Source organism: Megalops cyprinoides, chromosome 3, assembly GCF_013368585.1.
Source record: "Megalops cyprinoides isolate fMegCyp1 chromosome 3, fMegCyp1.pri, whole genome shotgun sequence".
NCBI lineage: Eukaryota > Metazoa > Chordata > Actinopteri > Elopiformes > Megalopidae > Megalops > Megalops cyprinoides.
Window position 1 is genome coordinate 52246006 of NC_050585.1, and position 72089 is coordinate 52318094.

At 45.3% G+C, this 72089-nt stretch overlaps 3 protein-coding genes across 9 annotated transcripts in view; 2 read left to right on the forward strand and 1 right to left on the reverse strand.

The window, feature by feature from the left end:
• The first annotated feature begins 4688 nt into the window (after window positions 1-4688).
• On the forward strand, window positions 4689-32372 carry LOC118773946 (PH and SEC7 domain-containing protein 2-like). Of its 2 annotated transcripts, XM_036522990.1 has the most exons (15): window positions 4689-4825; window positions 9477-9971; window positions 10453-11040; window positions 21137-21331; window positions 21975-22055; window positions 22242-22354; window positions 22768-22826; window positions 24932-25021; window positions 25192-25235; window positions 27254-27444; window positions 27976-28046; window positions 28492-28649; window positions 29244-29388; window positions 30303-30446; window positions 32143-32372. In XM_036522990.1, exons 2-15 carry the CDS (start codon window positions 9574-9576, stop codon window positions 32353-32355), a joined length of 2490 nt encoding a protein of 829 aa, XP_036378883.1. In that variant the 5' UTR covers window positions 4689-4825; window positions 9477-9573; the 3' UTR covers window positions 32356-32372. The 2 variants fall into 2 exon arrangements, with proteins under 2 accessions (XP_036378883.1, XP_036378882.1); XM_036522989.1 differs by lacking the exons at window positions 4689-4825; window positions 9477-9971; window positions 10453-11040 and adding an exon at window positions 16051-16608.
• A 12231-nt stretch (window positions 32373-44603) lies between these two features.
• Window positions 44604-54680, reverse strand: puraa (purine-rich element binding protein Aa). Of its 2 annotated transcripts, none has more exons than XM_036524475.1 (2): window positions 54588-54680; window positions 44604-46930 (listed from the first exon to the last, which is right to left on the reverse strand). In XM_036524475.1, exon 2 carries the CDS (start codon window positions 46855-46857, stop codon window positions 45991-45993), a length of 867 nt encoding a protein of 288 aa, XP_036380368.1. In that variant the 5' UTR covers window positions 46858-46930; window positions 54588-54680; the 3' UTR covers window positions 44604-45990. The 2 variants fall into 2 exon arrangements, with proteins under 2 accessions (XP_036380368.1, XP_036380367.1); XM_036524474.1 differs by lacking the exon at window positions 54588-54680 and adding an exon at window positions 47772-47854.
• Window positions 54681-58916: 4236 nt separating this feature from the next.
• nrg2a (neuregulin 2a) overlaps window positions 58917-72089 on the forward strand; it is a 95313-nt gene continuing 82140 nt past the window's right edge. For all 5 annotated transcript variants that reach the window (XM_036524942.1, XM_036524941.1, XM_036524944.1 and 2 more), the window contains exon 1: window positions 58917-59567. In XM_036524942.1, coding sequence (XP_036380835.1) covers window positions 59159-59567 — 409 coding nt within the window. In that variant the 5' untranslated portion in view covers window positions 58917-59158. The remainder of the gene's footprint in view (window positions 59568-72089) is intronic.

Sequence of the window (72089 nt, forward strand, 5' to 3'; positions counted from 1 at the left end):
CTTTGGATAAAAGCGTCTGCTAAATGAATAAATGTAAATGTAAATGTAACAGTTTTTCTATGATGCAAAACCTTCACCCTGGAGGACCAGTTGCTATGCATTTATGGGGCAGGGATGCAAAACTCTCTGAAGTTCAAATATGAACTGGGCCCACACAGCCCAAAGAAGGAGAGGACGCCCTAGGACTGCTTGGCGGAGGACCACTGAGCAGGAACTGAAAGAAATGAATCTGTCGTGGGGAGAGGCACAAAGACACAGCACAACACAAGCAGAGCTTGTGGATTTGTGGAAATTGTGGATGCCGAACACTCCTCAAGGAGTAAACGAAAGAACGACTGCAGTTACGGTGGCCTTTTGAAAGAATCCCTCTAAAAACAAATTAATTTTTTTCAAGCACAGCCCCTGATTTGGCTGCATATTGCTTTTTTATTAATATTACATATGAATACTTGTAAATCTATTTATGAAATGCTACATAACAGTCATTATTACCTCCTATGGAAGATTTATGAGAACTTAAGCGTGTGGTCAAGTCCTGTCAGTGAATTTCGGCTGCAGCGTTCTTATGTGGGTAAGCAGCGCCCTCTGGTGGCTAAGAGCAGAAACGCAGGGGAGGGTGAAAAGCTCCTTTGTTGAGCAGCGCAAGCGCTCAATACGCGGAATCAGTGTATTAACAGAGGAGTGTTCCTCTTGCAATCACACTGCTCCTGTCCTGATTCTGGTGGGAATTCATATTTCTCTTCATCCTCTTTTTTATTCCTGAAGGTAAAAAAACACACACAATGGTGTGCCCATCCCCTGCCAGGTTGGAATAGCGCCCCCTGTGGGCGGCGTGTGGGACCGAGCGCTGGAGCGCACAGGAAGCCAGCGCAGACAGGAAGCGGGCGGTTTCCAGGCGACCGGCTGGGGCAGCGTTTACCGGCCCAGCGGGCCTCTCCCCGGCCTTGGCAGCCGAGCGCGTTCCCTTGGAGACACTTCCTGCCAAAATGACAGGCGGCGCTGCAGGGAGGCGCTGGGGCCGGATGCACACGCGGTAACGGGGCTCCTTCACCCACCAGCAGGCAAGGTCAGCGCTAATGGAGCTCCTTCTACCTCTCTGTCCCTCTCCCTCTCCCCCCCCACCATCCCTCTCCCTCTCCCTCTCCCTCTCACTCTCTCTATTTCTCTCACCACCTCCCATCCTCTCTCTCTCTGTCTCCCTCCCACCATCCCTCTCCCTCTCCCTCTCCCTCTCACTCTCTCTATTTCTCTCACCACCTCCCATCCTCTCTCTCTCTCTGTCTCCCTCCCACCATCCCTCTCCCCCTCACTCTCTCCCTCTATCCCTCCCTCTCCCTCCCACCATCCCTCTCCCTCTCCCTCTATCTCTCTCTATCTCTCTCTCCACCTCCCATCCTCATTCTCTCTCTCTCTCTCCCCCTCACTCTCTCCCTCTATCCTTCCCTCTCCCTCCCACCATCCCTCTCCCTCTCCCTCTATCTCTCTCTATCTCTCTCTCCACCTCCCATCCTCATTCTCTCTCTCTCTCTCTCTCCCCCTCACTCTCTCTCCCTCTATCCCTCCCTCTCCCTCCCACCATCCCTCTCCCTCTCCCCCTCACTCTCTCTATCTCTCTCTCCACCTCCCATCCTCATTCTCTCTCTCTCTCTCTCCCTCTCACTCTCTCTACCTCTCTCTGCCTCTCTCTTCCTCTACCTCTCTTTTCCTCTTTTTCTCTCCTTCCCACTATCTCTATCTCTTCATCCCATCCTCACTCTCTCTCTTTCTCTATCTCTCCCTCTCTATCCCACTATCTCTCTCTACTTCTCCCTCGCCCTCCCTCCATCACTCTCTTCATCCCTTTCTCTCCCTCTCCCTCTCACTCTCTCTATCTCTCTCTCCACCTCCCTCTTCCTCCCACTATCATTCTATATATCTCCCTCCCTTCCATTTCTCTCCCACATTTCTCTACTCCTCACTTTGTCCCCCTTCTCTCCACCTCCCTCTCCCCTGACTCCACCTCCCTCCTTCTCTCTCTCCCTCCTTAATTCCAATTTAAATATGTATGACCTATTACTGTTAGTATTTCCAAAGAAAACAAGTAGTCAGAAGTAGTGGAAAAACCATTACAGAAATAATAACAGGATAATGATGTTAATTAATTGACTGAAATGCCCCCCTCAGTTCATTAAGTCAAGCTGTATCTAGGGAGCACCCCCCAACAACCACATGCACACACACCCACACACCCACACACACACACTGGACCTAGTGGGGTGCTCCTCCAAGCAGAGAACTCTATGGTACAGCACATGGCATCTACCCAACACAGAACTCCATGGTACCCCTCTCAGCAAGCGCTGCAATGGGGTGAAGAGCTTCACTGTTGCACACTGGGTCATCACTAACACAGTCCGACACATTTCACAACTGCAATTACAGAAAACAATGAAGCTGATATTTCAAACTGTGAATTGTTAACTGTTAGTCAGTTACAAATATTTATTGAATCTGGGTATGAGTCTATGATAAAATAATAAACACACCTCAATTATTATGTCCTGTAGCATGTAGTTATTGGATTGCTGATTCTGAGAATTCTCATGTACACTGTGGCTGAACCTGTAAACGCATGCACGCTGGATCAATGGGGGACAGCTGTCAGGTGACTCTGGGTGATTACTATTCAGTGCTACAGCCTCCCTGCACTACAGAAACCCATCAGAGGTCTGAGTACAGAGGGGACTCACTCTCATTCTGGGGCTATTTTTTCCCACCAGGTCAATGCAGGATCACGTGTGCTTGCTTTAGACAGCAGAGGAAGCAGGATAGAAATCCAGCTCAGTCCCATTTATGCCCTTCCTGGCTTTGCGCTGTATACCTCATAAGTGATCACGCTGTCTGTTCCTCCTCTGAGGGGCCGGCAGCTGTAACAGTCTGAGGATGATAGCCTCGGCCCTCTGCAGGCTGAGGGTTTACAGAGAGCTGCTGGGCGGCCATCCTTGTGGCCCTGCCTCATGATCTATTGACCTCAGTTGTTACAGATCCATCAGCAGTCTTCTTCAGTGTGGAGGAGCGTGATTGGCCGACTCAGCCCCGGCAGCAGATTGGCTGCTTGTCTCTGCCTCTTCTCTGCTTATCGGTATCCCAGGGGAAGGAGTGGGCAGGTGGGGGTGGGTATAATGAATAAATAAACGGGGGGGGGGGGGGGGGGGGGGGTCTACCAGCGCCCTGCTACACTGATGGGCTTCCCCACAGTAGAGGGAGGGGCTGGAGCTCCTACAGTCAGCTTTCACCACTGCGAGTCCCATTGATCAGCGCAATCTGACTGGTCAGTGTGGGGAACACCAGGAAACCAGACAATGTGTTCATATAACCACAGGGATGTGTGTGTGAGCCTGGCAGAGAGGGAGGAGAATACAGCCACATAAGCACGTCTTCCTCTAAGGAGTGAGATGCGTGTGTGCGTTGGATCATATGCTCATGGCTGCGTGTCTGTGTAGATGTGTGTGCGTGTGTTAGCATGTCGTGCGTGTACATAAGTGCGTGTGCCCCTGTGTGTGCGTGTGTTAGCATGTCGTGCGTGTACATAAGTGCGTGTGCCCCTGTGTGTGCGTGTGTTAGCATGTCGTGCGTGTACATGAGTGCGTGTACCCCTGTGTGTGCATGCCTGGGTGAAAATGTTCAGCTTGTGTGCATACATGTGTACTGGTGTCTGCTGCTGTGCGTGTCTGCAGTCTCCATCATATGTGCGTGTGTGTGTGTACATATGCGTGGCTGCAAGCCAGACAGAGTCTCCAGAGCTCCCCATACATCCAAACCCTCTACCCCCCCCCCCCCATCCCCCCATCCCCCCACGTCAATCACTCAACCTACACCTCACTGCACCCTGCTCAAACACACCCCATGTATTCAGGCCCAGCCTGTCTGCACCCTTCCCCCCCGCACCCCCAACACCTCCACACCCACACCCCAGCCCAGTGCCCCTCTCCCTCGCATCCCCTCCCCCCCTTTCTGACTGTCTGCGAGTCGTATCCCAGCATCCCCCTGCTCCCTGCGATCCAGTCCCTTCCAATCTCAGGGAAAAAGGTTATCTACATGTGAAATTGACATGACAGCCGGCCTTGCAGCTTGTCACGTGGCCAAGCCACAGAGGACGGGGATAACATGCTACGCTCATCCAATTTCTCTCACATCAGCTGCTAATGCCTCTTCATAGGATTTCTGCCCATCACCGCCAGGTGCAGGGGGACCTTCAGCAAGAATAGGAGATAAACTAACACTTTCCATTATAATTATTAATGCTAGTAGCCGCAGAGGTACTATTAGTGGTTGTAGCAGCACTCTCGGGCTTTTTTTAGCATTAGTTTTAGAATTCTAGAGCATGCTGATAACCTGATAGCTGATTGACCTGGCTACAGAAGCTGTTGAACACTTGAGCGAATAACTTGGAGGCATTCAAGACTTCACAGCCCTTTCCCGGGAGTCTTTCATTAAAATTCCCCTCGAGAGGCAGGAGGCAACAATGCCGCCGAGAAGACCAACGCTAAGCGCGCCCCGAAAGCTGCTTGGCTTGCGTCTCTGAGCGCAGCGTGAGAGCAGGGCGCCGGAGCCACGCACGCACACGCTCCCGCGATCCGCTCCGCTCGCAGCCGGCCGGACCTCCCCGCGGTGCTCAGCGTCCGCGTTCGCGGTGCGGGGGATCCGCTCGCCGGGAAGCCGAGGGACGGTGCGAGTGCGTCCGCCAAGCCCTGACCTTTCCTTTCGCATGGATCGTTAAGGACGAAAGAGATTTGCATTACAGAGCTGGCTCCCCTTGTCCTCCCGGTCTGAACACTTCTTTCTGGTAAGTGCAATACACAGTCGAATGTTAATCCTTACCATTATTGCAAACGACGTCGGTTCATTACGTTTAATCTGAGCCCTTTGTAACGGTATTAATTATGCTTAGCTTCTAGTGAAATAGTAATTAAATGGCTTTATGTGCAGTACCGCGTCCTTTCGGTTTATAGCCTATTGAACATGAATATGGGGATTGTGGATTTGCGTTTGCTGTACCGGCGGATCGCCTTCATCCCAGGTTTTCACGGGTTCCCAGTTCAGGGTGGTCGCTTCTGTTTGTCATGCAACATGCTGCCGCAAAGAGCTTTCTGCGTTTATTCAGCAGGAAAGAAAAATTGCCGCTCCGACTCGCGAGCCGTGCGTTTCCCAATCATCCCGTTGTCATGGTGACTGCACTGCCAGATTGCGATAATGTGACGGCGTCTCGGGTTCTGTCTGCTGGTTTTGTACACGGTCTTTTTAACACTTCAGCGTTTTTTCCCTCAGTGTTCACGCAGTGTGAGTGACATTTTGGATGAGTAAGGTTTACTTTTCTGTAGGGCCGGTGTGGAGGAGGGGAATGAACAGGTGTATCAGCGGATAGCTACTATCTGCGCCCCCACCCCGCCCCCTCCCAGAAAAACCCCTTTCCCCTATTATCTTAGATGTGTTCGCATTAAACGTGTCGTGCCTAATGAGCTGAGAAAGTTAATTACTGCGGCGACAAATAGGCGCAGGAGAAAAAAGGACACGTTGGAAACGCCATTCAAGGCGTGTTCATCTGTCTCTGTTCATTGTCACCGTGTACTGGGCGAGGCTCCGTGGGCGAAGTCAGAGTCGAAATAAAAGCGACACCCAGACAACTCTGCGCAAGCGAACACACACAAGATGCGCTGCAGGACCTTGCGTCTCGTTAACGTCTCGCATTTCGTGACGCTTTACCAGCCCGTTACAACTGGGGACACAGGTGAAAACAAGGGAAGCCAACACTACGTCTCAAAATTTGACCTTGAAGTAGCAGAGGAGGGTACGGATCACACTAATGACCCCACTTAATTAAGGCAACCGCACAGTAATTCACTTTGAATGTCAATGCTGTCTGAGTGAGCACTAACGCGGTTAACGCTAAAGAGCCTAACGTCTCTAACGGACAAGCCAGCAGGAGGCAATGCAAGCAGGTGAAATCAGCTATATGTAACACACCTGAGAGACCAATATCACAGCACAGTATTGGCGTGTTAGTGAGCCCTCACTCAGATCCTTCACTTTGCCTTTGATAGGCGCAGGGGTGGACAGCGTGTGGCGGGCAGGGTGGAGAATAGGGTTAGTAGGTCACAGAGGCGCTCAGCGGCCTGCAGGAGGCAGTGTGGGTCCGTGCAGTCAGCAGCACAGGGCCAGAGAGCTGACTGCTCCTGACAGACGCTGCTATATCCGGCTTCCCTGTGGAGAGAGAGAGCGTTAGAGACGGAGGGAGGGAGGGAGGGAGGAGAGGAGATCTGAGAAGACGTCTTTGAGAGAGGTGAAGGATATGCTCGGTCAGACGCCTGTGTCTGGCTCGTCATCGTATCTTAGCTTAATGTCCTATTCTGACCGTACGTGCAGAGCCTGGAATTCATTTGCTCGTCAGACGGATCTTCTCCAGGGTGTCTCCGGCAGCTCACATTTTACACAGCTTTCCTGAAATAGAGTAGGACACTTTCTGAGGGTGTTCCTGTCGGCTGCCTTGCCCCAGGGTGCGAAAGCAGTCCCGGACTGGGATTCGAACCAACAGCGTTCTGGTTATGAGCTCTGCTCCTTTTACATTACATCATGTCGATGAGATCCCCACAGAATCACTGACCCCCCCCCCCCTCTTGACTGGTGAAAACAGGATAAAGCTGGTATGGGAGGTTGAAAGGTGACCTTTAGCACATCGGTTAGGACGAGGTTAAATCATGTTCAATCGCAGTAACTTTTTATAGCAGGTCTTCAGTGTACATCAGTTGTCCTATTTTGGAGCTTAACTGTGTCACCTCACTAAGAACCAACTCTTCTGCCTTAAGCCTGGAAACTCTCTTTTTCTGTCACACACACACACACACACTTTCTCCCTTACACACACACACACACACACACAGATTTGCTCTCTCTGTCTAACACACACACATGGATTTGCTTGCAGTTCTCTGTGTGTGTGTGTCTCTCTCTCTCTCTCACACACACACACACACACACACTTTCTCCCTTACACACACACACACACATTCTCCCTTACACACACACACAGATTTGCACTCTCTGTCTAACACACACACATGGATTTGCTTGCGGATCTTTCTCTGTGTCTCTCTCACACACACGCACACACACACACATGCGCGCACACACACACATACAAATTTGCTGTTTCTGTCTGTCTCAGTCACACACAGACACACACCAGTTAGCTCGGTCTGTCTTTCTTACACAATATCACATGCTACACCACAGACACACACACACACACACACACACACCTGAGCATAGATTTGCAGTCTCTTGTAATGGGAGTACTGAGTCTAACTGCAGTGGGGTGTTGGGGTGCATGACGTAAATATTCTCCAGCTGGGAGACATTTGGGGCTTTGAGATACTCTAAATAAAGGCCTGACATTGGGAGAACAGAGAGGAGGCAGAGGAAGGCCTGACACAGAGACAGAGCCTCTGCTAGATGAGAAACAGCTCTTTCACAGGCAGAGAAGCATTCTGGGGTATCTTTCACAGGATAGGAAAAGGATGCAGTAGCGTGTCAAGACATTCTGTATTCCTCTCTTCAATGATCAAGCAACACTAATTGCATCATTATCAAAATTATGTGTTATCAAAAACTATAAAAATTCTTTAATACAGTTAATGGGAATAAATCTATTTGCCACACTTTTTTGCCTACTACACTTCCTTCTACAATCACCCAGCTTAAGTTTTACCCATTTCCATACTGAGGTGTTTCACTGAAGCTGTTCCAGGTAAGCACTTCGCTCAAGGGCAGAACAGCTCTGATGATTAGAACAGCAGGGCCTCTCCTGAAGTTTGGAGACCTTTCGGCAGATGCAGAGGTGGACCGTGGGCACCTGCTGCTCCTGTGGTCTGGTGCAGTATTTGGCAGTTTCCCAGCACCAGACCTTTCCATTTCCCTACTGCAGGGCAGAAGTGATGCATAGCTCTAATTAAACAGATCTTGAATCCGGGAGGTTGCCGGTTCAAATTCTGATTAGCGGCTGTACCCTTTATCAAGGAAAGCACCCAGAAAAGCTTCAGCAATGATAGCAACTGGCATTTATGCAATTCCTTTCATCCTTTTCAAGGAGCTCAGAGTGCTTTCCAGTGATGGAGAGCAGCAGAGGGAGGATCATCTCAGCCACTACCAGCTGCATAAATTGATAATTGTAAGCTGTCTGGGATAGGAAGTTCTTCTATGCAAATTCATACTCAAGAACACTTGCCGTCCTGAGAAGCCGAGTCTTCAGAAAGACTGACGCTGCTGTTTCGACAGCAGCGGCCAGCTACATGTTAATCTCACACAGTCTGTGGCCTCTGAGGAGAGGAGTTCAGAAAGATTTTCCTCCCTAAAACCATTCAGTGTTTCACGGCTGGTGTTAGAGCCGGAGCAGCAGCAGAGTACACTCTTCAGTGGCTTGGTGCAACAGATATAATAAAATCGTCTAAAAGGTAACGGGTCCTAAAGGACAGACTGCAGCTGAGCCACACCGAGGAGTGAAAAATCAGGTACAGTCGATGATAACTGATGAGGTTTTCACTGCGAGGTCTTTAATTATTAACCACAGCCCCTGTGTGTGAACACATCTCTCCCACGTCCATCTCTCCCTCCCTCTCTGTGTCTCTCTCTCTCTCTCTGTCTCCTTGGCTCTGTCTCTCTTTCTCACTCTCTGTCTCTCTCTCTCTCTCTCTTTCTCTCTCTGTCTCTCTCTCTCTCTCTTTCTCTCTCTGTCTCTCTCTCTGTCTCTTGGGATGGATATATTACGTGTGTGTCCAGGAGTCTGTGTGCCCAGGAGTGCAGTGTCTGGATTGCTCTGCCCCTCCACCACACCCCCCCAGCCCCCAGTCCCCCCCCCCCCCCTCCCTTGCTCTTTATTCACAGAGCTAACCAGAGAACCTGCATCTCTAAGTGTTTCTGGTCTGAGGAGTTTTTGTGACAGAATGTTCCATGGCAAGGGCTTGATCTTTAAGAAGAAGAAGAATTAGAATAGTAATGGATCACAGTTTTATATTGCACCTTTAATCCCTCTCAGGGATCTCAGAGTCTCCAGTGAGGTGCATGGACTCACCCCAACAGCCTCCATTAATGTGTGGCACCTGCCTGGATGCTGAACGGCAGCCATTTTGCAGCAGAATCCCCACACCTCAGCCGAGGTGTGAGGGAGGCGTTTATACAGCTAATAACACTCAGAAATGGGTAGACGGCTGAATTTAGGGAGGTAGGGTGAGAGGAAGTGGCATATGATCTTTACTGGTCACATCAGCCAGGATATGAGGTTAACATCCTGTCTGAAAGTCAGAATCTCCTGCAGCACAGTATCTCCATCCCTGCGCTGGGTCATTGGTTTCTAATATGATTAGTTTAACATCTTGCCAGCAGAGAGACGTGACTTATTTTCTGCATGTGTAAGACCTCACCGGTTCTCATGTGCTTTTCTCCAGAGACAGGCTCTCCCCTCCAGCCCTGGATCCTGCCTGTTTGCAGGGCCCCCTGATCCCACACCTCCCCCCAGCTGCTGCCCCTCCCCCCGCCGGCGCCATGACCCAGGAGACATGGGGCTCCGCCCCGCAGGCAGACACACCCTCTCTGGAGCCAGCCCACCCTGTACCCAACGGGGTGGCGCCTCACCTGCCTCGGGAGGAGGAAGAGAGGGTGGAGCCAGGGGCAGAACCAGGGGCAGAGCCAGGGACGGAGGGTAGGTGTACAGGGGCGGAGGAGGAGGTGGTGGAGGAGCTCGAGATCGGGATGGGGATGGGATCAGACACAGGCCGGACGCTGCAGCCGAACGGTGAGCTGCTCGGACGTGCAGAGGACCCGAGGAACAGCTGCAGTGACCCAAGCCTGGGACTGGACCAGGGTGTGGAGCTCATGAATGGGGAGACTCGACATGCCCAGGACATGGAAGGAGGCACGCAAGACCAGCAGGTCAACAAGAGGTCAGTACTGTACAAACAGGAAAGTCATGAACTAAGTAAAACAGGGCAACATAACAGAAGATTGGAACTAAAGGCAATATATGACTAATTGAGTCTAGGGTTCAAAGAAAGAAACTTTAGATACAAAATGCAGTTCATTGTATATATTCAGTATGTGTTTGTGTGTGTGTGTGTGTGTGTGCACGTGTGTGTATGTGTGTGCACTTTTCAGAGTCTATGTTTGTGTGCGTATGTGTGTGTTTGTGTATATATGTGTGTGTGTGTGTGTGTGTATGTGTGAGTGTGTGCATATATGTATGTGTGTGTGTGTATATGTGTGTGCGAGTGTGTGTTTGTGTATATGTGTGTGTGTGTGTGTTTGTGTATATGTGTGTGCGAGTGTGTGTGTGTGTGTTTGTGTATCTGTGTGTGTGTGTGTGTGTGTGTGTGTGTGTTTGTGTGTGTGTGTGTGTGTGTCTAATTGGTTCCTCTTGCTCCACAGAGCTGCTGAATGGAGGGAGGAAGAGGAGGATGAAGAGGACGAGGAAGGTGACAGGGTGACAGAGGCGAGGGACACAAACCAGGACAGTTTCAGCTCCACATTTGAGCGGCTGGTGGAGGAGGCGGAGGAGGTGGAGGAGGAGGAGGAGGAGGAGAGGGAGGGAGCGAGGGAGAGCCGGGACGGCTTCAGCTCCACGTTCGAGCGCATCGTGGAGTCAGAGCTGCTCCGGGGGGCATGCCGCAGCAGCCTGGACTCGCTGGACGGGCTGTCACTCACCGAGACGGACAGCTGCATCAGCCTGGACGCACCCCTCACCCCGCTCATCCAGCTGCGGGCGAGGGAGGGCCCGGGGGACCCTGAAACACCGGAGAGAGAGGGGTCGGGAGCCAGGATGGCCCGCGGGGCATCGCTCGGGAGACCGCTGCGGTACTCCATCACCAGCAGCCAATCAGAGAACATGCTGAACCGCCCTGCGCTCCGGGGTCTCCCCAACGGCTTCCACACCGACACCCATCAGCCTCTGGGCTGTCAGAGCAACCGCGCTAACTCTGTCAGGTTAGTGTCCTCTTCCCTCCCTAACTCTGTCAGGTTAGCGTCCTTCACCCTCCCTAACTCTGTCAGGTTAGTGTTCTTCACCCTCCCTAACTCTGTCAGGTTAGTGTTCTTCACCCTCCCTAACTCTGTCAGGTTAGTGTTCTTCACCCTCCCTAACTCTGTCAGGTTAGCATCCTCTTCCCTCCCTAACTCTGTCAGGTTAGTGTCCTTCACCCTCCCTAACTATGTCAGGTTAGTGTCATTCACCCTCCCTTACTCTGTCAGGTTAGTCCTCTTTACAACTAAGTCTGTCCAGTCAAAGCTAATTAGTTATCATTTATGTGGAAATATAGCGAGGATAGAATAGTTCTCATGGTATATTGGGAATAGCAAGATGGTGAAGATGAATGTATCAAAAAAAATCCAAAGCATCCTGTATACCTCACAACGACTTAGCAACAATGGCCTAATTACACCTGAGTCTGTCTGGAAAGCGTGTCGATCTGAATGTCACTGTGAGAAAGCAGTCATCCCAGCGGCAGAGTGCCGGTCTTCTCATTCACTCTGGTACCCGTGTCTGTGAGAGTCCAGTGGAGACGGGGTTATGGTGCGGATCACGGCAGGGAACTGTGCAAACCCCCAACACCTGAGCTCTGTAGCAGCAGAGGCTGTTTGTATCACAGGTGTGTAACTGCATAACATCAACCAGAGATCCAAACTGCATTGCCAAGTAGTGTTTTTTTCACCTGCGTTTTGGCAGTAACCAATGCAGTGAACCGACACCCAGTTCTAAGATCAACATGTCAAGGTCTTGATACTGAGGTCAAACTGCAGTAACTTAATGACCTTGAGCACTCCTGATCTGGCTTGAGACGGTTCGATCCACATTCTGTAGGCCGGTGTGAAACCCCCTTCATGCAAGCTCATCTTCCCTCCTCACAAGTAAGCTGATTGGCTGCGCTGGCTGCCTAATGGGAGGGAGGGGGGGGGAATCTCTGCCTGTTGCCGTGGTTACCTCATCCCTGCGCTAAAGCGCACAGGTTAACGCTGGGCTAACAGGAAGTTGGCTGGCAGATGAGGCAGGGGGCTCTTCAGGGCTTCAGAAGAGCTGTTTCTCTGTACGGCACACTCAGCAATCCATCAATGCTGTTCCAGCGAAGAATGACCTCTGAAAGAGAGAAGAAAACAGAGGTTGTTACAGGGCTTCTCCACTAGGTGGGAGGCAGTGCAAAGCCAAAGCTCCGCACGGTGTATCTCCCCTTGCTAAAGCACTTCTCTGGGAGCCAGGTTGAACAGCAGGCTGTGGGAGGGAGAACCTCCCCTCAGTGAGTCCACTGTGGCCTTCCAGAACCTTCAGAGCTGGATATTCCACCTAAAACAGTTCCGGTCATCTCAGGTCACAGTAAACGCCAGTCGGGTTGTGCTTCATGGGTCTGCATACAGTCAGTGAAGGCATGTTTGCCTTCACATACAAAGGGAACGAAAGCTGAACAGGAATTCCTGCCGTTAACCGTTACTCTCAATTGTGTGCTGTAAGTTTCGGATTTCCCAAACTTTAAAATCGTGGTCCGTTAATGGCATTTGTCCAAAATTTCCTCCTTTCATGGGAAGGGAAATATGCTACTAAAGAACTGAGCAGGGGAGCAGGAACTCCAGTCTGGGTTTGCATTTAAGTACACTTGGCTGCGCTAAAGTGCTAAAACACTAAGATCTGTGTATGGTCATGTGGCAGTGCAGTGCGTACGACCTGTGTTTGGTGTGGTTCGCACATCCAAGCTGTGGTGCAGTACATGCATGGAGACTAATATGAGACATATGTGGTCAAGTTGCAGCGCAGTACATATGGTTTCTGGGTGGCACGCGGTCAGGCTGTGGTGCAGTTTGTACATGGAGGCCAGGATTAGGTGCACATGGTTAAGTTGCGGTGCAGTACAGGCGGTCATGTTGCAGTGAGGCACCTCCATTCTGCTGCTGCTGTTACAGCGGGGTAGAAGAGGGACAGTTGAGATGTTGGCTTGGGTTCTGCTCAAGAGGGACCTGGCTGCGGTGGCCATTACAGATGAAGCGGTTTAAACAGGCAGCAGCTTCCTGTCTGCGGGGCCTCTCAATGAGGCATTGTTTCACAGCCTGACATCATCCGCCTTGGCCTTCCTTCCAGGCCGAGAGAGAGAGCAAGAGAGAGTGAGAGCGAGAGAGTGAGAGAGCGAGAGAGCGAGAAAGCAAGAGAGCGAGAGAGTGAGAGAGCGAGAGAGCGAGAGAGCGAGAGAGAGCTCCAGGAATGACTCCAACATGTTCGCTATCAGGGTCTGGCGGTTGGCCATGCCCATTCAGGACGAACCTGCATCCACTCTCGCCAAATCCAACAGGCTATCCCAGAAGACTTGGAGTCGTGGATGCAGCGCCCCATGGATTTAGACCCTTACTACACCTACAAAATTGTCCTTTCCCCAGATGTTGTAGGCCTGTCTGCAAGCTCTGCATGCTCAAATCTAATTGGTCTCTGATTCTGTGGCTGAGAGCTGATTGGTTTCTCATTCCAAGGTAGCACTGACTGTGACATTCTCACTGACAGGAAAAAGATAAATGGGCTGTGTAATGCAGGACACAAGATGAGTCAGGAACCTCTACGGATTTCAAGAAAATAATGCAAACATGATGCAAGGATGGGGTCCAATGAGCTGTCAGTATGCAAGGCTTGGAGGCGGGACTAAAGCAGCAGGGATAAAGTTATGCTCTACTGGAATTATGACTGGGCACGTGGACCAGGGACATTCCAACGCCATCAAGGGGGCCATAACTTAGATGAGTGTGAATGATATTACACATTTGCTTAGCAGATGCTCTTATCCGGAGTGACTTGCATAGCTGGTATACACATCATCCACTTATACAACTGTATACTTAGCAAGTTGGATTAAATCCCAAATGCTCAAGAGCACAGAAAGAGTGCTACTCCTGGGAACTGAACCAGAAGCCTTTAAGTTACACACCCTGCTCCTTATCACAACACCACACTGCTGCTCTGCTCCTTACTGCTACACCACACTGCTGCCCTGCTCCTTACCGCTACACCACACTGCTGCTCCTTACCGCTACACCACCCTGCCGCTCCTTACCGCTACACCACACTGCTGCTCCTGCATACTTAAATGCCTCGTTGAGTGCTTGCTCTCTTCACAGGAAAACTGGGTTACAGGGCTGGGTGATCTTCAGGCGGGGGAGTTCTCAGCAACTGGAAAATATCCCACCTGCTACCTGAAGTTTCCCCAGAAACAGGCTCTGTCCTGGATGTCATTTTGGGAAGCGGATTGCAAAGGAAGGGCCTCCCTGTGGGATACTGTGCCTCTGCTCAGGCCTGAGCGGAGATGTGGAAGGAGAGGAGCGGGGAGCTCTCTGCTGTGTTCCGCTGAGCTTATTACATCTTTCCTCCTTTCGCAACATCTTCTGTTCGCCTGCTTGACGTTGTGCTTGTCCTAGGGGGCGTTATGCATCAGAAAATTCTGTGCCAATTCACAGATCCTTATGATATGTGGAACAGACAATACAGTGGCCACACTGAATGGGATTATCCCATCCAGGTTACTCAAAGACCAGTGACTCTGTGTCTGTGCTGACGTGGCATTGATGTACAGTATTTGGTTTGATGAGTAGCAGGTCACACGACCGGACGGAAGTCACATGACTGGGTGTGAGTCACAGGGGGTTGTGTCCTCTGGCGTGGACTGCCTCTGAAGCTTGAGAACCAACTCACCCCGCCATGATGATGTCATTCTCCTTTATAAGCATCTTTTGGCGTACCAGACTAAACACTCCTACGTGAAAGAGTAGACCAATCGGTACCAAATGGTTGTTTGGAAAAGGCTGGTACATTAGTCATTAGCCAAGTCCATAATTTCAAGTGTTTTTTTCCAAGGAGAGGAAACCAGACATGAGAGACAGCAAACGTGGAGTTAACCACACATTTTACCCTCAGTCTGTTTACTCTGGTGCAGCTGGAGGCTCAGCCAGCCGCCACGGGGTGACCGGGCCAGCCGCCGCGGGGCGACCGGGCCAGCCGCCGCGGGGCGACCGGGCCAGCCGCCGCGGGGCGACCGGGCCAGCCGCCGCGGGGCGACCGGGCCAGCCGCCACGGGGCGACCGGGCTTCGTTTGTTCAGTTCCGGTGAAAGCCGTTGAGGGGGGTGGGCGGGAGGAATTTGGTGAAACCAAGAAGGATTTTTCAGCTGATATTTTCACCAGATTGATGGATGAGTAATAATAATCAGCTCTTGTTGGTAACAGTCAATTTCTACACCCCTGCAAACTAAAAGCATAACAGATGGTGGAAAGCAAGTTATAAAAGCTATGTTTTGAATTGCTTCCACATTCTCACAGCAAAGGGAACTCTGCTGACTCATATCCACCCAAGTCACAGTGCTGAAGCTTTACACTTACAGATGGTGTGGGGTAAACTGCAGCATGTCAGAGGAGTATAAACCTGGAGTTTAATCTCTGGACCACTGAAATATGTTAGGGCTGGAATGGCTGATCCTAACCTGCTCTTGTTAGTTGAATTAGTTGTCTCTTGAGGTGTGCCACGGCTTCAAAGTGCTCCCTCAGATGTATCTGTAACAGGTCTGTTTTAAAGCCCTGATGCGGTCTCCAAGATCTACGGTTAGCGATGACAGAGCCCCCCCCTTGGTCAGGGTGCGAATCCACTCCCTTTGGCCGCGTGAACGTGGCGTGGTGGGTTTATACAACGGTGGTTTAATAACATAACTCTTGTAATGCTGTCCGGCGTGAGAGAGGGTCTGGAGTTCCTCGCAGACGCGCGTCTGTTTCGTGTGAGCGCAACATTCCATCCCCTGATGAATGCCCGACCAAAGTCAAAGGCAAATAGTCTGGATTGTCCGTCTATTTCTGGAGGTCTTGCGTGATAAGGCTAACGCCACGAGAACAGCGGCACCACAACAACGCACAGTAATGACGGCACTAGTCGTAAAGGACAGCAAATAATTACGGATATTTTAGCAAAACATATTAGTCAGTACGACTTTCCTCCCAAAGTATCAGTTCCTTGCAGCATGGGTAATTTGATGGTTAAACAAAGGTGAAGTCGCGCGTTTATGCGTCTCTTCCTGCACAGAGCCGGATTGTAGTCGCGCTGTTCATTCTGTCTGCAGTGTTGAGCGCCTGGAGCCCGTCATCGGAAAAAACGCAGACTGCAGCTCCAACATAATGCAATAAGTCTGCGCGCTGCGCTCGGACACCCCTCCCCTTCCCCTACTCCTCGCAGCTGCGGACTTCCCAAGCCAGGGTTTTCGCTTCAGACCGAGGGGAGGAAAAAACGGGACCTCGCCATGAGAGAACACCGTCGCGGTGGGTCCGCTGACCGCTCGGGAAAGCACTCCGTGAAGCAGAAAGCTCTTGGCCGTCATGTAAAGCTTGAAGGTTCACTTAAAGAATAGAAAACGTGTCAAAAACTGCCGCGCTTTACTTTTGGCAAACAGGAGCGAGAATGGATTTAACTAGTTTGTTGGAAGGGGTCCCGTCGCGCTCTACGAGGGACTGAACCCCAATAAAACCGGGAAGACATGTGGAAGAAGGAATATGACGTGCACTTTGACTTTCTTCTCGAACTGCTGTAAGTTGTGTGCTTTTTTTTTTTTTTTTACCGTTCGGGTAAGACGCCTGAAACCGGCGACTGTGAGGTCTAAGAACGCAGGACCTGTGCATGAGTCTTAACGTGACTGTCAGCTCAAAGGGCTGTATAACGGCTGGAATAAACCTCCGAAGGCCATATGAGATGCGCATCAGTAACAAAATGCCCACGGGTTCATATCGATCCACGTGTGATCTGGATATGGATATGGCGAACGTTTTACACACATTATTAAAGACTATTTGCTAATTTACTAACGCTACCATTATTACTACAATAGCAACTACCATTAATTTTATCCTCAATAAATCAAACCGCTGTGGTGGTTTGGATTATTTCATTAGGTCAGCGCAAACATGTTCCGGAGGATTTTCTGATTAGGCCTGCTTCCCTGCTTTGCAAATCAACTCTTTATCGCTGTGTTGAAATGTTTGTTTTGTTGAGTAAGGTTGCTGTCTTTTACGTTGGACAGGTTTGCTTGTCTTTTAGGATTTTGTAACAATATACTATATAACTCTAGCAGCCTGGGAGTGTCGCCTATTGTACACCGGGTGGGAGTTGGTCTCACCTTAAATATCTGCCGTGTAGTTTCTCTTTTTCCCACCTCGTAGATTCCCTTGAAAGTCGTTACATGCGTTGCCGCATCAAGGCCACAGAGCTTCCCTTTTTCACTGTGCGGTTCATTTAGGGCGCTCACTCTTCCAGTGGGATTTCATTCTGATAAGCGGCTGGCTTTTTGGAAACAATGAAAATTACAAATGAATGGATAAAATACACGCGAAGTTTCCATAGGAAAACTGCTCACACGTGGGACAAAACACACTTAAATGAAGGCCTATAATATTTTAATATAGTCTTTTGTTAAATAAAACCCACGATATAACTCTTGTTAATTATTTGAAAGTTGCTGTGGCGTGATTTATTGGCACTGTGCAGACTACAATACCTGGTCCGTCAAAGATCGTTGTGGGGAATACATATTCCACGTTTAATTCAAGAGTTCGAGTGAAAGCAGGCTTTGGTACATTCGAGCTGTCTCAGTATCAGAGAGACTTAAGTGAAAGTTGGCGTGCCTAAATAATAATGATTACAGTATTAATGTAATTTTTTATGAAGTGTTAGATACATGTTTTAGTGTTACATTACTGCTACTAGTGTTAGATTACCAAACATTACTGTTTAAGCAAGTATGTAATAAACCCAACACACTTCACACTTCACACACACTATCGTAGGTTTAGTGCAACAGCAATACAAATAGAATACATGTGTGATAACATAACTTAAAGAAAGAAGAAATATAAACCAAACAACCACAACTGGTAAAATTTGATAATAATTAGAGCAAAAATAATGCAATGATATAAAGGCCTAAAGGGAAGCAATGAGTGGCAATTCAGACGGAGGGATGCTGTGCTAACAGCCGTTAGAAAGTTGGCTTTTCGGTATACCATGGAAACTCGTATCCGTTGGAAACTGGTCACAGTAAAAGCACAGCGCCAGTTGGAGGTCGGTAGGTTTGGGCCCGCACACCCCTGCGCAGTAAGCCTGTAAGCGCGTCCGTGGGCGGAGGGAGGCGTGTGGAGCTCACGTCTTAAAACACGGCGCACGGTGAACACCATCGTGTACGTTTAACAAATCAGCAACACATCTAACAACATCCAACACAGAGTATAGGGAAAAAAACTTACCTCTCTGCCTCAGTGAATGGCTAAATTGGAATTAAAGGAGCGAAAACATCCGCATCCAGGTAGTAAATTGTATTAAAATCTGAATATCTTTTTTCTCTGAAGTTGCCTTATATGAGTGTGAATGCTTATGAGCGTAGTGCATTGTCTGCTTCTGCAGGAACTCCACTAAGTAATATAAAGGCAGTAGATATTTCTGTAAGAACATGCGCATGTACACACAGTCGTTCACACACATATACACACACGGGGGCCAGAGAACACACAGCCTCTTGTTGTGTCAGCTGACAGCCCTGTGTGTTGTAGTGGAGATGTGCAGCGGCTTACGGAAGTTTCATGAGTTTAGGCCCTCAGGTCACCGGGCCTTCCGTGCGGTCTCTGATGACAGATCCTTCCTTCAAACACTGTCAGCAGGTGACAGAGAGCAGCACCGCCTCCGCACAGGAAGTCCACTCACTCAAACAGGAAGTGCCTCGTTGTTGACGTCACTTCTTTCGCTGATTTGTATGACTGTGCAGAACTGGATGAATTAGACATTTACAGCATCCACATTACTTCCACGTGGCCGGAAAAAGAATGTGAGTGAAGGAAATAATGTATAGTGTATTACAAATGGATTCATGTATTGGAAACAGCAGAACCGATAGCATGGTCCATTCTGCAGCAGAGGGTAATGTGTGTGGTGGCAGTGCTAAGTGTTTATGTGGGCTATGGAGAAAGTATTCAGCGGCTCAGGGAAAGCAGTGCATTCCAGCCTGTCCCCTGTCCAGCTGGGAAGTCCATTCTTCCTGTCACGCATTGGAGAGAACAATGAGTGACATCACAGTGACATCACTCCCCTGAGGCAAAGAGAACCTCCTATGCTGGAGTTCCGAGTCAAGGATTCCCTGCAGTTGCAAGATACCTGGAACTCCTGGCAGTACAATCAGTGCACACCAAGTTAAATCACTGGAACTCTTTTAGGGCAGAATGATGTGACATGTAACAGCAGAACTTCTTAACTGCAGAACTCCTAAGATGTACCAGGAAGGAACGGTGAATTTGCTGTCTCCCCAGTAATTAATGATCTGTGTGAGTCTTTCAGTCCTACCAGAACTTCCTCCACTGTTCCAGCAACCATAGCAACTGCTCCCAACACATCACAGAGATAGATTTAATTTAGCGGTAATGTAATTGTGCTAATTGTGTTCCACAAAAAAAAAATTTAATCATCTGCTGAAAAATGTAACATGATTCATTTACTCTTCAAAAAATCACGGGCGTTATTTCTAAAGGGATTACTTGAAATGTTGACAGTCCCAGATCTGCGACTTTTTTTTTTTTTTGCAGAGGGGGGTGGGTGCGCAGATGCATGTGCTGTGTATCTTATTTCAGGGGTGCCTGTGTTTTTGAAAAACGGTGACCCCTCTCCGTTTGTGGTGCGTGGTCACTGCACTCCTGCTGTAGAAACACTGTGGCTGAAGTCTTTCCTGCATATGTCCTTCTCTGTGCCACGCAGCGTCATCGGGCGAGGATCTAAAACACGACTATGGGTTTAATTGAAACTTCATACATCAAAAACAACCTCTGTTGTTTTAGAGGTTTTGTGCACTTACTTGTAAGTTGCTCTGGGTAAGAGCATCTGCTAAATGATGTAATGTAATGTAATGTGTTGTGAATAATGAGCTATGTGTATGGTCAGGTGTATTAGCCCCATATTAGGTTTTACGAGCTCGTACGTCGAATTCAAAGGTAAATGTAACTTGTAATTGGAGTCAAATGGCTTCTTTCCGTGGGATTTTTTTTTATTGTAATTTGTTACATCACAAGCGCTACATTGGTATTGTGACTTGATAAAACAGCAGAGCTTTCTCTGAATGAATAAGCTCTACGTAACAGCTACATTAGCTCTATGACACCTGACATGAACATTCATAGACCTCAATATTCTTACAACTGACATAAAATCTCACAGAGGTTCAAAATGTCACTTTTCACGGTACATTATGACATCTACATTAATTGGCATTATCTGTCGTTGCATTTCAGACACTAATATTTTCAAAATGGCGTTGCTGTGTCATTTAGATGACAGATGCTGTAATACTTTCTGTAAATCGGCATAAATGACTGTGTCGCTCTCCTCATGAAAATTCCGTCATCGTTTATGTGTGATGACATGGCTGTCATTTGGGGTTGTGGGTCGCGGATATTAATTTAGGGAACAGATTGTGGTGGTGTGTGATGTGTGAAAGAGGAGCCTTTGTGCAGTGACACAGGGCATCTGTTTGTGAAGCCAGATGGGTCTGGCTTAATGTGCCCTGTTCGCATGCATGTGCCTCGCTGACTGATTTAGCACAAATAAACAGTGTCACTGAACTCAGTGTTGTTGAACTTTGGGCCCTGCTGTGGGTCTGCGGTTGTGGCCCTCTGTGTGTGTGTGTGTGTGTGTGTGTGTGTGTGTGTGTGTGTGTGTTTGTGCATGTCATTCATTATGTCTGACTCAAGTCTCTCTTGTCCAAATGCTATGACTTTAGTGGCGGTTTAATGTTGTTCATGTCACCAGGCCTCTGAACTGTATAGGAACTGGACAGGAAGCAGCAGTTGTTGATCTTGCAGATTAAGCATTAGGAAAAGCCGTTCCAGTTGTAATAGGATTCACGGAGCTGAGGTTTAAACTCTTGATAACGCCGTTGAAATTTGAAATTTGTGTGTGTGTGTGTGTGTGTGTGTGTGTGTGTGTATGTGACTGTATGTGTGTGTGTGTGAGTGTGTGTGTGTGTGAGAGAGAGTGGGTGTGTGTGTGTGTGTTATTCTAACACTCCCTCTGTGCTGTCTCTCAGTGATGCTGATCTGACGGACCTCCTTTCGGACTCGGAGTCGGAGCTGGGCAGTTTTGAGCAGCTTGATCAGGGCAGCACAGACACGTTAGCTAACGGTTGCCATGCCGACAGCGATGCCGCCAAGCGCCTGGCCAAGCGACTGTTCCGCCTGGATGGTTTCAAACGCTGTGACGTGGCCCGCCACCTGGGCAGGAAGTGAGTGTGGGCTCTGCCTCCAGCCTGACATCATAGCCAAACGTCCAATAGGAGGCGTTTGTGTGTGTGACATCAACTGACATCCACAGCTGTCGATGAGTTGATGTTCTTAAATAAAAATACGCAAGGTTTGACCTCACACCCTCCGAGCCAACGGCCACATCCACTGCACCATGCTATAAACTTACTTCTTATTCCTGTGTTAAGAATAAGATATAATTATGCCATACAATTTCAGACAGTAATACTACCCTATAACTACAATAATTATTATTCAATTACGTTTTTGGCACTTCAGAACTCTGATGCCTTTTTATGTCTGAGTCCTTTACCTACTTTGAGCAGTTTTGTGAAATTTCTGGAAATTTGGAAATCAACAACGTAGTGTGAAAAAATGGGGTTTTTTGCCCCTTTATGCAATCTTATTGTTGGAATCGACGATTGTTTGCTAGGCACGTCTCTCCAGGGCAACCTCTGTACTCACACAGATTCATGTAATTGAGACATTTTTTTCATTTAGCACTAAGCATTGAGACGTCTCTCTGTCTCTCTCTCCCTCTCTCTCCCTCTCTCTCTCTCTCTATCTCTCTCTCGCTCGCTCTCTCTCTCTCTGTCTCTCTGTCTCCTTCACTCCTTCATTCAGTAATGAATTCAGCCAGCAGGTGGCAGCAGAGTACCTGTGCTACTTTGACTTCACTGGCCTGCCCTTGGACAGGGCCCTCAGGTAAGCTCTGGCTTCAGTCTCAGGTGTGACCACCTGCACATCACCATCACTGCTGCTGACCACATCAGCTGTGTGTTTAAAACGTTAATTCTTGCATTGCGATTGATGATTGCTTGCATACTGAACGGGTCTGTAATGGGCTGTAATGTCAGACATCATATCTTATGAAGCACCTGTGTCTTTCAGAGTTTTCCTGAAAGCCTTTCCCCTCATGGGAGAGACACAGGAACGAGAGCGGATTCTCATCCATTTCTCCCGAAGGTTCTGCTTCTGCAACCCGGAGTCACCTACCTCAGAGGGTAAACACACACACACACACACACACACATGCATGTACACATCCATAGACACACAAAAGCACAGACATGCGCACATACCCTGACACCCACTAAAACAACTTGTTCTGCTTTTGGAACCAGTAGCTTTAGTAGAGATTGCAGTTCACCTGTGATCAGTTTTTCTCATCTTATAGTAGACAGAGTAGACAAATTATAGACCAAGCACAGTGATCGCAATCCGATCAGCTGTCTTACGTAGTTTTCATTTGTCCTGTTTCTACATGACATTTCACTTCAATTAATATACTTTAGTTGCAGAACCGAAACTAGTCTTCTAGTGAGTCTAATACTTCTTAATTTGGTTACTGTTTTCATAGTGGTGAAAGGCACAGTTATGATTACAGGTTGAAAATGAAAAATGTTTCTCATGTCAGACGGAATCCACACGCTGACCTGTGCTCTCATGCTGCTGAACACGGACCTGCACGGACATGTATGTAAACATGCCCTCCTCCCGCCCCCGGTGCTGCCCATACGTGTGTAAACCCTGTCACCCGGGGCCATACGTGTGTAAACCCTCTCACCCTCCTCCCAACCCCAGTGCTGCCCATACGTGTGTAAACCCTCTCACCCTCCTCCCAACCCCAGTGCTGCCCATACGTGTGTAAACCCTCTCACCCGGTCCCCACCCCAGTGCTGCCCATACGTGTGTAAACCCTGTCACCCGGGGCCATACGTGTGTAAACCCTGTCACCCAGTCCCCACCCCGGTGCTGTATACTGCCCATACGTGTGTAAATCCTGTCACCCGGTCCCCACCCCGGTGCTGTATACTGCCCATACGTGTGTAAACCCTGTCACCCGGTCCCCACCCCAGTGCTGCCCATACGTGTGTAAACCCTCTCACCCAGTCCCCACCCCGGTGCTGCCCATACGTGTGTAAACCCTCTCACCCAGTCCCCACCCCAGTGCTGCCCATACGTGTGTAAACCCTGTCCCCCAGTCCCCACCCCGGTGCTATATACTGCCCGTACGTGTATAAACCCTGTCACCTGGTCCCCACCCCGGTGCTGCCCGTACGTGTGTAAACCCTGTCACCCGGTCCCCACCCCAGTGCTGTACTGCCCATAAATGAATTTTACAGTCACTGTTCTCTTCTTATTGAGGGAACTGCAAAAATAGATAATAACCACAGTCACACAGCGCTGTCTGCATCCTCTAAATTATACTGTGTCTCTGTGTCGTCTTTGCTTTAACAGACTGTGTCTGTGTCCTTTAACACACAGGTGACACTGTGTCTGTAACACTGTGTCTGTCTCCTTTAACACACAGGCGACACTGTGTCTATAACACTCACTATGTCTGTCTCCTTTAACACACAGGCGACACTGTGTCTATAACACTCACTATGTCTGTGTCCTTTAACACACAGGCAACACTGTGTTTGTAACACTGTGTCTGTGTCCTTTACTGCACTGTCTAGCAGAGTCATTCTGTGTGTCCTGTGTAAGATGATGTGTCTCTCCTCTCCTCTCTTCTCTTTTCTAACACACTTTCTGTGTCATCTGTGCTTTAACACACTGTGTCTGCACCATCTCATATATCTGTGTCTATTCTAACACTGTGTCAGTTTGTGTGTCTGTGTTAATGTGTGTGTGTGTGTGTGTGTGTGTGTGTGTGTGTGTGTGTGTGTGTGTGTGTGTGCGTGTGTGCATGTCTGTGAGTATGTGAGTATATGAGTGTGTGAGTGTGTGTGTGAGGAGGTGTGTGTGCGTGTCTGTGAGTATGTGAGTATATGAGTGTGTGAGTGTGTGTGAGGAGGTGTGTGTGCGTGTCTGTGAGTGTGTTGGTGCTTGTGTGTGTGTCTGTGAGTATGTGAGTATATGAGTGTGTGAGTGTGTGTGTGAGGAGGTGTGTGTGCGTGTCTGTGAGCGTGTGAGTATATGAGTGTGTGAGTGTGTGTGTGAGAAGGTGTGTGTGCGTGTCTGTGAGTGTGTTGGTGCCTGTGTGCGTGTCTGTGAGTATGTGAGTATATGAGTGTGTGAGTGTGTGTGTTAGTGCCTGAGTGCGTGTCTGTGAGTGTGTTAGTGCCTGAGTGTGCTTCTGTGAGTCTAACACACTGTATCTCTTCTGCTTCTCTGCTCCTGGATGCTGCTGTCTGCAGGTGGTGAGTGTTCCTCTTCCTGCTGACACACTTCTCTCTCTTCCTGTTAAAAATAAATCTGGAAATGAAACGCACGCCACAGAGTTTCAAACTGCGAAATAGGACAGCCTACACTGCCATCTAGTGGCAGACTGTGGCATGCCTTGTTGAATCCTCAGTTTTTCTATAGTTTTCCATTTTGAATATGAAGGCTTTATTTCAGATGTGGCCCACATTTATTTAGGACAGCAATAACATTTTATTGGTATGTAACATTTATAATTAGCCTGATGTATGAATGTATGAATGTGGTAATGATTTTTTCTTCTTGTAAATGAATCTTCTGATGGAGATAAAGGATAGTGAGTAGACACATTCATTCAGGCTTCATGCTAACCTGTGTGTGTGTGTGTGTGTGTGTGTGTGTGTGTGTGTGTGTGTGTGTGTGTGTTACAGAACATTGGGAAGAAAATGTCCTGTCAGCAGTTCATCGGCAACCTGGAGGGGCTGAATGATGGAAAGGACTTCCCAAAGGACTTACTAAAGGTAGCTAGGACTGCGTCATCATAATCATATTTATTACAATAGTAATACTTGCCAGAGGGAGAGCTGGAGACCGAGTGAGCATGTGAGACCGTGAGGTCAGTGACAGTTCTCAGCTCACCTGTTAACAGCAGAGTTAACGCAGGTGTGTCTCTGCTCTCTTCTGTCCGCAGGTGCTGTACAACTCCATTAAGAATGAGAAGCTGGAGTGGGCAGTGTGAGTGTCTCTAAACCTGAGCTTTGCTTCACACAGCTCAGGCAGAAACAGGGGGTCAAAGGTCACCGTCACAGACCAGTTTGTTGTAGTGCTTTATCTGTGTGCCGAGCTGCTTGTGTAGAATTAACTTTTCTCTGCTGGGTCATATTTTACCTTTTCCACTATGCCATAAGAAGGAGACAGAAGCTCTTGCAAAAGGAAACAAGACTGTCTCGAAGGTATCAAATATATGCCACGAACAGACATTTGAGACGTCCAATACCTTCAATCCTTGAAAGAAGACATGGTGGAATGGGGGTGGTGTTTGAGGGTCACACATTTTTAAGTGGATTAGAAAGACCTGTCTCTTCAGACTGCACCCTGACTCCCTTACCAAAGCATAGCTCACCTCGCCCCATTTTCACAGTTTCATTTTACTGGATGTTATATTGCTATATTAGACTTATATATCGCACTCTGTGTATCTGTTGAAGCATGTATGTGCTTGTGTGTAAGAGACTGACGTGGTCATGGTCAGCTGTGTCCTGTAGGGTTCATCTTTCAGCTTTACTGGATTCACTTTGTTCTCTTTCTCTCTAAGTAACTCTGGATAAGAGTGTCTTCTGCATGACTAAATGAAAATGTGAATGGATTCACAAAATGGGCTATAGGGGGCATTTCAGGATTGGACACTGTCTGCAGAACAAGAGGCCATTGGTGGAAATGAGTCAGGTTCACCCTGGCAGTATTTTATCACTTAGAGAGCTGCAAACACATGGAGCAACATGACAGGACTCACAGCGGAAGCAGAAATCTTCAGAGCACTGAAACTCAGGCCTGACACAGTGCTAGACTACACTGCACACTGCGGGCAGGATGGTGGTCTTAGCTGGGCTGTCTGTCTGCTCCCATCACTAAACTCACCCCATGCTCTCATATAAACTCATGTAAATGCAAGCCAAAACGTGTCGGCAGCACACTGGTTTCGCCGTTCACACTTTGCTTAATTAACACCCTCTCATAACACTGTATAATAACTGTCATAAGCTATAACTGTCACCTCAGATTAAGGGAGAGAGAGTAAGTCCATTGTTTTAACGCCTGGGTATGAAAAAGAGAAGAATAACAGAGAGAGTGAAAATATTGTGATCAGGTAAATGTATGTTTAAAAGAGCAGAGAGTGTAAGTGCTGGGAGCTGCTGCTACTCAGTGCTGATGTGAAGGCTGTTTTTGATCATATGTAGAGAGCCTATGTTTATTACATGATGTTACATTATATTGCATTCATCTAACAGACGCTCTTTTCCAGAGCAGCTTCCAGCACAAGAGAACAGGAGTGTATCCATTCAAGCTAATGAGCAACAGTGTCAGACCAGGCTCACATTACTCCCAGACCAGCGAGTGTGAGCATTACTCTATTCAAGCCCCACCACAAGTTCACTTTTGCTAATCTGAAACTACACAGCATAGATAATAAAGGATGCCAAGCACACACGCTACCACGGTCACTAGATCACAGTATCCAAAACACATTATAAGACACATTGATGTGGAGGGAGGGCTAGTACAGGAGGTATGATTTGGTCAAAGCTCCATCTGAGTACCACTCAAAGTGCCGGGTCACAGCAGAATGGTAGGGGCAGCAGTGCAGCATAGTGGTTAAGGAGCAGGACTCTGAAACTGTAAGGTTGCCAGTTCAATTCCCTGCTGGGGCACTGGTGCTGTATCCTTGGGCAAGGTACTTACCCCACAATTGCCTCAGTAAATATCCAGCTGTATAAATGGATAACAAAAAAAACTGTAACAGATGTAAGTTGCTGTGGACAAGAGCATCTGCTAAATGCCAATAATGTAACGTAATGTAATGTAATGTAATGTAACGTAATGTAGTGTAATGTAACGTAATGTAATGTAATGTAGGGTCAGCAGCAGGAACGCTCTGACAGGACAGAGGTTTGGTGCTGTGGGACACCGCGGAGGTGGTGAAACTGAAACCAGGCTGGTGTTTAAACACACCTTTCCTGCTTCTGTGCCCTCAGGGAGGAAGAGGAGCTGAGGAAGTCTCTGTCGGAGCTGGTGGAGGGGCAGTCCGACTCTGGAGGGAAGAGGGTGGCACGGGTGGCGGACGGCAGTAACCCCTTCATTGCCATACCGCTGCTGCTCAACGCTGCCACGTACAAGCACGGTGTCCTCACACGGAAAAGCCACGCTGACATGGACGGCAAGCGCAGTGAGTGCCGGGCTCAGCTCTGAGCTTGTCTGTTCTGTACTGTTCTGGGCTCATCTGTTATGTTTTTTTTTCCAGTATGTTAGTGCTCTGTACTGTTCTGGTTCTGTTCTGTTCTGTTCTGTTCTGGGATGTTAATGTTCTGGGCTGAGCTCAGCTTTTCTCTCCTGGGCTGGGCAGTACTTGGCTGATTGGGGCCGGGCTGTTCTGGGCTGGGTTTTGCTTGGCTGATTGGGGCCGGGCTCTTCTGGGCTGGGTTTTGCTTGGCTGATTGGGGCCGGGCTCTTCTGGGCTGGGTTTTGCTTGGCTGTTTGGGGCCGGGCTCTTCTGGGCTGGGTTTTGCTTGGCTGATTGGGGCCGGGCTCTTCTGGGCTGGGTTTTGCTTGGCTGTTTGGGGCCAGGTTGTATCCGGCTGGGCTTGTCTCTCCTGGGCTGGGCCGTACTTGGTTTATTAGGGCCGGGTTGTTCTGGGATATTTTGGGCTTCTCTGGGCTGGACCTGATATTCCCAACCTGCTGGTGTGCCTCTCTTCAGCTCCGAGAGGACGCAGAGGGTGGAAGAAGTTCTACGCTGTTCTGAGGGGGACGATCCTGTACCTCCAGAAGGTAAGTATCACACCAACCTCAGGAAACAGGGGGAGGGACACGTATGCAAAGGATTGTGCTTTATCGGTTTTTGATTTTTTTCCAGTGATTAACAAGCTTTCCAATGTCTGGAGGGATCACCCATCAGCAAATGGTTCCTTTTCATTCAGTTGTGTGTAACTATTGTATGCCACACACTAACAAAAATCTCCTTCATTTTTTTCCCTTATATGCAATACAGTGCACCAATGTGGAACTTTGTTCATACCTTGCGTTGTGAATTGATAAGTTAATTCATGCATCCTCTTTTTTTTTGTATTTTCTTTAAAAATGCTACTGATGCCTTTGTTAGCAGTTTGATTGTCGCTTGAAAATATAATCCTCCCGTACGCGTTGCTTCTAAAGGTTTGTGTTCTGTTTTGGAGCTCCAGTTGGACTTTTGCGTCTGTCTCCCCCTTGTGGTCAGGATGAGTATAAACCCGATAAGGATCTGTCGGAGGTGGATTTGAAGAATGCTGTGCGCATTCACCACGCCCTGGCAACCCGAGCCAGCGACTACAGCAAGCGGCCCAACGTGCTGAAGCTCAAGACCTCCGATTGGAGAGTGTTCCTCCTCCAGGCTCCGTAAGACCCTGCAACAACATCGCAAAATCTTAAACACCCCAAACTCACCCTGTCCAGGACTGATCTGAGGAGTCTAACTGGACACCTTGAAACACACAGGGGACACATTTTTTTGGTCCTTGGCAGACACCAGGTTTTCAAACAATCTTTAATTTGATAGAAATCCTCCATGTGGAATAGCACTTTTTCCACTGTTGTTTAGGTGTGTGTTATTAAATGTGGCATTTGACGTATCACTGTGTGTGTGTGTGTGTGTGTGTGTGTGTGTGTGTGTGTGTGTGTGTGTGTGTGTGTGTGTGTGTGTGTGTGTGTGCGCATATGAGAGAGATAGAGAGAGAGACTGGGAGAGAAACAGTGACCAAATCTGTTTTTGTGTGTGTAATTTCTTCAGTTTGTATAGTGTCCATTCATACCTATAGTGCATACATGCTTCATACAGCTGTAATAGTTCTAAAACAGTGCAGGTTAATTTCCAGGGTACCATAGTATTTCCCTATCTGGGATTCAAACCTGTGACCCCTCAGCGCCTGAGCGCTGTGCCCCAGCGTATGCAGTGTGTTAGTGTGTTAGTGACGGTCTCTCTGGGCGTGGCAGGAACGAGGCGGAGATGATGTCGTGGATCGTACGGATTAACCTGGTGGCGGCTCTGTTCTCCGCCCCGGCTTTTCCCGCTGCCATCAGCTCCATGAGGAAGTTCTGCAGACCCCTGCTGCCCTCTGCGTCCACCAGACTGACCCAGGTACAGCCCCGCTGCCCTCTCTCTCATACACATACACGTGCAGACGCATCCAACAGACTGACCCAGGGACAGCCCCTCTGCCCTCTCTCTCATACACATACACATGCAGACGCATCCACCAGACTGACCCAGGTACAGCCCCTCTGCCCTCTCTCTCATACACATACACATGCAGACGCATCCACCAGACTGACCCAGGTACATCTGTATACATACGCATACTCATACACACACATACACTCACACACACATACCCACACACACATGCGCATACACACACTCACAGAAACACACTCAGACACACCAATACACATGCCTACTCACTAAGGAATGCATATTCACAGACACACACACATATTCACAGACACACACACACACACACACACACACACACACACACTCTCTCTCTCTCACACACACACACACACACACACATTTCTTCCAAGTATTGACAGCAGTACCACCATTGCCAAGGGGTTACCATGGTAACCAGCACCCACATCTGTGTGGTTGGAAACAAAATAGGTATACATTCTCTCACTTTCTTTCTCACTCTCTCTCTCCCTCACACTCTCCCTAGCAACTCTGAACCCACCCTGCCATCGACATCACCCTACACCACCCTAAACACACACACACACATACACACACACACATACACACACATACACACACACACGCACACACACACACACACACACACACACACACACACAGCTTCCCAGTTTCTGACTGCAAGCAGCTGGATTTTTTTTCTCACTGTGCCGAAATAAATCATCAAACCATCTGTTAGTTTAAGGAACAGAGGTGAGTTTTACTGCACCTCCCTTCTCGCTGGCCTTGGTCAGAGAGCAGGATGGAGCCGTTTCAGGGGAAGGCCAGCTGAAGCTCACTCTGTGCGCGTGTCCTCGTAGGAGGACCAGCTGCGATCTCACGAGAGCAAGCTGAAGCAGATCTCCGTGGAGGTGGAGGAACACGCCAGGAACCCCCCGGATCTCTCTCTGAAGGGCAAGGAGATGGAGGAGTACCGGCTGAAGGCGCACTATCTCACCTTCGAAGTGAGTGCCGCTCTCCAGCGCCCCTCCGCGTGGGAGTGAGCTTTAGTGCACCTCGGGTGCTCATTAGCACCACAGTCACCCTCACCCAGGGATACTTCCTTAGCTCACGTTTTTACACGGTTTTATTCATTTTAGCTCACTCTCCCACCAACAGTCACCAGACGCAGAGGAGAATGACACGGGAGCATTGCAGTGGGCAGCACAGAGCCCCCAGTGTCAACCCGACAGAACATCTTTGGGATGAATTGGAACGTGTAATTAGGGCAAGGTCTCAATTGTCCTCTGCAGTAGTGCAGCTTACTGGTGGTTAAAAGGACAAGTGGAGCACTCTACCACCAGCTCTACCACCAGCTCTCTAAATTAGTAGACAGTCCGTCACAAAGCATCGAATCTGTGATTAAGGCCAGAGGTGGGCCAACCATTCTTTTCTGGGAATAAAGACATGAGTTTTGGTGGGACAGCGTAGCTGGATATTTAGCGATTCAGTTTAAGTGCCTTGTCAACTGTGTCATACATGAGGATTGAACTTGCAACCTCCAGGTGTTAAGCCTTGATCATTAACCAGTAAGTTTATGTCAGCCTGACATTTTTAGAGGTTTTAACACATCACCCTCTACAGGTTACTCCACAATATGACCGATTCCTCAGTTTAAATCTACCAGAAGACTGGACCCTCATTTCCATATAGCAATTGAGCTTAGAGGTAAATAAGGATTTTAAAGTGTGATTTAAAGAGCATTCATTACTTTCTACACTTTTCCCAAAACAACTCTTGAGTTGTGACAAATATAAAGAACATTTTAGAACATTTTTATAGTTGTTATCCGCCTAAAAGGTGCTGAGAATGTTGTTGAATCGATTTGATAATAATCAATTCGACTCTCTGTGAGTCATGCAATGCTGGAAAAATGCATCAAATTCTAAATGGAAATGAATCACAGAGCAGAAGCATTCACCCATTCAGACATTCACCCACCAGAGTCACAGAACAGAAGCATTCACCCATTCAGACATTCACCCACCGGAGTCACAGAACAGAAGCATTCACCCATTCGGACATTTACCCACCGGAGTCACAGAACAGAAGCATTCACCCATTCAGACATTCACCCACCGTTGTCACAGAACGGATGAATGGATTTATTATTAGTCAGATGGACCAGAGCGACAGTGTAGCATAGTGGTTAGGGCCAGGGCTCGTATCGGAAAGGTTGCTGGTTCGATTCCCTGCAGGGGCACTGCTGCTGTGTCCTTGGACAAGGCTCCTATCTCAGAATTTCCTCAGTAAATATCCAGCTGTATAAATGGATCGCATGTAAAAATTGTAGCCTGTGTAAGTCTCTCTGGATAAGAGCATCTGCTGAATGCCAAAAATGTAATGTAGTGATAATGCTGTAGCTGTAGCTGGCCAGGTGCTGATGAGAGGGTGAGGGGGTGAGAGGGTGAGGTGTTGGGTTTAGGTGTGATGAGAGGGTGAGGGGGTGGGGGATGGGACCAGATGTGATGAGACGGTGAGGTGATGAGAGGATGAGGGGATGGATTAGGTGTGATGAGAGGGTGAGGAGGTGGGGGATGGGACCAGATGTGATGAGAGGGTGAGGGGCTGGGTTTAGGTGTGATGAGAGGGTGAGGGGGTGAGAGGGTGAGGGGTTGGGGGGTTAGGCAGCCTCGCTGACACCCCCGTTCTCCCGTGCAGAGGAACCGCTACGAGACGTACGTCACACTGCTGAGGGCCAAGCTACAGGCGGACACCGACGAGTTGGATGAGATCGAGGCCCGCCTGCTGTGCGGAGACGGGGGCGCAGGGTACCTCCGAAAGACCCAGTCCAGCCCCTCCATCAGCCAGGGTCCCGGGCTCAACGGGCACACAGAGGCCACACGGGGACACACCCCCGGTCCTGCCCTCTGATCTCTGACCTCTGACCTCTGACCTCTGACCCCTCCTCATCACTGACTCAGTTCAGAAGCTCCACATTTCAGTGCTGTTTGTATTATTAGTACTGTTATTGATATTATGATAAGCACGGCCTTCATTTCTGTGCCAAAACTCAGTGAAAGAAGAATAAAGCAACAGATGAAGAGTGGCAAAAGACGGAGAGCAGCGTGACCGGACAGGAAGCTGCGGGAGAGTGGAGGGGGTGGGGGGGGGGGGTGTGTGTGAGGGGGTGTGTGTGTGAGTGGTTGGGGGTGAGTGGGTGGGGGAGAGGGGGTGTGGGAGAGTGGGTGTGGGAGAGTGGGGGTAAGTGGGTGAGGGTGAGTGGGCGTGGGTGAGTGGGTGAGTGGGTCGGGGTGGGTGGGTTGGGGAGAGTGGGTGGGGGTGAGGGGGTATGGGAGAGGGGGTGGGGGTGAGTGGGTCGGGGTGGGTGGGTGTGGGAGAGGGGGTGGGGGTGAGTGGGTTGGGGTGAGTGGGTGGGGGTGAGTGGGTGTGGGAGAGTGGGTGGGGGGGAGTGGGTGGGGTTGGGGGGGGGAGTGGGTGGGGATGAGGGGGTGCAAGGGGAGTGGATGTGTGGAGACGGGGGTGAGTGGGTGAGGGTCGTGGGAGTGATAATGGATCAGTTTAGCCGATGATCTTACGCACACAGTGTCCTGAAGCTCTGGGTTGGGTCCCCACACCAGGTGGGTGTTGGATCAGCGCTCTGTGACTTTCCACATAAGCAGAGCAGCAGAGCCTCAGAAGCCTGAAACCAGGAGCTGCTGCTGACTGGGCAGAAACAGCAGCACAAATTTCAGCACAGAGATTTCAGAGAGGGGCACAGGGATTTCAGACCGGATCACAGAGATTTCAGACCGGACCACAGAGATTTCAGACCGGATCACAGAGATTTCAGACCGGATCACAGAGATTTCAGACCGGACCACAGAGATTTCAGAGAGGGGCACAGGGATTTCAGACCGGATCACAGAGATTTCGGACCGGATCACAGAGATTTCAGACCGGACCACAGAGATTTCGGACAAGAGCACAGAGATTTCAGACCGGACCACAGAGATTTCAGAGAGGGGCACAGGGATTTCAGACCGGATCACAGAGATTTCAGACCGGACCACAGAGATTTCAGACCGGACCACAGAGATTTCGGACAAGAGCACAGAGATTTCGGACCGGATCACAGAGATTTCAGACCGGACCACAGAGATTTCGGACAAGAGCATAGAGATTTCAGACTGGACCATGGAGATTTCAGACTGGACCACGGAGATTTCACACCGGGGCACAGAGATTCTGGACTGAACCCCAGAGATTTCAGTCCAGACCACAGAGATTTCAGACTGAACCCCAGAGATTTCAGACTGGACCACAGAGATTTTGGATAAGAGCACAGAGACTTCAGACCGGGGCACAGAGATTCTGGACTGAACCCCAGAGATTTCAGACTGGAGCACAGAGCTTTCACACAGAACAGGCAGGACACAGACTCTGAGCCCCCAGTCCCGGGGGGACACGAGCAGGATCACCCCTCTCCAGGCCTTGGCTGGGAATGGACCCAAACTGAGAGTGTATTCTCCTGGATCGCCGTGACTGAGCGCCGTGTACAGAGGCTGTCTGAAAGGACTGTGTACAAGCCAATGCAAGTGCTGGAGCAGAGAACATCATCTCCCTGCTCACGCACCCCATCACACTGCTCACATATAGCACTACAGCAAAAACACAAACTCTGAATCAGCGGAGCATTTTATACACTCATTACAGCAGCGGCTTTTTTACTCTCTGAGGTTTTTCCCTGTTATTCCGGCCTTGATTGATCCCATGTGTGAAGTAGATGAGAGGTGTTGTAATGTTTGATTTTGAAATTACTGTCTTTAGGAATATAACATCAAAGGAAAGTAAAAGTTTTTGGCCCTAGGACTGTTTTAAAATAAGACTTCATTGTTTATTTGCTCCATGACCAGTCTTGTACAGGGTACATGTTACCCGTTTACTGATGCGATTCAGGTGCCATGTCTGGGAATTAAACCCACAACCTTCTGGTTATAATCCCTGTTTCTTAAACACCAAATCACACTGTTCATTTAATAGCACTTTATGTTCCTGTTTATTTCCAGACTTAGATTATTTAATTATTTTTATTTTTTATTTATCTTTTTTGTTTGTCACTTTACCCATTTGGAGATGAAATCTGTGTGGAGGTTACTTTTGCTGTTTAATTACAGACTCAACATTATAAAAGTTGTTTTGATTGGATCATCTTGGGGGGTGTTGATTCTATGGCTGTAGATCAAACGCTGACAGCAAGCCTTGAGAAAAAAAAAGGTGCTTAATTGAATCCAAATGTATGACCTTTGACCCTTATGTTTCTAATGCCCTTTTCCCACAGACAGAATAGTGCTGAGCTGATCTCTCCTGAAACGGAGACACATCTGTTGGAGAAAGAGAAAAGAAAGGAAAAAAAGGCAAACCCAAACGGGATGAAATGCAAGTTTATAGTGTCTCAAGTTTTCATTTAGAAAGAGAGGTGTCTGCCAAAGGGCTAACAGGGACAGAACAGCTGCAGTTTAAAGTGAAGCCCCTCCCCTGTGTCTGTGATGAATGCAGTTAGCGTAGCTATGGATAGCTGTGACTCTCACACATTTACAAAGAAATGCTATCCACAGACTTGGACATGCAAACTTTTGATAGTTCATTGAAGGCCATAATATAGGAAATGACCTGTTGCCACAATTCAATTCACTTTTTACCTTTGGCACTTTCAAACCCTAAAATACAACAGGCTGAAACCTCGTAATGAGAAAAATCCATCATGATGACATAATTAATGGGGAAAAACATGTAGCCATTAGGAAAATCTTGGAAAATCACTGAAAAACTTTACGTACACTTGTTTCATAGAAATGCCACTATTCACGGACACAAGAATGTGTTATTTAATGTAAAATATAAAATGAGAATCCATTTTAAAAATACAGGATAGACTATTTCCTCCCAACTGTATTCATATCATAAGGCAAATGCCACACCCACAGATGATGTACATACATGTTTAATATGCAAGACTTTCCTTGGCTTATGTGTCCCTAGATATAGAACTGCTAGATCAGATGCAAAACTGTATTGCTACAGACCTCTCATATTAGCAAATATGTATAGATGTTGACAAAAGTGAAAAAAATGCACGAAACTGATATGACATTACATTATTGTCATTTAGCAGACGCTCTTTTCCACAGTGGCTTACATAGGTTACAGTTTTAAATATTATCCATTTATACAGCTGGATATTTACTGAGGTTAAGTAACCCAGTTTTGGGGTAAGTACCTTTCCCAAGGGTGCAGCGGCAGTGCCCCACCCAGGGAATAAAACCTGCAACCTTTTGGTTATGAGCCCTGCTCCTTCCCCCAATGCCACACTGCCGCCCTGATTCACGCAGGTGAGATTTAATGAATGAAAATCTTGCAGGGACCCCTTTTCCTTCCGTCTATGTCTGCTCATGTTGCGAAGCATTGAAACGGGAGAGGTGGAGTTTCTGCTTCTGTTTTCTTCAGAACCCTGGACAGCTCCAAATATTTCAATTCCTTAGGACCAATGGGATAAAATCACACAAAACCTCACTGTTCATTCACTCTCTCCTGATTTGCCTGTTTTTTTCCCCTCAGTAGTTGATTGGTGCCCACCACTCAGAGCGAAAGTATGAGGCTTTAAGAAGTAAATGGATGTGTTTCCAGAGCGATGAGACCAGAGGATCATTTGCAGAAGTCATATTACAGCAAATTAAAAGGTTGTTCTGCATTACCGCTAAAGTAGGCAATTAGAAATGATGGAAGTGGTCCAAAATAGCTTCTTCAGATCAGTTCAACGGGAGTCTTGAAATTAGCGAAAAAATAAATAAAACATTCCTAATTCCAGTACATTTGTCATCTGAGATGACTGGGCCAGTGGCATTGTTACTTTTAGCATTTGACACTCTTAATTATTGATGTCTTTTGGCATTGGATCCCATTGTAAGTTGTGTGCCTGAAGGCCACTAAGACACAGCCTCTGATCCAACCTCAATCAATCTGATCAATTTGTTCTTACCTTTGAATACCAGACTCAATGCGACCTTCCATTTGATATGTGCACGACATCAGCGATTTGAAACAAATTAAACGTGTAAAAATAGGCAGAAACAGAGCACTTTCTTTAATCTGGAACCTAAAGGACATTTGGCTAAGACTGAATCTGGGCCAAGGAACAGCTGTCAGTAACACCAACAAAAGAGCACCCTAGCAGTACCAGCATTTCAGGAGCATGAACTGCATGTAATAACACTGGCAAATAACCTGCTTGTTTCCAAGTTAATGTTTACTGGATGTATAAACTCAAAATAGTTAACAACAGTCTATTTATTATAATGCTTTATAATAAGACAAAAGCAAATGTGAAAATATTGCTTTATTTCAATCAGTTTTCATAAGCCACAAAACAGGAGCTTTTTACAGAAAGGAAACGCACAGAAGGGCAAGCACATACACAACCATTTAAAGCGACAATACAGGCAGCACCAACAGATCAGAAACATGATGACGAGGAGGAGGGGGAAATTAGGGGGACGGTCAGATTATTTCAAAGACAACAAAAGAATTAAGTTCAGTTCAGGAAAATATGCCTCTGCTGAAACTACTATAGAAAAGAAAAAAAAAAACATGGATTGGAATATAATGTATTAATCTGATAATGTTTATTAAATCGTAAATTATTTAAATTGCAGAGCTGATAGAATAGACTGCCAGATTAGATGCTGATGTGTTTGTATATGCACTGCAGTGTCCCCTAGTGGTAGACACAAAAATCACACTTATCTCTGGTAAATACAGGACGGTGACGAGGGTTTTTTTATTAAATACAATTTATTCATTTTTGAGTGACATTTTCCAAATTAATACTAGTTCCATTCATCTTGTAAGGATGGGAAATGAGAAGTATTGTTAATGCGAGTGGAGGTATCTATAGTTATTCTCCTTTATTCATGGGCTTGCCTTTTCTCAGCACCAAGGCTTCAGAAGGCTGCCCACTGATTATATACCAACAAAAACGGATTCATAACAAATAATAAGAGATCAGGAGAACATTTTCCTGCTGAGCTGAGCCCATTATATCAGATATTTCAAAATTAATTCCTGGAAGGCAACAAATATGCTGCTTTTTGGCTCAGATCTCAATATCCGGGATCTCAATATTTTCATTATCCCAACTGATGATTATTAATTAATTTTACAAATGATAAAACACTGAACATGATTTTTTGTCCATTAAAAACTCAACAAAAAAATGCTTAGAAGAAGAAACATGGATATATAAATAAATGAATAACAAGACATTCAACTAATTTACTAATAGGACCAACTAGGACAGAGGGGCAGCATCAAAAACTAACCCACAGACACAGAGTTTAACACCATGGTTTCAGCTTCTTTATGATAGAGTTATATTTAAGGCATCATTCAGATTCATTGTTGCTATTAGTGTCAGTGTCTCTAAGCTCAGGGAAGGAATATTTGAGGATCAGCAGATTTAAAAACAAGTCTAGTGCTGTAAATGTGAGAAATTAAATACTGCATAAAGGTGTAAATTTAACATGCTGTTGATTGTGTCATAATTTTTTAGATAATACATAAATAAAAGATAGACAAAAAATATTAACGACTAAAACCAAGTAGGCTGGAATTGAAAGATACATATATTGTCTATTTATACATATACATATACTGTCTATTTAACAGTTATAATAAATGCATGATTCATATGCATCACCATCATCTACACAACCATCTTCATCTTCATCATCATTTTATTATTGTTATCATGTAAAAAGGAATATTTAAACATGTTAATCACAGATTAAACTTTTTTTTTAAGTTTTATGATTTCATTTTTAGAAGATGAAACAGGCCACAAAACATTAATTTGTGAAATAAAGTGAAATGATAAAAACAATTAAAGTAAAATAATAAAACAATTAAATTATTTTAAAAAGAAAATCTTTACTTGCTTACTTTACTTTTCATGGAGTGCATTCACTTCCATAAAAAAATAATAGACACTATTAAATTTGCTATTGAGAAAATCCAGGAAAATGTTGCAACATGAATATTATTGAGAATATAATACATACTTTGTAGTGTAAAGCAGCTTAAAATACAGCTATAATTCTTGTTTCCATCATTGGTTGCATTTGCAACTTTTTTCTTTTAAGGTCAGCTCCTGATAACTGCACGAGCTTAGTGCTGTTGTGACATCAGGCCCTTAACCAGGATATACAACAGGAGCAAATAAAATCAGAGGGAAGACAAAGGAATCACCTAAGCCACACAGCAGAGTGTGCAGATACACCACTGTGGGCTGATTGTAAATGGTACCTCTGAAAATGGTCAAAAGCTACAAATGTGTAAACTCAGCTCATCAGTCCAAAGCACAAAGCTCAGGATTCCTCCCTCAGTAAAGCCATTAGACAAATACCGGGCGGAATCCTGATACCAAACTCATTGGTGGTGAATGTGAATCGGTTGAGAATCCAACAAACAGTCCATTGTCTGGGAAAAACACTGTCCCTGCATCCACTGTGCAGTGAGGCATTATGGGAAGCATGCAGCAGGGCAGTGCTGGCACTGCTTAAGAAAACAACGAAATAAAAAACTTTCACAACATCCAAATATCAGCTTTATTTAAGGTCAAACATATCAGCACATTTGGACAGTCCATGATAAAGAATAATAATAATACTATAATAATAATAATAATAATAATAATAATACTAATTTTAAAAATAAAGTAAAATAAAACCAAGGTGCAATGTGACTGTCTTGGTAATATTCCACACGAGACATTCCCTGATGGATGAATGGGCAGATTCCCACCAGAAAGAAACGGACAGAGGATGAATAAGACTCTGAAATATGGAAAACTGTATAAACATGAAATAGAGAGAAATGGAAGCTGCATGCTGGCGACTCTTATTGTTAGCCGCAAGTACAATACTGCTATGTTTATCAGTGAAGTTATGAGGTCATCTGTTGTGTTTAACAGATACGGATATTAGATGAAGGAAAACGGTATATGCACAAGTGATCAAAGACTTGTAATTACACAAAAATGATCAGGAGTCTCAGTGACCTTGAAATTTGACCTTGTAAGATGAAAATGAAAGGGGCTGGGGGGGATCAGTGAGAGTGTCTGCAGAGCGTGTTGTGACCGTCCACACACAGGTGTCTGAGTTAGAGGCAGCACATCGGATCACCTATCAGGAACCTTTGTGGATTTGACCTTGTGACCTGGAAACTCGTGTTTTAATAACACGGTGTCATGATCAAAATCCATGCATAAACAGCCACGTTGGAGAATGAGCACGACTTTTGCGACATAACTATGGTAAGGTTCAAGGACCATTGTATGAAAGAAAGGAATTACCACCTGAGAACTTCAAACCCCGTTGAAATCCGTTTTCAGAAATGAATCAGGTGAAGAGAAAAACTCAGAACAGACAGCTTTGTACTCAGGGCACACACCAGTGTGGGGAAAATGACAGCTCTGTGGCCAGAGTTATGCAGCATCACAAAAACTGTGCATAAATTCTTCAGAACGGTCAGAACTCAAATTAACATGTCAAGTTATTTTTGCCATCAAAAACAAGAGAAGATTAGTAAATCGTAGTAGAATAGACATAAAATTCGATACTCTGACTCTAAACAAATTTGCAGTGTATTTTTCCATTAATTAAAAAATAAACCTTGATGAAGGACATTAGGGAGAGAAATGATTTTTCAAAATAACATTGGGTCGTGGGACAAACAAAGTCTTGAAGAGCATATCGAAAGGCGGCCGTGTCGCATAGCGGTAAGGCAGACCACACAACCGAAAGGCTGCCGGTATGATTCCCCGCTGGAGCACTGCTGCTGTGGCCTTCAGCAAGGTACCCAACCTAGAACTGTCTCAGTAAATATCCAGCTGTGTAAATGGGTAACATATAAAATTTGTAACATATGTAAGTTGCTCTGGACAAGAGCATCTGCTAAATGACAATAATATATGAAGGGTATGAAATGAAAATTAATTTTAGAACTTTAAAAAGAATTATTTTAAAATGTGTATATATGCATATATTTTTCTTAAATAATTAATTAATTTCAAGTTGGCCAATGTTTGAAAAACACGTCAAAGTGCTTTGTTGCATATGACGTTTGGTACGTTTGCGGCGGCAATATCTCCACCTCGCCATAAGGAACACACGAAAAATAGGATTCAAACACCCGAAATCCTTACTCCCTCTCTCCCTCTCTCTCTCTGTATCCAGCTGCCAGGTCAGTCCAGCACATCATCAGAAAACTTAAGTCTGAGGTTTGCTGACGGGTGAACATTCTGTCATTGCGTCCATTTGCTGCCCTAGCTCTCAAAAAAAAAAAAAACAAACCAAAAAAAAAAAAAACAGCAGTAAAAGTTTAACGGGTTTGTGCATGAGATTCTCTTCCTTAGAAACTAACCTTTAAAATGTCACATTTGGAGTGTTCGCGGCCAGTAGCCGATGTCCATATGCACAGTCCTTAAAAATAAATAATTAAAAATTAAATTAAATTAAAAAAAAACAAAGAAATCACTTTTCTGGTAATAATTTTTAGGTTTACTGTTTCCCCCAGATTTGAGTCCCTTTTGTTCGGATAAATATTGGCTCAGGTCGCATAGCCCGGGATTAGCTGCTCCGAGTTTGCAGTTTCAGCATTTATTTTTGGTGTTGTTGTTGAGAACAATAGTGATCTTCAAAAGCAATCACATCGGTTTGTCGTCCTTCCTCGTTTCCAAAGCAGCTCTCTCTCTCTACCAGGATGTCTGAAGGCAAACGGCGCACCCAGGCCGATTTCCAATTGGAAGTGAATCCCGGCCTCCACACACACGCCGGACAGATGTTTATTTTATCCAGGAGATTATTCGCTGCGCACACTTTTATATTCTGTGCATTTTATCAATGAATTTGGCTCGAAAATGAGTTTTACAAGGAGAAATTTATTTATCGCGCCGTAATTTCATATGGCACTAAGAAAGTGGGCACATCTTGATTTTGAAGGTACATGGAAAGAACTTTTAAATGTGAACTTATTTTCCCTGCATATTTTCACAGTTTTATTTTATTTATTTTCTTCACATCAATATATCGGTCCTTGGATTCAAACAGAAATACAAAAGCTCCACGATACCAAGAATTTAGAGAAATTATAAATACTTGATTTTCAAGGGAATCTCTAATTTCATCCTCCTGTTAAAATATACATGAAATGTATATTTTGACCTACCCATGTGTTAGGCAATATACTTAAACCTGTAATTACCAGTAAATGAGTAAAAAGGTCTGATTAATTACTATTAAATAAGGGATGCGGCGAGTCGTGGTTTAACGGTTTTCACGATTCATCTTTTCAGTCATCTGTGTTTGTGAGAAGACGTGACAGTCTGTTTTTGACTTCGCCTAGTGCAAGTTTCCAAAACCACAGACCAGCCTTCCGGCGTGTGGATCTGTGATTTCTCTCCTCTGAAAACACCTCGCCGTACCTCTGCGCGATCACAGCGTTTCGCAGCGATAAATTCCGCTTAATCAAATGCCACTTCGTCGCCTTTGAACATAAAGGGGAAAGATGCAAAAAATAAAAAAAATAAATCATACAAATGAAACCACAGAGCCGAGTCTTCATTTGCCTAGAAGGGGCGTATTGACAACATTATTTTATAAAAAAATCCAACGCATGTGACACGCGGAAAGATGTAGGTGGAGCGGGATGTCCTTCAGGTGATGGTGAACTCGAATTGGACAGATCCTAAACTGGTTAAAAAAAAAAAAGAAAAAAAGATGAACAGTAAAATGAATACAATACATATATATTGCCTTTGTTTACAATGAATATCGACGCTATATTAATATATATATATATTTATACGTCTTTAACCCGATCACAGAACTTTAACCTAATATACTCATCTATGCCAACATCACTTTTAATGTTTATTCTAGCGTGGGAAAAAAGTACAAATCCTGTTTATTAATAAATTTTATGAATTATTATTTTTGAAAGTATTTGTTGTGTTGGTAAAGGAACTCCTGTTGATAACATTTGATTTGAGTAGACCTTGTAAATCATTTCTGAATTTGGTTCGATGTTAACAGCATAACATTTATAGAGGTTAAGGTGTCAGTCAGGTTGCAGGGCACACTGTTGTTTGGGGCAGAGGTACTATACCCTTTATCAAGGCAGTGATGCTAATTTGCTTCAGTAAATGTACAGCTTTGGAACAGATAACATGTAAACTGTGGTCGACCCAGACAAAGACGCCATCTACGCAAATCACCTGACCTTCAGGTCCATGGCAGGAGACAGGTGCTATGATTGTGCTGATAGAATAACTAGCAATGCCCACTCCTACTGTGTTCCATACAGTCAGATTTATAAAGCCCCAGACCGCTAAAGATGAGAAATGACCAAGATCCAACAGCATCCAACCAGTGTTTGACTACTCAATACTAATCCACGTAGGGAAAGTCCAAAAACATTATTGTACAGGTAATAAAAGTCACAATGACGCTTACAAATCATCAGAAGGAAAAAAATGTGGCAGTCGGATGAAACAGGAAGCAGAACATGAGGGGGCAGATCTGTAGCCAATCACAGACAGGGGGGAGTGATCCCATCTGATCCCCACAGACTGAACAGTCACTTCCAAACTGCACATTTAAGAGGCGCAGTCTGAACTGGCAACGCCTGATACGCACTGGACTGGAACTGTATGCGCTCACATACCCACACCAAAAAAAAAAAAAAAAAAAAAAAACCTCTGAAAAAACATTAATGAAGCCTGAAGCATCTTCTCCATCAGACCTGGGTAAATTAACATTTCTTTTATTTTAAAATTTGTAAAATGTACATAAATCATATTTTACTCATTACCGAATGAGTTATTCAATAAACTTTCTCTGAAATGGGAGGCAACATAAGTTAGAGAAAATAAAAGAAAGAGAGAAGAGAGAGAGAGAAAAATAAAGTTCCATACAAGACATTCATTCCTTTGAGATCCTTTTCAAACAAATGAAAATTGGTCAAACATTTCCCTCCTGGTGGAGGTCTCTTGTGCAAGGAATCGCTGGAAGTAAGAGAAGCACACAGCAGACCTCTGTCAGACCCTCGCCCAAAACGTCCCGGGGAAACCCGAGAGAGAGCAGCCTGCCTGTGCCGAGCCCTCGCTCCCCTCCCCCAAGGCACCTACAACTCATATCAGCTGGACCTGTCGGCTGAGGTGAGGGACAGGTGGAGGCAGCACACCTGGCCGACACCGCAGCGCCGTGTGTGTGTGGGAGGGGGGGCGCTAACCCTGCCCCCTACTGCCCGGGCAGCCGCCTTGCAGGGGGGCACACAGGAGCTCTCTGCTGACACAGAGGCAGCTCTTCACAAGTTGGGGACCTTTTTTATTTTTTAAGTGCAGATAAAGGCTTTAAACCTCGAAGAGAAATAAAGGTGGAATTCAGCCTCATGCTTTCAAATATTACTCATATATTTAATTGATATACATATATTGCCACCATTGGCACGTACAATATTGCACACAGTAATGAAATGTAGCACTGAAACCCCTCGTGAGCCAAATGTTCAAAAATGACAAATAAAGTGGAATAACACTGAAAAAAAACAAACAAAAACAAAACAAAAAAATAAAGAAAATAAAAATAAAATACAAAAACAAAATTAGACATGCTAACTAATCCCCTAGTTGAGGTCTTTAGCAACTTACAGACTACACATACTGCCCAAGCCATAGGTCTACATACAGAAAAACATCACAAAGGGCTATGTAGGCGTCTGATTCCCCCGACCACGTCTGCTGTCGGCCCCCTGCCCTCCACCCCCCCCCCGCCACATCCCCCCCCAAAAGAGCAGGCATTCTTCCACATGACACCATCCATGTTTACATGAGGCCTGATGCCAGGAAAGCTCAGGAACAATTACAGAATATTTCACATTCTGCTCGTCTTTCTTTTTCTTTTGGGGGTGCCGGGGGGGAGGGGGGTCTTACGATCCCGTTAACACCTCCAGTCGAGCTGGAGGCGAACCAGAATTCCCCCTCCCCACCCCACCCCCAAAACTAAAAAAAAAAAACAAAAACAAACAGCGATCCACTGCACCAAAGGGGCATGTAAACATGCGGAGCGTGTAAGGCACCAGGTCTTTTTTTAATGCTGAAGAGGATGCTCTACACAGGTATGCGGCTCCGTACAGGTAACATGCAGCACGAGCTCTCCCGAGCGCTTCTCCCGAGCGCCTCTCCCCCCCTTACCGGTAGACCTTTATATCGTCTCTCTCCATTGAAAAGATAATTTTTCAGGTTCCCCCACAGAAAACGTGGGGTTTTAATAAGGATTGCAATACATCTGATTCACAAAATCATAATTTGTATTATATTTTTTTTCTTTTTTTTTCTTTTTTTTTTTTAAAGTGAGCACTTTCATCAAGCCGTTATTTGCCCCCATAATTTCCGTGGACATGATACTGTTGGTTTTTGAGGATTCAGTGTTGAAGAGTAACAGTTGTAACCGTTGCCGGGTGATGGCAACAGGACTCTCTATCCGGGTAATGCTGCATGTTGTCTCTGCACTTAATCAGGAGAGTCAGGTACGTTTTTAACACATCGCATGACAGGTTGACACAAAGGTATAGCACACTCCTCATCTGCATAACTACAAGTTCAATCAAAACAAACCAAATGAAATCCTAACACCTCTTGAAATGTTTTTTTTTTCATTTAAATGTCTTCATGTTGACAGAGGATTCACAGACCGGTTGAATATGTGCACAGCTCTAATGCAATGTGTATTGTATGTTACCTTGCGTGCAATTGCCAAAGTACCTTTAAAGTTACAGACTGCGTGACATTTCAAGAGCTCCGACTTGATGCCTGGCCCTCAGGTACATGTTCTGAGATTTGTGCGAGTGTGTGTATACATACATACACATATATACACACACACACTTCTATTCACAAGTAAATATGGTGGCAAGTTTACTATGACAACCTCTTTTAAAAAGGTTTTACGTTTTGGTTAAAAACAAAAACAAAAAAAACAAAGAAAACAAAACTAAAACATCTGCTTTGTGCTGAAGAATTCAAACGTTAGCTCACACGAAAGGGACTTGGTTCTCATAACTCGGCAATATTTCCATTTGAACATTGCGAACACTTTTTTAATAGCTCGAACGCGTACAAAAGTTCTCGGTTAATTAGGGAAATAAACACTCAGTTCTTTATCATTTTAATCAAGTAGGAAACACAGTTCATAGATAATGTTATTACTCTGTTTTTTAGCAGCTGCTTACTGTTTTAATGGTGGGTAGGTGGGTAACATCCAGCGATGAGTGACAACAAGTCTGTACTGTCAGTCTGTGGGTTTGTGGGCGGTGCTCCCTTGGAGTTAAACAGATACAGTTTATAATCTTTATGTTTCTTTCTTTTTACAGTAAAGTTCTTTTTAATTATAATTTCTCTCTTTTTTGTGATTTTGTTTCTTTTTTTCTCTTTTTTGCATGTTTTTACTCTGTTTATCAATCTTCGTCTCCATCGTCGGCGTGTTCCTCCTGCTGCTGCTGCTGCTGCTGCAGCTCGCATGCCCTTTTCTCCCGCTGCTTCTCCTGGATCTTCTTCATCTCCTCCGCGTATTTACAGAAAGTGTTACCGAATTTAGACCACACTTTGTAGGGCACCGTGATGGAGTTGCGGTACGTCGGTTTCACCTCGCTGACCCGCATGAAGACCCCGTACTTATTCGAACCCACGTCGAAGAAGAACCGCTTGTTGTCCACAGTCAAGGAGGTCCCCTCGGGCAACTCCGCGGGCTCGTCCTCCACCCCGTAGTCGTCGATTAGCTTGGCCAGAGCGTCGCGAAACTCGATAAGTCCCTGGGCAGGAAGAGCGATCGTCTGGCCTTGCGTGGATCCCAGTCCGGGGCCCCGGTTCACGGTCTGTCGGATCCTCAGGAACCGGCCCCTCTGGTTCTCTTTCAGATCCATGTAGTATTTCCGATTCTCCCGCACCAGGAATTCGCTCTTTAGCGCCCGCCGTGGCTCGTCCTGCGCGATGTCCGGATTGCTCGGCCCCAGCTGGGCATAGTGTTCGATGAAGTCCCCCAGGTAGTCGCGGAACTCGACCGCCACGGACATGGAGAGAGTGAGGCGGCTCTTGTTTCCCCCGGCCCCGACCTCGGCTATCTTCAAGAAGCGGCCCTTCGCGTTCTGTTTTACGTCCAGGTAGAACCGCTTGTTCTGGATGTCAACCCGCTTCGAGGCGAGCTCCTGCGTCTCGTGCTGCAGCCCGGAAGCCGAGCCCGCCCCTCCTGTCACTGGGTGCAAAGAACCGACGCCCGGGCCCGTGGCTGCTCCTCCCTGCTCACTTCCACTGTCTCTGTCCGCCATGATGCTGCCTGCCTTCTCCCTCTGTCTGCTGCAACCCCACAGCCAGCCAGCCACGCCGCCGTTCTCGCGAGATCTGCGCAGACACACACAACATACACATTTCAGCGCGTGCACTTCACCTGTCGCTAACAGGGACGCAAAATTAGAGTTTCCATACGTTTTTTTTAACCGAAACTACTACAGTTGTGCCTTTATGCATGTGAGCAGCCCTATTTATGTTTTAATTCACCAATAACGGGTAAGAATTCAGCAACTCAAAATGGGGTTTGAAATTCTCCCTGCTCCTGTCCACGCGCTGCTGAAATTATTTTGACAATATGGTCGCCTCGTTAATTAACGCCACTCCTTTCACGCTATGCGAATGCCCCTTTAGCTACAAATATTCGACCCTCTGAATAAAAACAAGTTAATTAGATTAAGCTGGTTGACGGTTTTCTCTGAATACATTTGAAGGTGGAAACAAGTATTCGACAAAACTGCATTTTATGGGGCCATTGAGCTATTTCCGCTACGGGCGTAAACCTCTTTTTTCGAGATACCCAACCAGCAACCTCCAATGGAAATTCCACTTCCATTTCAAGGACACTACTTATCCCCAAAGCAAAAAAGTTTCCTTCGAGGTTTCAAAAGTAATGACGGGGTGGATTACTTCGACTCTTTAAATAATTGAATATTTATTTATTTAGCTTAGTAGGCGCAAACTTTGACGTAAATTTAAATAAAACTGTCAGCTCATGCTGTCTCCGTGTAATTGAACGACATTTTAAAAAGAAAACGTTTCCGTTTCCCCTTGAGCTCACAGTAGTATACAGTTTCTTGACTTTTAAATTGATGCTGGTAATAGATGACATCTCTATAAATGGCAAACAGTAGGAGAACGCATAGCTAAAGAAAAATACAATTTTTACATCTACGGAATATACATCAGTTGGATACGTGGCAATGCAACTTCGTCAATCTCGGGTCACCTAGCCGCAAACTTCTGCTGCGTGTTTTCTCAGCGAACAGACTCACTTCCTTCTTGTATATTGATCAAACCGGATGTGTATAGAAGCAAATCAGACTTCGTACTCTGCAAGCGAAACAGCAGCATCCCACACGGGATCCGACACTGCGACCTTCTGGTTATCGGTCAGGTTGGTCATCCGTAACCACGAAAATAATTCACAGCCAATTTCAGGAGGAGAGGGTCCTTCAGTGTCCCGCTATTTAACGCTATTTTAATTTAAAGCTGGTGTCCAGCTTTCCTTTGACCTGCACGAAAACGAGAGAAAAGGGCGCTCTTAGGGTGAATCAGACACGGAAACCTCATTTACGCGCACTCTTGCTTTTCTCTGGGCGATTCGCACAGTTTACGTTTTCGAATATCCACTTATTCCGCTGAATATCATTACGACAGCTGTTAAGGATAAATTCATCATAAGTACCTCAGCACTTCACCATCTGAGATTTAAAATTGTTTGTAACAACGTTTGCAAATTTGCAAACTTTCATTTTCCTTACATGAGAAGACTGGCGTTATTGCACGAAGGAAGTCGTCGTGGGAATTCAGTCTTTAAAGAAACCATTGGCACGAGTTTTGGCTCAGAATTTCCATGATTTCAGTAATTAGATTCCTGACCTGATATTTGAGTGAAAAAAACTATGTAAAATAAACAACAAGACCTGAAAACATCATTAGCATAAGAGGCAGTGAGCAGGCACACTCTGCTGTATAATGAGGGCTTTGGTGCGTCTGGGTGAAACACTCCGTCCGCAGGCTGCGCCCTGGCGAATACAGCATGTACGATGATAGACCATTTGCGTGTTTTCCCACGTGCATTGGGAATGCTTACAGACATCAGTGGACGTCTCAGGCAAATCTTTATCCCATATTTAAGCTGTTAGGCCAGAATCCATATTCACAAAAAACGAAAGGCAAACGGGAATTCATTCTGAAGCAACCGAACGCATTTACAATTCAGGCTTTTGAGTGAATAACTTTCGAACTGTGTAAACTGTGTAAACTTTTAAAATGTTGCATCCGTAATGTAATCATTTATCTTTAGCAGGTGGTGATATTTTGCCATGTCTTTTGGGCAGTCTAATTAATGTTTTTATTTATTTTATTTAGATTCTATGACATTATTTGTATACGTATATTAAAATGTTTCATAACCGAGAACAAAGTTGAAAGTAAAAAGCAAAACACACAAGTATTTAAAAATAAATAATAAATAACAGCATGCATAGGCCTGCTCTACGCAATGTTTCAATGTGTTTTACCATTATGCACAATGTTAGCTGGTAATTGATCTCTACAACAATTTAAAATCAGCTTCATGATTAACTATTGATGTAGTCTGATTAAATATGGTATAATTCATAGGGGGAACCGTGAGTTTCTGCAGAAGTGAAATAATTAGAACAAGAAATATGTGCAGGACAACCATTTGCTCAAATAAACGAAAGATGTCGTTCATTTATTGAAAATTCAAAACCACTTGATGTGCTGTATATGTATCTCCTAAGTATTTATGTATTTATAATATTGGGGCGACAGAACTACCATAGAAATAGTAAGACATGCTATTTATTTCTATTTGCTTTTCAAAAAGGAAATATTCTTGCATCGGTAAAGGCAGAAATAAGTAGCCTACCTTAGGGGAGCTGTAAGTAATAATACATGAAGCTTCCGTAGACCTACTGATATTCATGTAAAGGTTAAAAAATACGACTTTTATTACGAAGAAATGGCTAAATTCTATGTCTATTTAAGGTGCTTAATATCTAAACATATATGTCCCCTAAACGGATTAATGAATTAATAGTTTAGTTCGACGAACAGATTGCTTGTTTTAAAGAATTTGATATTGCTACCCTAGATATTTTAAAGGTAACTTCAGTTTTGACGTTTGCTTCAATACAGTAACAGGAATGTTTATCCCGAAAAACCTGGAAAAATCTGAATGGTTTTCGTGGCTCTAGTAGAGACATACGGACTCTGTGATCACTGGAAATGTAAGCCATACAACCCGGGATCTTTTACAAATTTTAAAATATAATATTTGTTTAGGTTATTTGTTTATATGCTTATGTTATATAGCCATATATTATAAGTACCTAATTTATTTGCACTGATATTCTAGATGGTACATGATTATGCCAAAGTTTGGGTAAAATATTGTATATAATACATGTTTAATAATAATACATATAATAAAGTATCGAAAACATTTTAAATTTGTAATTGGTACCTACTAAAATAGTATTTTAAATTGTTAAAATAAATAAATAAATAAACAATTTCAATTAACTGGCAAGTCTAAAGAAAATGCCCAAAGAACTCGATACTGAATTACAATTACTGTAAAGAAGCTAGTCACATACATATAAAAACAATCCAGTTTCATTAGATTAGCTTCATTAAAAAAAACTGTCGGTATTTGGAAGTCCATTGACCGGGGAATTTCAGGCCCAGTTTGAATATAATAAAAACAATTAAAGCAGAAACATGTTATCTCTTTTTTATATTTTCAGAACATATCGAGTTCAGCTGTGGCTGAGGCAAAGGAAAAGCGTTGCGCAGGAAACGGAAAAAAATGCTACTCATTACTAGCTGAAATAAAAAGAAAATTTGCAATATACATAAATTTGGAACTTAGAATCTGAGGCTTCTCTATATTATAACGAATTTCTTTTAACAGAGATTGAATAGCCACAAAAATAGGTGTTTGTTATGTCGTTCTTCGTTGCTTTGGCGTATTTTCTGCAAAATATGTAAGCCTTATCGTTATTATAATCGATATTTGCCAATACGATGCTGTACAATAATTCTGAAATAGTGAACAGCTTTGAGCGGAAAATGTCCCTCGTTTGTGTTATATAAAAGTCTGCAACTTGTTTTCAAACGGCGGCACTTCATAGAAAACGGTACTTTTTCTGTTGAAGAAATGTCTTGCTCTAAGATCTGTCTATCGCTCCAAAATAAACGGCTAAGTTCGAATCCATATTTCATCTCTGAGACACATTCGTTTATTCTTTCCTGAAACTTGACCAGTACTTTGCGTGTTTTAATAATGTGTTTTACTTTTCCAAAGTTGATTCAATAAAATCTGACAGTGTCTGAAAAAATATTATAATTAAATATTTTTTCAATTTCAGTTTGGCAAACAACATCAACAGCTTCTGGAGCTAACGCACGAAACAAGATTTTTTTATCTAATTTACAAAGCGGTTTATTTAACGTGATTACAAAAAAGAAAAAAAGTAGGCCTAACAAGTAAAACGTCCTTTTTTTACACAAAATGATATGTTGTCGGCAATCGCCGACACGCTTCATCTTTTCAGCAATAAATAGAGATTCAGTAATTTAACAGCCGCTGAAGAGACAAAATTCAGTTTTTACAAACCATTTAGTGCGTAATTTGACTTTTGTAATCCTGCAAAATTACAACATTCTTATTTATTATTCATTAAATTAGCTAAAATGTATTATATTATTGTTGTTAGTAATATTAAGAGCAAGAGAAGAAGTATTGTGGTTATTTCAACACTTTTCATCTTTCATCATAATTCAGCCTGCTCAGTATCCAAGTTATTGTTTGTCTTTTATCTGATGCAGCGTGTTTAATGTTCCATGCGTCTGCAAGGTAAATGAATATATAGAAATATATAGTGAAATAATGTAACATAAAAATAAAAACAAAACATTATTGTGTATTAACATTATGTTAATACCATCCAAATACACTGCACGAGGTAAGGAAGCACATAAGAATAAAAAAAAAGGTGATGCACGAAAATCAGACAAAAACAAACTAAAAACAGCGCAATAAATTGTATCAATATATCTGAGTGGCGAATGTAGTCGAGCTTTGTGAATTTGTTCTGACACTTTGTGGCCAGATACCGAAATTGGCCGAAACTGCCCGACAGCTTTACCCTCACGGACCTCGTCACCGGGGCGCCGTGTGTTTGACGCTGACAATCGCTTCCTCACATGAACGCTTTGATCTTGTCTGTCGCCAGCTGTAGGCCATTACGTCATCAGTTTTTCATCTTCCTCCTACGTCAAATAAATCATGTCTGGGTATTCGTGTGTGTCCTCCTCTCGCCTTGTGGGCTGCTTCTCCTGTCGATCTCGGATTTTCTAGTTCCATGTACTTTTAATACACATAGAAGAGATATATAAAACTGTTTTAAGTAGTTGGCAAATGGTTGCATCTTAAAATTTAGGCCTATCAGGAAAGCATTTGTGCTTAACTCCGATACATAAAATTTAAACAAGCGTTTACATTTTGTCCCTTCTTGTCCCTCCTTGCGATTCCATGTTTACAGTTGATTTACTGGGCATACAAACTCATAATACTGTTCAGCCTACCAATCTAGAAAAAATTCGCTTGCCAATTTTTTTTCGTTCAATTTAAGGGTCAAATGCTGAGATGACCATCCATCCAATACTCGCAGGAGCTCACCAGCCCGGTGCACATCCATATTATAAGGCCGTAAATAATTGTGAAAAGGTACCTGCAATCAGAACATTTCCAACGGAAAAACATACAGCTAATTCAAATGACATGAATGAATATCTTTAACGCTCTCCCGCGGATTGTGGTCGATCTTTCCGTTCAGTTATGCCTTTCAGATGTGACGAGCATTCTGACGTTGCTCCGATCACATGATAAACGACTTCAGTCTCTGTTTCTCTCCGTCGCTTGTACGGAGTGGCCTATTAGCCCTTCACTCTACAGTCCCCAGTAATTATAAAGCAAATGATGTGTTTTTTTATTATTATTTTACTATGATTATTATTATCATCAGTTACTGTGCTTATTGACTTTGTTGGACAAATGTGCTATCCTTTTGTGATGATAATCACATCCCATTACATCTTTCTTCGTGGAGCATTCTGCACTCTTTCATCGTGGAGGATTCTGCGGAAAGATCGTGCTACAACACTCAAAGGTTAGCAAAAAAAAAGAGCAAAACAAAAAAAAAAACGAGAAAAGTAACACCACGCATGCATCGTTCTGTTTTAATACAAAACATGACTTTATAACTTACTTCCAGGACTCAAATGACGTGATGGATTAACCACCAGTAATGGCATAACAGTGGGACGTAGTCACATCTTCCTTTTTAACTTTTTAACTTTTAAGCTGAAGAGGCCACGCGGCCAAATACTGTACCATGCTGTCATATTTCAAATAGAGCCATTCACGTCCGCATGTTCCATTTTAGGTAGTAAAAATGTAGTGGCAAAACCTGAACTTGCATCAGCATTAACTGGAACTAAAACACCTAACCTAAGCTAACCTAACGTAACGTAACCACCTCCCAGATACAGAGCAGCAGGAAAATAAAAAGGTTTTCATGAAAAATGATTTTGAGAATTTAAGGTATTTCATCAACGCCAGGTCAGTGCCCAGAATGAGCTCATTAGGGAGTAAATGAAATAACAACAATGTCTGATTCTAAAGAAACATCCTAACAGTATTTTTTTCCAGAATTCCAAGAGATGCGGTAAACCTGAGTTAGTTATACCTTTTTCTCCGTAACGTACATCTAAAAACAATGAAGGCTGAAAGCATTAATTCATTAAGCACGTCCCCTTAACTTTTTCTTTGAATTATAAATCTCCGTCAAAAAAATAACCACATGATTTCGAGAACTTTATGCATCGTATAACTTCACATGAAATAAGTGGAGTGACAGTCGTTTGGTGGGATCCGAACTGAATACACGTGGTTGAATCTGCCGACTTCACTGTGAAAAGTACCATGCCAGTGGAAGGCTTATCTTACTAAAATCTAAAATCAAAGACAGGATCGAGTTATTACACGCCAAAAGGCCTGCTTTTCTCCACACACGGCCCGACTTTCCATTGTAGCCTTTTTGGCGCGAGCTGGTGCTGACGTGCTTTCGCATTTAGGCACGTATTTATATTTTGCGAAGTAACATCTCGTTTCTGCTGTAGAACTGTGACGTGCCATTTTTCGGCCTTTTCAGCATCGGCTATGGAAATGATCCTTTCAGGAAGGGAAGTTTGCAGATTCAATTTACCCCAGCAACATCAATATTGATAAACTACTCAACAGCAACACGCAGCCTAAAACTAAGTCCCGGTAATATAATTCAGCATGCGATGCATATGATCAGAAGCGTCAATACTGTGAATATTGTGAGTGCTGTATTTTGTTTGTGGCGTTAATTATAGTGGTTGTGGCGTGTGTGTGTGTGCGTGCGTGTGTGTGTGTGTGTGCGCCCACGCCAAAGCACGTCTGTACGTTCTTGACACACTCAGGAGGATATATGACAGCCAGGACACGTGTGTTTGTGTGTGCCTCTGCGTGTGCTCGTGTGTCCACAAGTAGTGATTCCACGACAAATTCAGCTCTTGAATGTACAGGCTATGCAATAGGCGCTGTTTTTAAAACCAGTGCGCTAGCAGTATCTACGCTTAACCGGAGGCGTATCATGCCCGTTCTTTCTCGGGAAGTAAGTGAATCTCTTGCAAAGGTAGGTGCCACTCGAGCACTACTTTTGCAAATCACGGAAAACCGCCCCCTTCGCCAAGACAGTACATTTACAGCGCACCGGCGAACGGAATTACTTGTGTGTATATGCATTTTAAAAACGTTTATTAAATTCTGCAAAACTGCATAAATGCAAAAGCGAATTAAGGAAGGTTTGTCTTCTTCCATGAGTCACAGAAAGATTAATGAGCGGTAAGAAGGTGCAAACCTTACCCTGCTGGGTCTGTAGACAGACCGCTACAGAGCCACTGCGCAGCTCCGTCGCAGACAGGCACGGCCAGAGACAAAGGTGAGCTACTGCAGGTTGGGGAGGCCTACTGTCAACACTGCCGAGCGCTGCTTCACTGATTCGCCGCTTCTCAAGATGGAACGAAACAGCAAGTCGTGGCATGGAGACGGACGGACGCACGCACGGATGCAACGCCGCACGCTTCTGCTCTGACGTCAGCACGTTTAGTCGATGCAGCCTGCTGCTGCAGGCGGGCGCCCCGCGCTGTCCGTCGACGGGAATTGCAACCGTTTCGAGTCAAAAAAAACAAAAACACACTGAGCACAGCGAGCTTGCGTCGCTGCAGGATCTCGCATACCCACAGATACCGGCCCACAATTGAAATCTTTTTTTTTTTTCGAAATGAAACTTGAATTAACTGATCGCCTAGAACAGTTTATGTAGCCTACCCAATGGAGACAAATCCTGCTTTTATTTTGTTATTTACAATGTTTATATTTGAATGTAGGACTGACTGTGAGAGTGTTTCCATCGTTTGTTCAGTGTTCGATGTTTGTCATTTCCAGCCTTTCACTTTGCCACGTGATTAAAAGTGACGTTGCTGAAATTTCTTTTCAGTTACGATGATACAGCATGATTTGATCATTTTACACGTCTCCGGTAACCATCAAACGTGCAACAGTATAGCTCAACTAGATCGTATATTTCGTTTGAAACACCAATGATATACTGGCATCTACACGCCTAGCTGTTTTCTCCTAGTATACGTGTGCAAATGCAGTTTAGATTCTCAGGTGGCATCGGGATGGAGTTTGTCGGTTTGAGTCATAATATAGCTTTTCCTGGAGTCCGTATTAAGGGGCCTAGGCATTACTGAATAGGAAATGAGTTAGCTGTTCTATCATTTATAGCATAGATGTAAATGTAGTTAGACGTCACCTTGGCATTGGGCTCGGTTGTCTTAATTGAGCGCTTATCCCGGTTTTTATGGCACTATGTATTAACATGTTGATTTAATTCAGTTGATGCCCAAAGTTTTCCCTTTAAACTCTCAAATTTCAGATGGAGATTCAAAGGAAATGTAAGTTTAAATCGGACTGAGACCAGGGCCCAAATACGACACTGCATTTTTTGCTTTGGAGGAATTGAACACTCTTTTTAATATCTCTACACAATCTCTTTTCAATGTTTGTCTTTTTTTGTTGTGTTCAGCAACCACCATCCTCGCAAGGGGCCATGTCAGTGAATGCATCTCAAACATCCTTAAATGTGTTACACATAGTTACGGACAATGCGCTCTGGGGTTTGATTCATTTTTGGCTAAGGTACAGCGTTGGGTTTGCTGTGGTGTGGCCGTTCAGACTGATTTTCTGTGAGGGTAAGGTAACTGTCAATGTAAGGTTCATTTGAGGACGGGTCCACTAATCTGAAAATAACGTCAACTGTTTAAATTTAAACGCAAATGCTGCTTTTAGGGACATTAAAGTGTCTTCGATGGAAGCTTGATTAGGCTACGCGTTGTTTCACTTCACATCCTGAACTCTCGGAAGAGTCTCGACTAGTGGTAGGCTTGTCCCGAATGAAAGCGCGGAAGTGTTCATAAACGCGTTGATCATGCGTGGGATTTACGATGAAGATGGCCAGTACACCTCCCATTAAATGATATACTATATATATGTATAAGATGTCATCCGAACCCAGGGTGCCGTTTGTCAAAGTTCACATCCCTAAATCCAGGTTCCTTTCCTTCAGCAGCGATTCGCGCGAACCTAAGCAATGTTAGTCACAAGTTTAACTCGTTATCCATTGCAATGCCTGGCTGACGTCTCCCTCACTCTACATGCGAACAATTACAATTAACACGTCTCAGTTAAGCTCAAAACGATCTCCAACGGCTAAGACGGAACATGGGCATTGAGAGTCGTCCTTGATCCCCTCCAGTGAGGCAATGAGCGAAGGAAAATGTATAATTTTAGTTCGCTGACTGCCATACTCAGACAGGTAAAGATACAATGTTTTAAATTTGACCACTTTAAAAAGCAAAAGTCAGTACAATCTCCAACAGTAATTTACATCTCAGTAGCTGTTGGAAAGGGCAATTGCTGTGTAAAAAAAACAAAGTCACGTGAATTGAACCAGTGAAACTTTGAATGCTTTCTAACATTTTAACGAGTGGTTTTAAAGACCAGCTTCATTTCGCACGGTTCTACGTTATACGTCCATTTGACTTGTGGCTGCATTAGCTTCAGCACCATGGATAGCGGCCCGTATGCCCTCGCCCTCAGGGCTGCAGATATTCAGGCCGACAAGCGCGGTTCTCTCTCACACGATGTTAAAACTTAAATCTGTCTGCTCTGAATATGTGTTCAAGCCGGCCAACGTCAGCCAGTTCCCAAGTTACTCAACTATTAAGGGGGTTATGGATCCTCCTCCCAATTTTAATAAAGACATGGCCGGCGAAATGGATGACGGGAGTACGCAATCTGAAGCAATAACGTACCGTCAGACATGAGTTTGAATCACAGTGAAGCTCTGGCATCGCGAAAATTATAATGTAGCATGCCATCCCGTATAGCCAAGCTCCGTCTTGTAAATCAGCTTAATAAAATAATTGTTTTCTATCTCTGCAGACGATATTTTTCGGTTGTCTTCAATGGTGGAAGATGTGGTTAGCGCTGTTAGCGAAACCATTTAAAGCTGATTTAATGCTGGCTTTGAAAGCAACCGGTTTATACTCACCTAGGGCTACCGTAACTTTAAGTTACAGCCCGTACCTTACGGCGTTATTGGCGACCTAAGAATGGGCCTAGCGTTAACATAAGACGTAGAGACATTCCCGGGCTTTTTTTAAATGGTCTTTTTTCCCACATGAGATCTTGAGATGCCAACGCTGGGTTGCGCCCTCCGAAGTGCATGCCCCTGTTCTCCCCCACAGAGAACGGGTTTCACCTCAAAATACACCTCCAACAGCAGGTGTCGCCCTCTGTGAATATTTGGTTGGTTTCATATGCGTAGAGACCGGTACATACTATATTGAAAATACACAGTACTACTAACTTTATTTCCTTAACGTTTCTACCAGCGCAGGACTGTGGACAGCTTTAGATTGTACTGACTAAAGTGCTCTCTCTCTCTCTCTCTCTCTCTCTCTCTATATATATATATATATATATATATATATATATATATATATATATATATATATATATATATATATATATACACATATATATATATATATATATGTGTGTGTACGTGTATACATATACGTACATGCATACATACATACGTACGTACATGCTTCATATAGACTATGCATACCTACAAGGAGAAACTGGAAAAGTGAGACCGAGAGACTGAGAGAAAGAGACAAAGATATGTATGACATGTAACTCAGAGGGAAAAAAATAGTTTTTCTCTTATCAAAGCCCGGTGGACGTTTGGCTGTTTCAGTAGTATGGATTTGATGCAGCACTGACGTACCGCTGTTTTTTTTTCTTCAGAGCGGTGAATGTGACCTGAATGCGGGCGCCTGATTTAGTAATGGAATGAGCCGCAAAACTCATTGAAAACAGACGGACGCGGAGCGAGAGCCTCCGGAAGGCTTTCGCAGCGGCGACCACCGCAGCCAACACAGCAGCCCTCTCCGGACTGGCTCTTTTCCACCGATATCTGACATTTTTCATAAGGACCTGTACTCCAAACGACGATTTAAGTGGAGATATGACGCCTTCTGTCGTTTATTTATTTATTTTATTTTTATTGCTGATTGATTTATTGGGGGGAATGAAGACAAATTGACAGCCGTTGCGCGAGATCTGTTGATCGGGTTCGTTGAACTGCGGTCAGTGTGTTACCGCTGGTCACACACCGGTGCTCCGACCTTTAAAAAAATCTTTCTTTTTTTGTTCATGAAGCTTCAGCACACGCCTCTGCGTGCGGGCGAGTGATCTTTTCTCACGTCCGTCGCTGGTGTGTGTGGGGTGGAGAGGAACCGGAGCGGAATGGATGCGCACGTCTAGCTCTAGCGGCGACACAAAATACCTCATGCCCTTATTTGTCGGCGAAATAAATCGCATCTAAACGCTGAAACCGGATCACGAAACGAGCAAGATATGGCAGGCTTTCGCGACGTTTTCGCAATGAATGCATAGATCGCTGCCGTTGATGAGCCGGGCGCCCACCCGACCGCTGCGATTCTCTGGGCAAAGATAGACTAGCGGCGTCTTGCAGGAACTATGGATGTAGGATCGTCTGTGGTTTTTTCATGAAAGCACCTGCATTTTAGAATGACTTTCTAGCAGAATGCAGTGACAGGACTTAACGCGGCATCATCGCGCTGTTTCCGGTTTCTGGCTGGTGTTTCCCCATTGCAAACTATTGGAAAAACCGCAGATCCCGATGGCATGGACACTTACGCAAGGTCTGCCGCTCTGCCGTGCTACTGGAGCCTATTTACAGTCTCCTACTCCAGCTCAGCTCCATCATCATCGCCCAACAGCCCCGAGAGCACTGCAGCAACGCGACCAGCGACTACGGAGCCAAGGCAGGCGGCATGAGGCTTGAGTCGGTTCATTTGTCCATGCTGGTCATCGGGGTCTCCTTCGCCTGCTACTCCCCGAGTTTAAATTCCCTGCAGGACCAAGCTTACATATCAGCGGTGGTTATTGAAGGCAAGGTGCAGTCTGTCCCCGTGAATGTCTCAGCGGAGCCGTACAGTGTGAATGTCAAAGTCCTGGATGTGTGGCCGCGGAACAGCGGGGGGCTAGAGCGGGAGCAGCTCGTTACCGTCGGGGAATTCGGCTCGGAGGCTCCATGCACCAAAGTAAAAAAGAACCACAAATACATATTTTTCATGGACCCAACGGACGAGCCCTTGGTTTTCAAGGCATCGTTCGCTCCCCTAGACACCAGTGGGAAGAATCTTAAGAAAGATGTTGGGAGGGTGTTGTGCGAGGACTGCGGTAAGTTTATTCTTAATTCTAGCGTATAGCGAGGGCTCGCGGCGATGCTATAGCCTCCTCGCAACATATCTGTGCTTTCATTATGTGGTATTGGCTTCATGTCTCATTCACCCCTGTTCCATGTGTCTGAAGTGGGGAACCGTGCTACACCGCCGAGATGAAATTGTTTTAGTGTAAGTAACAGATGGGCATTTGTAGGGCGTCTCTCTTGCAGCATTATTCCAACTGGCAGTATACATTCCTGTAACTAACACACACACACACACACACACACACACACACACACACACTGAGAGCACATGTACTCTGCATGTATTAAGACGCATGTGCAGTTCTGGTATCGAAAGATAATTGCCTTTAGCAGCTTCCGTAAGTATGCAGGCAATTCAAAACCAATATTCGTGTTGTGTCGGATAGCTTCATTACAAAAATGAAAGGCGAAACGATTTGTTAAGTGGAAATAATGCATTGCAGCTGATGCATCACGGCAGAACGCCAGTGAAGCCAAGCATTGGTGCGGTTTTAATTTGAAGACCTTCACATATACAGTGACAAGTTGAACCGTATTCGTGGGAATCTGTCCGCTGGGTCTTTTCCTGCCTTCATACCCGAAATCCGGCGCAAGATGTTTGAGTGACGCTGTGAAAGTATCGGTGACCATAATAACGTGAAAACGTGCAGGATAATGGTGTCACTGTATGGAAACAGTGCAACAGAAATGATAGAACTGTTTGTGGAGATGAGGGCTGCCGGGCGCGGGCAGTGGCGCTCTGAGGTTCTGCAGAGGGCCTTCACTACTGCCGGTCTGGATCCTGTCTAAACTCAATTTAGGGCGCGCATAAAATCTGCACTCCTCGTCAATGTCACACGCGACTGCTTTCTGCTTCGAGAGGAAACCAAAGCGACTTTATAAGAGTAAGCTGATTACACCCTGGGCGTCAAGGCGATGTTCTTACGTCGAGGGCGTAAAGATCCTCGCTTCATTAAAAGCCCCTGTTTCAACGGCGCGCGGCGGCGAGGGCGTTTGTTGCATTGCTGGATTCCGGCAACTAAAAAACGTTATTAAGAGACAACCATCCCATGCCTGTCATTAGATACCGAGATGTGGACATCTCGTTTTATCCCAGGCAAGGGACTGGAATCTGGGAATATGAAAATATCAGCAATGTTAAAAAACACTTTTCTCGCTGAGGGCCCGAATGTAATTGGATGAGTCGCTCCTAACAGCCTCGAGGAAGCCAGTTGCATTTTTTTTTCGAGACGTTTTCGGTTTTATGGCAATCCAACTAACTGAGGTCATAATTTGAATACTTTCAGTTAAACATCACACTGAGAGAACTGTTAGCAGTAACACTGTTCTGTGCAATATGATTCTGCAGGCGCATTTGTTCTGTTCGGGTAGCCCGAGGCGTCCAGGAACGTTGCGTTAACATTCGTTATTGTACATATTATTCATACAGTTCAACTATACAACTATGCACCCTGCTAATGCGTTTCCAGTTAAGAAGAAAGCTACCAAACACGAGCGTTGGAAACGTTGGCTTGTCCTGGATGTTGTGACATTAAGCGAGAGACCTGTCTGCAGCACGAGGGTTCAAATGCCCTGGCTTCCGGTATTATTCGTCTCTATGTGACAACAGATGCAGCCGCATTCATGCAGTTTTACCAAACAGACCAACTGTGATGAGTATACATAAAATATATTACAGAGAGCAACCGAACAGCACCTTTGTCTTGCTCAGAGATTTGTGTATTTATCCGTTCTTGTCAGGCATTCTTTTCCGTGCCCTTCTTCAACGTGCTTCAGGTTTCAGGTTTAAATTGCAGGCCTGTTTTTTGTGGCTTCGTTTTCAGTAGGTTGTTCTGAAACATTCATAGCAGAAATGTCTCCCCACCAGAGTAATTTGATCGTGTTGTATGTCAGAAAGGAGAGGTAAAGTAAAAATGATGATCTCTTCATATGTCCTCTTGTCGTATCATATCATTTGATGGAATTAATGGACTGAGGTCATTGCTGTTAGAAACAAGGCGTACTGGTAAGGGAATGTAATATGTAGTCATGAATTTGTTTCATATTTACCCTGAGGTGAGGCGACTTAACAAATCCAACTTTTATCTATCTATTACCCATTTACACAGATGGATACCTAGTAAAGCAATTCATATATTCTGGTTAAAGCCCTTGCTTAAGGGTGCAAAACAGTGCCTAATCCAGAACTGAAGCTTGCAGCCTTTTGGTTGTAGGATTGATACCATACTACACTGCCACCTTCAAAAAGCCAGCTGGAACCAAACATGAAAATTCCTACAATGGATGGTGGTTAGCAATGAGCCATCAATTGGCATAGCTTCCCCAATTTACTTTCACTAATTCAAGTGTTTTACTCTCACTCACGCGTTAGTTTGAGAGTTAGCACATGTACAGTTTCTGCCTTGTCTGATGATACATTTCTGTGTGGTTACCACTGCAGTGCCCACTAAAAGGGATTAGAACCCACAAGGTTCCGGCGCACAAGACCAACAATGTAACACCCGCTCCCGCTGCTTAAGTAAGAGAGAAAAGAGGAAAAAAAAAAACAGCTTGGAAAAGATGTCTTGGCAATTGATCTTTTAGACCTACCCTAAAAAAGAAATGTTTCAGTGCTGATGTATTTTTGGAATGTAGGCTGGTGCTGAGCATGTCCCGGTGGGGTTAACTGAAGTCGATTTGAGATAACTCATCCGGTGCTTTGGAACTCGCGCCCAGGCCTGCCTTGAGCCGAGCAGGGGGAACCTTGAATAGGCAGATGGAAGTAAGAGAGGAGGAGTATGCTGGGAAGTACGACACCGCGTGTGGTCTTGGGCATGCTGAAAGAGCCCTGAGTACACTGAGGTACACAGAACCCAAAGTCATCAACATTAACTATTCGAGCTACTTTGAGTTTTCATTTGGACACTTTAGTGCAGCCTTTAAAACATGGCGGAAAAAGCTCGCAAAAGAACGTTTGTTCTGCTTCTTACCCACACCACTGAAGAGTGTGGGACCACTCCAGAGGGTGTTAAGCTGTAGAATACCTGTGTCAAAATCGCAGACAACGTCTCTCTGCTCTAGCCTGAGAGAGGCCCTTTCTCTGAGTGCTCCAGGTAGCTGAAAGGAGCAGGTGTCTGCCTGAAGAGATAGATTTCACTCTTTGCACTGAGTGCTGAAAAAAGTACAGCCTGCATTTCGGGTTATTCCAAAACCCACAGTGTGTGCTAACTTTGAGTCAAGCAGTTGAGGCACATACAGAATTTCCCATAGCTGTCTGGTGGTTTACAGTGAGAGCCTCTTGACTGTGGGAGTCTTTTCCTGCAGCATTCTGGGAAATCGCAAGACTCCCCGTCATAAGGCCATAACTAACTGTCCAGCAAACAGCCGTTTTACGATTCTGACAAATTATGAGCACTCATTAGAGCTGGCAAACCTCAGGATACATCAAAGGTGAACATTATGTACTGCAACTACCCTAAGAGTAGGTATTTATATTTCAGGTTATTTTCTGGCAGGCTTTCCCGTATTTTGTTAATGAGGTGCGATACCTCTCTCTTTGGCTCCTTGGCAGTGATTGGTTGAATATGACCGTGTCATCAAGAGCAATGCTTGGGGCTCCAATCACATACAGCCACAGTTCTTGGGCGTCGAGGCTTGCCTCTCAGTGGAAACAGTGGCTTGTCTGCGGATTCGGTGGAGTGGGGCGTTGTGTGTGGAGTGCATTAGCCGTGTGTCCCCTATTGGCAGTGTTAATACAGCGTTTCTTGACTGAAACAGTGACAGACGTGAGAATGGATCAGCGTGCTGGCCAACTGTAGTCTCAGCGCAGATGCGTCAGGTCTGCCTGCCAGCTTACATTTTCAGGATAAAAATATTTGAGTCCCTCCTGACTCAGCCTAGATTGAGTTGCTATAGATGCTAATAGCAGGGAGGAGCTGTGTGATATGTCTGCCAGGGCTCACCATGGAGGGAGACCTCTCATACAGGATGAGATACACTCACACTGTGTGTGAGTGTGTGTGCATGTGTGTGTGTATTGTGTGTGAGTGTGTGTCTGTGTCTGCGTGTACATGTCTGTGTGTATTGTGTGTGTGTTTTTGTGTGCGTGTGTGCGTGTGTGTGTGTGTCTGTGTATGTATCCTGTGTGTGTGTGTGTGTATCCTGTGTGTGTGTGTCTGTGTGTGTGTGTGTGTGTGTGTGTGTATGTATCCTCTGTGTGTGTATGTGTGTGTGTGTGTGTGTGTGTATGTATCCTGTGTGTGTGTATCGTGTGTGTGTGTGTGTGTGTATGTATCCTCTGTGTGTGTGTGTGTGTGTGTATTGTGTGCGTGTGTATCGTGTGTGTGTGTGTGTGTGTATGTATCCTCTGTGTGTGTGTGTGTGTGTATGTATCCTCTGTGTGTGTATGTGTGTGTGTGTGTGTGTGTATGTATCCTGTGTGTGTGTATCGTGTGTGTGTGTGTGTGTGTATGTATCCTGTGTGTGTGTGTGTGTATCGTGTGTGTGTGTTTGTGTGTGTATGCATCCTCTGTGTGTGTGTGTGTGTGTATGTATCCTGTGTGTGTATGTATCCTCTGTGTGTGTGTGTATGTATCCTGTGTGTGTGTATCGTGTGTGTGTGTGTATGTATCCTGTGTGTGTGTGTGTATCGTGTGTGTGTGTTTGTGTGTGTATGCATCCTCTGTGTGTGTGTGTGTGTGTGTATGTATCCTGTGTGTGTGTATCCTGTGTGTGTGTGTGTATCATGTGTGTGTGTGTGTGTGTGTATGTATCCTCTGTGTGTGTGTGTATCGTGTGTGTGTGTGTATGCATCCTGTGTGTGTGTGTGTATCGTGTGTGTGTGTGTATGTATCCTGTGTGTGTGTGCGTATGTGTGTGTGTATTGTGTGTATATTTAGTGGAGAGATTAGCAGGAGCTCGGATGCTGTTTGTCTTTGACTTTAAGCGTTCCCCTGGTGTTCTGAGGCCCCAGCTGCAGAGGAGAGGGGTCTGGTTTGCCTGGGGCTCCACTGCCACAGACCGATGCCGTTTCAGCGAGGAAGCAGCTCGCAGCTGCCGACCAAACCAGGCCCGCTTTCGCCCTCTCTGCATAAAACATGCCGGAAAAAAATGCTCTTTATTTATTCTCACTGTGCAACATGCAAGACTTCCTGAATGCCTTTTTAAGGCATGTGGGTGGAAGTTATATTGTTGTAATTTATTTTCTTTTCAGCTCTGTCATTTTGACAGCTTTGAGGGAGCTGTTTTAATCTGGAGCGAGTCAGCTACACTGTGCAGCAGTGTGTAACAGCAGGATTGGTCACTTTCTTAGCAGAGCCAGGACAGCCTGCTTAACTTAAATTCCACTTATTAGACATTTTTAGAGCTGTATATTTACTGTAACAATCCAGACATAGGAACCGGTTAAGGGTAAACGTCAGCGCTGCACTGAGCCTGCAAACTTCTGGTTATTACATCAGGTCCTGTACTGCTACAACAGAGTTAACTTTTACTTTATTAACACCATACGTTACACTTCAGCTACACGTCAGATCTCTGAGCTTCCATGTTGTCTCCAGAGACTCGATGATTTCATTTACATTTACACTTACATTTATTCATTTGGCAGAAGTTTTTTTATCCAAAGTGACTTACAAGTGAGGCAGAGTACAACACAAGTGAAAGCCGTACACCGAATCACAATATTAGAAGTGCTGCATGACCAAGTTTCAATAGTTGGCCAGACAAGTTACAAACTAGCTAGTAGAAACACAAGGGAATTAAACCATTTACATTTTTTAATGGAAAACAGAGTTTTGGACAGAGAAGTTGCTTTGGGTGGTCAGGTGATCAGATGAGTGCAGAAGAGCTGTGACTTTAGATGGTTCTTAAAAATAGCCAGGGATTCGGCAGAATGAATGACGTGTGGAAGGTCATTCCACCATGGGGGACAACGGCAGAGAAAGTTCTGGATAGTGGTTTTAAGCTGCGATGTGACGGGACCAGCAGACGCCATTTGTTAGCAGAGCATAGTGGTTGGGAGGGAGCATACGCAGAGTATTGAGGTGCAGCTTTGTTGGCTGATGTCCGTTGTGAAAGTGATCATGAAGGTGATTGACAGCACATGATACCTGTATGCAATCGGTTATCTGTGTGGCTTTACTTCCCTTAACAACTGAGAACATAGAGCTTAAAAGTGCTTAACTTGAGTCGCCACAATAAATATCCAGCTGTATATACGGGTAACGTGAAAACTGTAAGCCCTGTAAGTTTGTCTGGGTGAGAATGTCTGCTACACAACAGATGGGCACCTGCTCGCAAAGGGGCGGGGTCTGCGCTTACCTGGGACAGGTGAGAGAATCTGTTCAACTGGACGCTGTCAGCTCCCTTTTCTTTCTGCCATCTCTACTTCTGAGTTTGTAGTTGGCAATAGTAGGTCCAGGTGCTGTCTGCGTTTGTAGCTGCACTTGCTCTGGGGTTGACACCAGAAGGTGTTAGGTTTGATTCTTAGTTGTATGTACAAGGACACATGTACACACACACACACGCGCGCGGACACACACACATGCATACATGTATAAAGGCATCATACATAAGCACACACTCTGTCTCTCTGTTGTAGACATGCACCATGCACACACACAATTACGCTGGTGCCACATTGTTTGGTAATTTTATGGTTCAAAATTAAAGAATGAAAACAGCTAAGATTGTGCTGCATATTTAGTATGCTAGTTTCACACTCGATCAGCTCCAGTGTACATTAACATGTAATGAGTTCAGAATTAAAAATATGTACTGAGGGGAATAACTACGTTTCCCTGGCTGTAGTGTCTCACAGGAGAGCAGCCAGTCATTCACAGGGGGGCTTTGACCTTGAGAGAGAAGATCTACGCTGAGTCAAAGGCACTGATGCAGAAGGTTAACTGACGGACTGACACTTATGTTAGGGAATAAAGAAAAGGTACTGGGAAGCAACAAAGGTTTTTTAAGGAACAAAGGACAGAAGGTTTTAGGGCTGTGTGAAGGAGAGATGGGAATGTGAAAGGGTGAGGGTGTGTAACAGGGTGAGGGTGTGTGAAGGGGTGACTGTTACATTAAGGAGCGAGGAAGTGAAAGGGTGAGCATCATAGGAGTGAGCAAAAGTGTGAAGGAGAAGGTAGCGAGAAGAAATGACGGGAATCTTTGGGCTGGGATGCCAGCTGAAGGCCTCTCAGAGAGAGATACGGACACGGCAACTGTGTTCGTGTGCTTCACCGGCTGAAACTTCCAGCCTAAATAATTAGCAAAACGTGAATGAGTCTGTGGCCTCCTCGCTGCGTGAGACAAGGCGAGTGTGAGCATCCGAGCTGTGCAGCGCTGTGGACTCCCTCTTCAAAGGCCCTTACAACACGCAAACAGCACAGTGGAAACACATCTAAACCCACAGCGTCAATTCCAAAGGAAATAAAATGTTTGAACTGAACATCAGGTTAACTTCCATTCAACACATCCTTTTAAGCAAGAAAAAAAACTTTTTTTAAAGCAAAAAACAAAAACAACAAAATATTTTTAGAAATAGAGAGACTCTCTTTGAATGTGTTGGATGTGTCAGCTCATAGCTGTGGGAGAATAACTGTTATCTCCTTTTTTACAGGTTTCCAAAATTAATAAGTACATGTTCTGTATTAATTTGAATGCAGAAATAAAATAAATGCAATTGCAGCTTTGAAGTTTATACTTTATAGTCAAACATGAAAAATGAGCAGAGCTTTGCCAAGCAGAACATGGCAGTCTTGGTATTGTTGATTGTGTTAATGGTTCGGAAGAGTGTACCACTATTTTCAAACAAAAGTGATTTAGCAAATTTTGCTAAATCAAACTGTAGCACATAGCCTCAGATCTAGAACAGCATGCTTTACAAAACGCTAAATGCATTTTATGGAACTCTAAATGCAACTTCAGGTGTCTTTCTCAAACTACAGTTTTTTCACTTTCTTATTGTTTCTGAATTCCATAATCTTATGGATTTCTCAGTCAATATTTTGTGGTTACAACTGATGCTCAACAGTATAATGTTATTAATGCAAAAATGCTGCAAACATTTACTCTTGATTACTTGCACATAAAAGCGAAAGTGAAAAGTATGTTGTAGTGCTGGCCTTGACAGTATTTGTGAAATATAAAAACACAAAATATTCAAATTTCATTGCATTTTTTGACTTAACATCACTTCCACTGACAATTCCTGTGACATTAGCCTGTTTTGCTCCTTTTGAATTGCACAGTAATTACATGATATACTTTGTAATTGGACATTAACTGCGTTATATAATTTGATCATCAGATTGTCTATTCTTTATTTGCACTTTTGGGTCATGAGTAAGCAGGAGGTCTTGAGCAATTGGACAGAAATAACTGTCAGTCAGACTACAGCTACTTCTGGTAATGGCTTCCTTGCTGAAATGACGTTGTGTCATATAGCTGGACCTGACAGGGACTGTTTGTTGGCAGATCTATATTTGGCGCTAATTTAGACAGCATCAGCTCACTAGACTGGATCTGATTTAGTTTGGCACATCTCAGAGTGTGACCTTGCTAATGGAGTTGTGGAAACTGATTGGCCGAACTGAAACAGTTCCATCCATTACGGTTGTGATGCTTTGTGGGGCCAATCTGCACACGTTGGGCAGAGAGTTATTGGGCCTCTCGGTGCTTGAGCAGTGGTTAACGTCGATCTGGGTGAGTTATACAAACAGTAGCAGTCAGAAATTTAGTGTTTTTTTTTTATTCCAACCTCTCAGTCTGAATGCACGTGGCCGTGTTTACATGTGCATGAACACATTATCCAAACATGTTACATGAGTAGAGGAAAAAGGTGCTCTTGTATCTCCCCTTACCCGGGGAAATTTACAATGCCAAAGTTCTTTTTTGTGCAGCTGGATTTTCCCTTGTGCAGTACAGGTAGAATGGTTTGCTTGAAGAGGGTACAATTGATAAGCCCCACCTGGATATCAAACCTACAACCTTCTGGTTACAAGCCAAGTTCCTTAATCATTACATAGCATTATGACAGTTGACATGCTCACAGTTATTGCCTCTAAATGTGTGTGTGTGCACGTGTGTGCATGTGTGTATGTGTGTGTGTGTGTGTGTGTGTGTGCGGGTGTGAGTATGTGTGTGTGTGTGTGTGTGTGTGTGTGTGTGTGTGTGTGCAGGTGTGTGTATGTGTGTGCATGCGTGTGTGTGTCTGTGTGCACGTGTGTGTGTGCGGGTGTGTGTATGTGTGTGCACGTGTGTGTGTGTGTGTGTGTGTGTGTGTGTGTGTGTGTGTGTGTGTGTGCGGGTGTGAGTATGTGTGTGCACGTGTGTGTGTGTGTGTGTGTGTGTATGTGTGTGCATGCGTGTGTGTGTCTGTGTGCACCTGTGTGTGTGCGGGTGTGTGTATGTGTGTGCACGTGTGTGTGTGTGTGTGTGTGTGTGTGTGTGTGTGTGTGTGCGCACGTGTGTGTGTGTGTGTGTTATATATGGGTCCGTGCACCTGCAGTACCTCCCTGGAGCATGTTCTTAACCTCTCAGCCGTGAGAAACCCGGTATAAAAGAGGGTTGTGAATTAAATGGCTGTTTAATTGCACATACTTGAACTTAGTGTCACTGTAGCAGTGTAGACGTGTTAGTGCCAGCGATATTATGAAATGTACACCGGTATTTATAGCACTACATGTGTTACACCATGTGACAACCAAAAAGGGAGCCGAGTCGACCCGTGATTGCCCATAGAGACAGATCACATGCTACCACATGGTTATATGGTCTGGGCCTCTAAGGCAATGCTTAGCTGATGCATACCACCCCCCAATTCCATTCGTGTTAATTGTACTTGAAAATGATTTTGTGCATAAAGTACGCATCTGTTCTTTTGCGCTTGGTCACATGTTGGGCACAGGTTTCCTCATATGGAGCAGCCTGCTCCCGTCCTCTCAGTGAACACCGAGGGCGTGCTCTGCTTGGGAATGATCAGTGGCTTATTTTACAATTACCATTTAACATGCCCAGGTATATCTGTGTAGCTTTGAATTCATCTGTCATTCTGTGGATAAAAAGTCAATAAGAGTTTGATGAAGAACCTCGGGGAAACTGTCCAACTGGAAACACAACTCAACAGCTCTTTCATGGGGCAGAATTTATGAGCACGCAAGCCTTGCATTTTGTCCAGCCAAATACCATCCCTTGGTTGTCATTTTTCGCTCAGAAGCTTCCTAGTTGTCTTAAAAGGACACGCAACATGGATGTAGATGTAATGATTGATGAACCGGTTAGCAGTCGGTTGTTGTAACTTTGAACAAAGCGTGTGCCTGGAACTGCTGAGGTAAGCACTCAGCTGTATGAATGGATAACATGTCAAATGTAATCTGTATTAGTCACCTTCAATAAGAGTGACTGGGAAGCAGATTAGTAATGTGAAAGACATAGAGAGAGAGAAAGAGAGAGAGAGAGAGGGGGAGAGAGAGGGGAGGAAAGAGAAAAGATATAATGTGGACACACATATTATGTATAAATGTATCCCACAAATATTATGTAATCCTGCTGTATGAAGCTGGCCTCTCCTCCCTCTGATCTGACAGATTGCAGAATCTGTCAGTGTCTGTGTTGCGTGTTTTCCTGCGGAGGTTTCAGAGCTGACCTGCAGGGCCTGTGTTTTCCTGCGGAGGTTTCAGAGCTGACCGGCAGGGCCCGTGTTTTCCTGCGGAGGTTTCAGAGCTGACCTGCAGGGCCCGTGTTTTCCTGCGGAGGTTTCAGAGCTGACCGGCAGGGCCCGTGTTTTCCTGCGGAGGTTTCAGAGCTGACCTGCAGGGCCTGTGTTTTCCTGCGGAGGTTTCAGAGCTGACCGGCAGGGCCCGTGTTTTCCTGCGGAGGTTTCAGAGCTGACCTGCAGGGCCCGTGTTTTCCTGCAGAGGTTTCAGAGCTGACCTGCAGGGCCCGTGTTTTCCTGCAGAGGTTTCAGAGCTGACCTGCAGGGCCCTTGTTTTCCTGCAGCCAGTGGATCCACTCCCCTTCCCTTGCCTGTCAGGCCCGTAATGGAGCTTTATTGAATTGTCCTGAGCATCAAGGGGCGCAGTAACATGCTGAGAGAAATTCCCAAAAATCTGTGTTCTTTATTCCCCCATGGCTGATTTGCTTTACTAGTACTACATACATATTACATATATAATAGAATACCTACTTAATCTCTGGTAAAGGCCTCCCAGTACACACACACATGCATGCACACACACACACGCACACACACGCACACACACACACACACACACCAGCAGAAACACACACACATACACACACATACACACAGACACACACATACAGAAACACACACAAACACACATGCACACACACACACACACACACATGTGCACACATACACTCACACAAACAAACATACATGTACACACATGCACACATGCTATCTATAACTTACATACTTTTGTTAACAGTGACGTTTATCTTAAGATAACATAAAATGGACTCTGCCGTTTGTCCTCTCGTGGTCCAGTCATGGACTCTCAGCGCTCTCAGTGCTGCAGGCCACTTCCCCTGGGACAGCAGCGGGTTTTCGGGCCCCTCACCCCCTACCTCCCATCCCCTGGTCCTCAGCAAGGACCTCGGTTTCAAACGTGAATCACCATGGCAACCACCGTGCTCCGGGTCTCATTCTGGGTTGCTGGATCCATTTTCGATGTGCCCAACAGAAACAGGTTAGAGGAAGAGGCGAGAGCGAGGGTTTAGAATAGAGCGGGCCCACAGATGAGGGCTGAGGACGTAAGCGATCAAAAGAAAACAATGAGGATGAGGGCAGCGGCCAGGGGGAGCTGGCTATGTCCGGGAGGGAAATTCCTGAAAGCTTTCACAGAGGCCCGGAAGTTCCTTTCACCTGCTTGGCTCATTCGGATTTGTTTGTGTGATATTTGACAATGCCGTTGTTCCCTCGAAGGTCCCTAACATGAGTTTCTTCAGTTAATATATTTGGATAAAATGTATCATATGTGAAATGTATGATATGTAGGTTGTCCTGAGTAAGGGCTCCTGTCAGGAAAATAAACAGCAATAATGGCAATAATTAATCCCAGCAGCTGTTCCACAACCAAAAACATTCACAGTCTCTCTCCATCTGATAGTGTCGTACTTCCTGATTTGCTACAGGTCCCTCAGATGAGACTTTATGTGTTAGGGAGCCACGAGATGTCCATGTGTCAGAGGGCATTATGGGACTTGTAGTTTCTCTGGGATTGAGAAAATCAGTGCCATTGTCAGCCATTGTCCTTTGCTGCTCTGTGGATGAACCCTTTGCTAGCTAACAGGGAGCGACCGAGAGCGACTGGGGACTTGGCAGCACTTCCTGAGTGTATAAGTGATCGTAAATTGAGCAGCTCAGGCGATAACACGCTCAACATTTGTCGGCTCCATAATTGCCTTTTCTCTGAGGCCACAGTTACGGATTGGACAGACAGCTTCAGGTTGCTTCATCCAAGAAAAGAGTCTGGCATAGTCCCTTGCCT

Excerpts from the sequence above, each read along its gene's own strand:
- LOC118773946 (XM_036522990.1), top strand. The coding sequence starts at position 9,574 with ATGACCCAGGAGACATGGGGCTCCGCCCCGCAGGCAGACACACCCTCT. Across the intron at positions 21,332-21,974 it reads GCCCGCCACCTGGGCAGGAA|TAATGAATTCAGCCAGCAGG; the intron begins GTGAGTGTGGGC and ends TCCTTCATTCAG. Across the intron at positions 25,236-27,253 it reads GAGAAGCTGGAGTGGGCAGT|GGAGGAAGAGGAGCTGAGGA; the intron begins GTGAGTGTCTCT and ends CTGTGCCCTCAG.